The 72,089-nt window shown below is 41.0% G+C and overlaps 1 protein-coding gene and 1 long non-coding RNA gene across 2 annotated transcripts; both read right to left on the reverse strand.

Annotated features, from left to right (window-relative positions):
• Positions 1-8,159: 8,159 nt before the first annotated feature.
• emilin3b (elastin microfibril interfacer 3b) lies at positions 8,160-24,833 on the reverse strand. The gene is made up of 6 exons (XM_086044408.1): positions 24,439-24,833; positions 12,814-12,936; positions 11,653-11,972; positions 11,220-11,566; positions 10,798-11,145; positions 8,160-9,914 (listed from the first exon to the last, which is right to left on the reverse strand). Exons 1-6 carry the CDS (start codon positions 24,621-24,623, stop codon positions 8,769-8,771), a joined length of 2,469 nt encoding a protein of 822 aa, XP_085900534.1. The 5' UTR covers positions 24,624-24,833; the 3' UTR covers positions 8,160-8,768.
• A 4,852-nt stretch (positions 24,834-29,685) lies between these two features.
• Positions 29,686-36,465, reverse strand: LOC147153482 (uncharacterized). Its single transcript, XR_015089609.1, has 4 exons — positions 36,318-36,465; positions 35,632-35,771; positions 34,789-34,888; positions 29,686-29,839 (listed from the first exon to the last, which is right to left on the reverse strand). It is a non-coding gene; the product is annotated as an uncharacterized LOC147153482 (long non-coding RNA).
• Positions 36,466-72,089: the final 35,624 nt, after the last annotated feature.

Genomic DNA, 72,089 nt, shown 5'->3' on the forward strand with positions numbered 1-72,089 from the left:
TGAACATGCGTCACGACTTCGTACTCCCGCAACAAGTCCTGAAAAGTCCTAAAAATGGTGGCCCTCGTAAGCCATCACTGTGCTTTAACATTGTTCTTGAAAATCTAGAGTTAAATAAAGTAAACAGCGTCTGATAAAGAACATATGCTCATTTAAAATATAATTGAAAATGATGACATCTTGGGTTTGATTCTCCTTTTCAACATGTCTTTGCATAAGGGTGGTCCTTAAAATTAAAAGTTGGAAATTCTAACCTCCAACCATCTAAATTTGTTGAAATAGTTCAATAAACTCTTCTGGTGAAGTTTGGTCTAAATCAGACAAGATTTACCCCTGCCTCGATGACCTTGAATTTTGCCCTTAAAACACCCAAGGTCCGTTTTTTGTCTTGAGGTAACTGTGACATAATGATTGAAATTTGTATTGAAATTAAAAACTGTTTTAAAATCCATCCATTATCCAATACGCTTCTCCACACAAGGGTCACGGGGAGTGCTGGAGCGTATTCCAGCTGTCTTCGGGCAGTAGGCAGGGGACACCCCAAATTGGTTGCCAGCCAATCGCAGGGCACACAGAGACAAACAAACATCCGCACTCACAATCACACCTAGGAGAAAACCCACGCAGGCACGGGCAGAATATGCAAACTCCACACAGGGAGGCCGGAGCCGGGATTGAACCCACAACCTCTGAACTGTGAGGCGGACGTGCTAACCATTCGCCCACCGTGCCTCCCCAGTTTTGACATCAAAATATTCCGTTGTCTGATAAAGTTAAACAATGATGATTAAATGTTGTTGGACTGTCTGTTAAACTGTTACACAGTCTTCAAAACTCTTCTTTTTGGAGTCCAAAAAGGATTCTGTAGAATGTTGCAAAAAACTTGAAAGAGAAGTTGCTGCTCATCACTGGTTAGCGCATGCTGAGCAAGAAGAAATGCCTTATTCTCCTCCATTTGTGACAATGTTTAAGGCATTGGCAGCATTTCTTAAAGACTTTTTCATTGATTGCCTGAGCATCACCCTGCCCCTTGTTTAGTTTGACATTCCTTAACTCATTGAGAAGCTATTCTATTTTTGCCAGGGTAGTGTCTCTTCATTGCAATGGTCAATCACAATGTTCGACGCATCATTCACTGCCTCCTTCACAGACTTCTTGTTTTGCTCAATATGGCAGATCAAAAGTCCAAATACTTCTTCAGAGTGAAGTTAAGAGCCACAAATGTCTTCAATTGGAGCAATCAAATAATTCTGCTTAGCTGCAGCCATGATTTAAAGGTAACACCTCAGCCAAATGCCAAATCAAAACATCATGCGGTATAACAACATGACTACAGTGCAAAACCAAATATCAACCAAAACCCTTATGTACCTGTATTGATTTGGTTTACAATATTTGACCACAATGACAAGCTTGGTTTTGGAAAATTCCATTGCTGGACACAGTGGGATTGAGGAATCCAGGAGCATTTTAAACTTCAGCACTGATATGTTATTGTCCTTTTGTCAGCCGTAAAACGAGATGAGGCTAAACTTCGAGATCATCAAGGCAGGGGTAAATCTTGTCAGAACTGGGAAAATGTTCACCAGAGGAGTTTTTCCAACTATTCCAACAAATTCAGGGGGTTGGAGCTGAAAAAATATAATATATATGGAAATATATACCGGTATTTAAAATTTACCCCTTTGGAATACTGTGAATCTTATTTTTCATGAACTCGCTTTGATCACGCTTGAAGGCGATCATAAAATGTGATAATTGTGTCAAACAGTCCTAGTTGATGTCATGGAACTCACCGGTCAGAATGGAGTTCATCATCAGGTCTGCAGATTCTACGAGGAAGCCTTTGTTGATGCTGGTCACAATTAAGTAAATCGCCAAGATTGTGAGGACAGCAACATCGAAGAAGGTAACGGTCTCTGTGCAATCAATGTGCTTCCTTTTGAAGGTTAAAGGTTCGTACTACACTACTACATTTTATTTTTCATTCAGGTGGCACTTGGAAATGTCAGATTTTTTTTAAGTGGTGCTTGTATGCATATACTTGGTGTCAAAAGCTGGAAAACCATTACAGTGTTCCTATGCTATTTTCATTGTTGGTTTACACCTCCACAAAATCAGACACTCACACGCACACTTGTCGATGTCATATGTAACCCACCAGGCCCCGCCTCCTAAAGGCACATCCATGTCGACCGAAACTACAATGTGTACAGTATTTTTTATACGTTATGTTTGCACTTTTTTCTTCTGTTAAAATGCGTTTTCAATGTGATTCAAAAGTGTGTTTTTTGCAGGACTCCAGGCTGGCCCTTGAAAGATGCCCTTTAGTCCCTAAAATTTGAGACCTTTTCACCACTTGTCAGACCAATACATTTGCTGATTTTAAAAAAATATATATATTTTTTTATCCTTGAATATTTTTTTTTGTTGCTGACAAGCTTCTGCTCCACTCCCAGTTACCAGTAATGTAATGAAAATGAGTGGAAATGTGACACATGTACAAGTTAATTTTTGATGCATGTGTCATTCATGAATCTTTTACGTGTGGCCCTAAAATTTTAGGTTAGGGTAAATTGTGCTCGTCGTAAAAAAAAAAAAAAAAGTTAGTCTCTGGAGCCCTCAGTTAAAGTGTGTTTTAATACGTTTGAATGTGTTTAAAGTGCATTGCTGTAAAATATATAAAATAATGTAAGATTAATTTGACCTCTAAACTTTGTAAAGTACATCAACGCCCTGGTTTAATTACATTGGGTATTTAGTCCATCCTCTCCATCATGCTGCTCAAATGTTGACACCATCACATCTAACAGTTGCTCAACATCACCTCGCCACTGAAGGGCTTCAAACAGGAAGTGGCCGCTGAGCTCAGTGTGTCGGCGTGTCATCAGCAGGTTGCAGCGGAAAGAACAGGAGTGGACGTGTTTGGAAATTCTTTGTCTTTGGCTGCTTGTGAGGGACCAGAAAGTTGAGGAAAAAGTCTTAACAATACGGAACAGTCGAAAGGTGCATCCAAAATTTTGAATGTGCAGTTTATTGTGGATTCGAGGTTCACCCTGAAATTCCACCCAAAGGCTGACTATTGCTAACATTTTGTGAGTCATTGCGTACATCTGATGCCTTCGACTCCCTTTGCATCCACTCTCTATTGCTCTAGGAGAATTTTTATTTTTAGTCCTGCCTCTGGTTTTCATTACAGCCTCCTCTGTTCGAGAGAGCTTCTCGGGGACAATGTCCTGATGCTAAACCGAAGACCGGCTGACGGTGCACTTACGTTGGCAGGTCAGACTTTTTGTTCATTTCATGGCTTCATGAAATAATTTCCCCTAACCTCTGACTCTACTAACACGTTATCCGCGCTGTCACCTCATGACCCCATATCATCATCTGACCATACCATGTGACTGTAGTCTTGTGAGCAGCATATTTGGCAAAGCGAGCTGATTTTTACACAAGGACACGTCATGTTTGTGTTCAATAAATTCAGCTGCTTTCTCGAGACGGATGTCCTTCCAATTACTTGAATAAATGTCAACTGCACTGTGAACCATTTTCTCATACCTACACAGAAAAAAGATTGTTGAATTCACTCAATTTTATTTCAATTTCCACTTTCTTCTTCTTCTGGATCCAGATGATTATGTTTTGTGCAACCACTTGAAGAAATAAAGTAAGTAAATTCAACGCATCATTTTTTTCAGTGTATTAAGATGGTAATGGGGGAAATGTTTGAACATCAGCAAAACAAAGAAGCTGACCCTCATAACCATGAAATCTGATCGTTGAAATGTGGCCTTCACTGTCCCTATCAGGGCGGCATGGTGGTAGATTGGTTGGCATGTCCACCTCACAGTTCGGGGGTCGTGGGTTCGATCCCGGCTCCGGCCTCCCTGTGTGGAGTTTGCATGTTCTCCCCGTGACTGCGTGGGTTTGCTCCGGGTACTCCGGTTTCCTCCCACATTCCAAAAACATGCATGGTAAGTTGATTGGACTCTCTAAATTGCCCCTAGGTGTGATTGTGAGTGCGGATGTTTGTCTCTGTGTGCCCTGCAATTGGCTGGCAACCAATTCAGGGTGTCCCCCGCCTGCTGCCCGAAGACAGCTGGGATAGGCTCCAGCACGCCCCGCGATCCTTGTGAGGATAAGCGGTACAGATAATGGATGGATGGATGTCCCTATAAGAGCTGGGCTTTACCCTTTTTTGCCACTCTGTCCTCCGTCTTCCGTCCGCAACATGGGTACCCTTCCGTCCTCATCCCTCTGTCCTTATTCATAAAAATAATCATCCTCTGACCCCATCCGTCCTCGTCCTTTTAAAGCGCTTCCGTCCTTACATTCCATCGATCCGATTTTATTGAATATTAAAAATGGCATAATTATGGTTGTCTAAGGAATATCCGAACTACATATTCTTCAGTTTGTCGTTTTACTTGAATATGCGATGTGTCGGGACAGGAGGAATGTGCTCAGTGAGAGAAATATTCAGGCCCACCCTGATTTTTCCAGGCCCACCCATTAGCCATGTTCTGGCTCTGCCCCTGTTCACAACTGTTTAACCAAGATAGCATTTACCTGCAACACAAGATCGTGGTGATGATATGAAGATGATGATGTTGATGCCAACTGGAGCAAGCCAGGGGGAAGTAATAATGCAATGCTATTGCATTTTATCCAAAACCTTTGCGTTTTAACGCAATATGTTATTCGTTTTTACAAAATTATTATTGCAAAATAACGCAAGGTTATTTTGTGTGACATCTTACACCATGTTGTGAAACAGCTTACTTAATGTCACATTTTCACGCTCTCTGTTTGATGGCTTTTTAACTCTGCACTGACACAAAATATGAAAATGACATGAATACAAAATATGTACGTATATACTTTCATTTGGTACACATTTTATTAATACAGGAATTCCTCGAATTACGACGTATGCGACCTACGATGTTTTGACTTTACGACGCTTGCCTCTTCCTCTTCTCTTTTGTCCCCGCCACCATAGTGACTACGTTTACAGTATCTTTGCCTTTTTCGCCCTCCTCTCCTTCTTCTCCATCCACCTCTCAGCAGTAATGCAGGATCTTATGTTTTTATTTTAATGTACTTTCGGGTTTTATACCAAGCATTTTGATGTAAATTTCGACTTTAACGGTCAAATCCGACATACGCGGAAATTCAGGTTCCATCGCCAGTGTAGGAACGGAACTCGTTCGTAAATTAAGGACTTCCTGTACTTATATGATGTATTGACTCCAAGAAATATATACAGTAAAAGTGTGACATCAGGCCCTGTTCTCCCGCCTACTATTATCAAAAAACTATGACTGTTAATGTCCAAGAAACATGTAAATTTAGCAGTTGATGAAATAATTGTCTTTCCCACTTTATCATGTTGGTTGCAGACCAGAACACATTCACCCACATGTTTTGGGGAGGACTGAAGAAGAATTTCTGAAGAGGAATCACTTATGCAGGCAAATTCATCAGCCCACGTTTATCTGTTAAACACTCATTGGCAAGTCCCCACCCGATCTACACTCTCTGCTCACCATACATACTACAGCCCGCACTACTTTTGGTTGATCGTCTTTTCACTATATGGCCCCAAATACCAGGAACTCTCTGCAACAAATCATTAAACTCGCCTCATTGATTCCGATGTCTTTGTTGAAAAAGTTTGTGAGGAATTCTGTACTTTAGTGATACTCAAAATGTGTTGCGAGTATTACTGGTGGTACACAAGCTCCCTCTAGTGATACTGCTCCTGTTTTTAGCCTGTTACGATCACCAGGTGCTATGATATAAAGTAATGTTGTACTGTCATGTAGCTATATTACATTGTAACGTTTGTTGTATATGTATTTGAATTGGCTTGTATTTTGCTTTGTTTTACGCACTCTGCTGTCTGCAGCCAGGTCGGCATTGCAAATGAAAATCTGTTCTTAATTGCCTTAGCCTACCTGGATAAATAAATATGAAATAAAATAAGCAAATAAATTTCACCATTCATTATGACCCAAGTGTCAAAATAAACAAGAATTCCTGCGGCGGTAAATTAAAGTTTTGGATTGGCCCAGACAGAGCTGAGATGAAGATGTGACCTGAAAAGGACTGTGCACAGGAGACATCATCAGAATCTGACTTGTTTGGAGCATTTTTACAAGGAAGAGCGGAAGCAAATGTGTTCTGACAAAGATATGTGTATTCCTGTAACCAAAATAGAATACACATAGATTTGAAAAAATATATACCCCCTAACAACTTTAATTGAATTTTGCATTTTATAGTACTTTTTTCTTTTTTTTCTTTTGTTTACAAGCAGTACTGATGTCCCAGCTATAGCTTTGTAGTCATGTTTCTGTGAGATGTTGTTACATGTTCTCTGCATTTTACCCATCCATGAGAAGTAGTGGGCAGCAGCTGGTTCCAATCCAGATCTCGTCTCGTCGCCTTGGTCATGGCTGGAACGGCCTGGAAATTGACCTTCAGAGAGAACAACATGCAAACTCTGCACATAAAGGCTTCTAAGTCAGGTGTTTACAGTGGCTCCGTACTGTAATAAGCAACACAAATGTTAATAAAGTACAGTGGGTGAGATATGAGTGTAGTTTTTTCTGTGACCATGCTGCGATTCCAATCATTCGGCTGCTCCTTTTGGTGTGCCCCTGAATCATAATACTGTAGACAAATAAAGAAGAGAATGGCTCTTCTTTATCTGTATTCATATTGGCCCTCATTTCCCAATAAATGCGTAGGAATGTTCGTACTCTGCGCACAAGGCAAGCATGTATGCAAAATCACTGTTTGATTCATGTCAAGTGCTTACAGGCCTATTTTCTTTGCATGTGTGTCCGTGTATTGATGAATCAGATTTCATCCGCAATGACATCCCGTGCCCGTGGCACAGTAATTTGCTTAAGACACACCCATATTTTCACAAAAAAAAGACTGTCTGTTTGACACATCTCAGCCGACGCGCGGACGTTTAAAGTTGCGATGGATTCGAAAACGAAAAGAAAAACAAACACTTTCGAGAGCTGGCCTATTTATCCTATTTTCAAAAGGTTTGTATCATCAGAAATTTTGCTGAAACAGGACCTGGTAACAGAAAATAATGATCAATATTTTTGATTAATTACTTAGAAACTTAAGAGAATGCTGTACACAAAACATGCATGGAAAAAATAAATAATGAGCTGATCAATAAACACTGTACAATTTGTTGAAATAGACGGTCAAGTCAGAGTTGCGACTCAGCCAGTCCAGCGGCGACGTGTGTAGGATCTTTTGAACGGTCAATTGAATCACACATTACATGCGGGCGCACGTTTTGAACACAAATTGGTGCAAATGCATGTCAATAAATGACGGCCATTGTCTTTATTTTCAGTGACTCAATAAGATTTAATAGTCTTTTTTTTGCAGAGAATAACTAATACATGCTGGTGAGTGTTGTCATATTGTTCAACTACATGCGTTACGCCACCATTTGTATTCAAATGGAAAGTGCCATTTACTTGCTAATGGTTAGCATCCTTGAGTCAGTGTTTGAACCCTTACTATTTAAGCAAAGCACATTTGAATACAAATGGTGGCGTAACGCATGTAGATGAACAACTCTACACAACTCTACTATTAATGTATATTATAGTCGTGTATATTGTGTTATATAGTAATTCATAAAGTATATATAAAGTAAATCAGTAAATACCGAGCCACATCTCAAGTTTTGTTTTTGTTTACCCAGTTTTACCGCTTGTACTCAACAGGATTGTGGTCGAGGTAAAGCCCATCCCAGGTGACATGGGTGAGAGGCAGCGTGCCGTCTGGACTGGACGCCAACCAATCAGAGTCAATCGATACCCTGTATCCTTTCATTTAAATAGATATACAAGACTATTAACATTAATATTGCTCCTCAATAAAAACATAATAAGACATGGCAAAACACCCCACAACAAAACCTTAAAATCTAATATATATATATATATATATAAACTGAATATCTGCTCTGTCGCATAACTATTGGCCTTGGGGATAAATAAAATTGCAATGAATTAAATAGCGTAACTAAGGCCCACTTTTTGCTGGATGTTATTACCCTCATTAATCAGACAATAACACTTACAGGCTCCAATGTTCTTAAAATGCACAACACTGGGGAGTTTGGGATTTTATTTCTCAGACAATAATGTGTTGTCTCCCATCTTCATAGTACATTGCAGAACTTCACTAAAACCTGAAGCAATCAAAACAAATTCATACAACTGCCAGTGGAGAAATGCCTATTTTTATAACATGATGTTTATGAATATGTAAATAGCACCACATTGATGTGAAGACCACACAGAAGGTATTGAGTGTGCTTGTCAAGAGAAACCCGTAGCAACATATTCGTTTCAGGTTGTCCATTTTGTTTAGCATTCTCACACTTGGACCTCTAATACAAACATGTCATAACAATATGTTTAAGAATATCCACTTCATATAAGTTAAAAAGATGTGAACCGATGTGGCGAAATGCCCCATCGATTAAAACATGTTCCAGCTCCACAGCCATAGGTGTGTCTTTGAAATATGTATTTGTGCTTCTCCTCATAAGCAGGTCATCTGGAGGCACTGCGGTGGCGGGCTTATGGAAAATGGCTTTCACCGCTCCAATTAATTTCCATGTGTGCAGAGCAGAAGGAACATGAAAGTGGGGAGAAGCGGAGAACATTATTTGAGCCTCGATTTTTTTTTTTCAAGTTGTTGTGGCTCAGATGCTACTGGTCTACTTTTGGGGTTGCTCCTTGCTTTGGCACATTGTCTTTGACTTCCCCTTTCAGCTCAGCACGCTGCTCTGAATGGACGGCGAGGGTGCCGTTGACCTGAGCCAGGTAGGAGTCCGAGTGTCTCTCAAGTTCTGCCCTGATCCTCTCCAGATGCTCGGCCAGCTCCCCCAAGCTCTTGCACTGTCCCTCCACCTGGGTCACCCTGCTATCGACGTCCTTTACCTCCTTCTGAACTTCTTTCCCCGTGGTCCGGCAGCCTTGAAGCCCCCCGGTGAGCTGTCTCTTCAATGCCACGAGTTCACCCTTCAGCTGGGCCAGACGCCTCTCCCCGGCCCCCAGGAGAGAGGCCTGGTGGCCCACTAGTTTGGTGATTCCTTGCACCTGACTTACTAGCTGCTGTTCCCGCTGTTCCCATGAAGAGTTGGCATGGCCCACTTCACTTGCAATAAAACTAATGGAGTCCTTTAGTCCCTTGAGAGTGCGGTTCACAGAGTTGATGTTGACCTTCAGCAGGGTGATCTCGCCATAGACGGAGTCGGCTGCCTCTTCTTGGGCCATCCGCAAGAGCAGGTTCTTCATTGTGCTGTTCAGACGATTCAGCTGGTCTGAATGAGAGTCCAGACGATTAGTCATCTTACGCTCCGTGTCCTCACAGTCCCCCTCCACTTCACTGACTCTGACACCCCCTGCTGGAGGAGTGGAAGGTGAGCAGGAGGAGGTGCAGAGGAGCTCCAGGTCGACTAGGCGTTTTTCAATGCCATCCAGATTCCCATCTAATCTTCTCCTCACAGACTCGATATCTGTTTCCAGTGGCGGGACCACCTGGCCCTCCAAGAGCGCAGGTGCGGTGGCGTTACTCAGCTCCTCAACAGCCACAAACACCCTCTCCTCCAGGGTCTTCAACTTGTCCTCCAGCATGTGCTTAAAGCCATCGAGGCCACCAGGGAACCCCGACACGCCATCCGCTCCACCTTCTGTAGAATTTAGGCGGCCTTCCAGGTCCACCAAGCGGGTCTCAATCAGCGTCTCTACATGGATGCTCTGCTCGCTGAGTTCTGATTGAAGCTGTCGCTGTGATTCTGTGAGACCTTTAACAGATTCCTCCAGTAGCAGCACACGCTGAGAGAGGCTGTTCACCTGAAATGATCAAAAACGTTTTAGTTCAAGTCAAAAACCTGTAGAATTTCTACAGGAAGGTAGTTCTTCAAGTGTACAATTATGCATTTGATGACAAGGCAACAACCATTTTATTGAAAAAATATTTGATCTTTCTCTGTCTTTGGCTTGTAAATCCCCAAGTATATAATATGAGTTTTTTAAATTGTAAAAAAAAATAATAATAACTCAAGCCTCGGCTCTCAAACATGAAACCGCACAGCGCAGGAAAACAGATGCTCTGTCATGCTACTACGCATCACTACATGTTTGAAAAGCAAGAATACTATATATGCGCTAGAATCTGCTGGCGGATGGAATATGTCCCACTGGGTCATGACGGGGTTTTCCACGCCACGACAAGAGGCACTAGCCACCAGCTAGCTCATGAGCTAATATGCTTTGGCCTAATATTAACAAATAAGTAACTTGCAGTCATGCTGGAGAACCACTGATGCCAACGAAGGCGCTCAAGTTGTTATTTAGTGAAGGGGGGGAATCATGCTCGAGATAAAGTGCCATGCCCAAAATAATCAAGATAACTGAAATGGTAAAATACAGTGTGATGCTATATCTCCACAATTACAACATTGTTCTTTCTTGAGACAGAGAATCGATAATGGAACGTATAAAGTATTTGGAAAAAAAATCTCCACATTCATTTTACAGGGTCTCTAATAGGCAATATAAAACTAATTCATAATGATATATTTTTTTGTCTTGGCAAGAAAACAAATGAGCAAAACATTCTTAAATCATTACAGGCAACCCCTTTGGGTATGTGCCTATGTGGGAATCCTACATATAACAACATGAAAGACTGTCAAACATTTACTTTGGGATGTGACATTTCCTTTTTCAATACCTGTCCACAGCAGCTCTCTGTGAGCGTTAGGCCTTGGATCTGAGCCTGCAAAGAGCCCAACTCCGCCCTCAGACCCGTTTCTCTTCCATCAAGGGTCTGCTGCATCTGTTCTTGGCCATCCATGTGTTCCCTATGACACTGTCTCTGCACAGCCCCAATCTTCTCCTCACACTGGTTCTCTAGACGCGAGAGTCGCCGTTCAAATCCGTCCAGGATCTCGGTCTGGATCCCAGCCAGTTTGGTCTCGAGGATGCTGTCCAGATGAGCTGAACCAGGCCCAGGGATTGACCTTCCTCTCGCTCCTTCCATCAGTCTCTTGAGCTGCCCGTCATGGCCTAAGACCATTCCCTAAAGAGGCATACATTTCAATGAGGTAGGGGAAAGCCATAGTAATGTTAAACTATTCAACATATGGCACAAACCTGAATCTCCTCTAAGATGTGAGTCTTGGCTCGTAGCTCATCCTTGACCTCTGTCACTCTCCCTGCAAGATCTCCAAATCTGTTGAAGTTTTCTTCCCCTCCCAGTACACCAGGAGTCCCTAGCGGGATCACCCCAAACCCCACAGCTGAGTCGGGCCCACGCGGTGTGCTGGGCAGCAGCGACACCAGGATCCTGTTGGTGTCTTCCCGAAGAGACGTGCGCAGTCGCTCCTCTAGGCCAGCCACTGCCCCATTGAGAGAGTCGAGGCCCAGAGTGAGGCGCCGGAGGTCGTCCTCCATACGGTCCAAACGTTCGCCACTCACTTCAGAAATGCCAAATTTGTTACCTGTTTTTCCATGAATTGAGGGACAATAGGAGAGACTGGATCTGATGCAAAAGCACTGACGTTATTTACTTCTTATTCATTCTCACCAGTATTTGAGTTTCCATTTCCCACAGGCAGCTGTCCACTGGGTATTGGTCTGTGATCACGCAGGTTGGGGTAGGGTTTGCTCGGCTCCAGCTGCGCTCCTCCAGGCTTCTGGTCAGCGGGGACTCTCGGACCATGAGGAACACCCTTTATTGCGGGGCGATGGGGCAAAGATGCTCCCTTGAAAGACGGTATCATGTCAGGCAGTGAGGTGGATCCGTCATAGCAGTTGTCTCCAGAGTAGCCCGGGCAACATCTCCACTCCAGCTCAGTCACTGTTTTATAACCCACTTTGTATGTTGGTTTGTGGAATGTCCTGTACCTAAAAGGGAAAACAAGTTCACCTTCAGGCATTATCTGTGTTGACAAGTTGTTTCAGAACACTAATTCAGTCTTTGTTTCAATTCATTTTTAGAGACGAGTCAGGGGAGAAGACGGAAAGATGAGAAGGGCACGGCAAAAAATAACGGGACGTAGTCATTGTCTGTGGGATTAAACACGGATTAGGGGAATATTAGGAGATTAGTCTGAAGTGTAATGTAAATGATGTGGCTTTAGGATTGAGGGATTGAACCAGGTTCATGATTGGATGCTAGTGTTACCTTTTGTTAGTATTGGATTTCTATTTGATTGTTTGATTTGGAATCATCTTTGTCTCATCACACGCACACACGCGCACACACACACACACTGATGTGAGTCATCTTTTATGGAGGGAAAACCCACTTCTTTAATTTCCCTTGTGAGATACAGAATGTTATTACAAATGGGCCTTTTTGGGCAAATCAAAGACTCACTCACAATATGCACACAGTGTCAGGCACTGCTTTTCCTCCTAATTTATTCAACGTCCGCATTGAGGACCTAATCAGATGAGTCAGTATACAGTACGCGGCGTGTGTTTATGTTTATATATATATATATATATATATATATATATATATATATATATATATATATATATATATATATATATATATAAACAATTGTCCTTCCTTTCAATTTCATCTGCTCTCTGTGGAGGAATACATTTTTAACACCAGAGGGCGTCCTTGATATAGTACAAACTCAATAACCCCCCCTCCTCCCCTCCTCCTTCCCTCTTGTATGTGACATTTTTCCTTTACAGGGGCGCCTTTATTTACATTTGCATGTAAACGTACATGATAACCGGACACTTTTGTCCCCAGATACACTTGGTTGTGTACTCAGCCTTTACGTATGTCACTACTCCATCCTGCATCGTACACGTGACGTTCCTCTGGACCACATAGGCACAGTGGTTTCTGCAGGGAGAGAAAGGGAAATTAGAATTTAATATTGTATAATACGATTCATCCAAAGGCCTTTGCTTGTCCAGCTGCATGTGATGACAATATGTCTTCCTGGTGCATTTATCATCCAAAATGAAACCTTCATGAGTTCATAATTCTTCAGTATTCTCGCTTCCATCTGTTCTTGATTTTAGCATTGTTCCGTGTTGAATAATTCCTTCAATGCAAACATTGCTTTGATAGGTACTGTATGTTTTTCTGTCTTCTTGTCATCCATTTACGAGAGTTGCCATTTCCTAGTGCCCATTTTGCCTTACTTTTGACCATTACCTATCCTAATGGCTGCGGCTGCTCACCAACAGCATTTCAAGTCTTGCTCAAGGAAACAATCAGTGCCATCACGCTGCTTCATGTATGCAAGATAAGAAACAGATACACAGTTCAGCTCTTTGAGTGCTTAGATGTTACCCCATTGCAGTCATTACCCGTAAAGTCCTTCCAATAGTTTTTGCATCATAATGGACCTAAATCCCCCCTCCTTCCCTCGTCACTGCCAGAAGAGCGGCTCCAACACTGCAACATGTTCCACCGTGCAGCACAGGAAATGATTTTCTGCACTCTTCAGATTCTCATGTGAACAGTTTCTCTCATTCAGCAGGGAGTATTTAGCAACACATGCGGCCCTTAATATTGCTCTGCAGCTGTTATGGACAAGGCCATATTTTTGGAGGAGCAGGGAGGAACACGGGGGCCGAGCTAGCCCAACATGTTCTGAGTTAACAGGTTAAGAGGGTGAACAGGCAGGATTGCCTTTTACAATCTGTGAGAAACTTTTCCCTGCTAATCACTGACTGTGTTGACAGTGTTTGTGTGTCCTCCCATCATCTCATGTGCAGGAGTCACAATGACTCATGCGACCTGCTGACAGTCAGTTGATAAGTTGCAGTCAGTGACACCACAAACTGGGCAGGCAAGCCAGGTAATCGCCGAGGGTCACGCAGGCTCTAGGAATCTCGGACTTTTTTCTCTCAAGGGGCTCAAGAGAGGCTTCAATATATAAAGTGACTGAGAAAGTAATTAATACATATATTTTAGAAAATCAAATAAAATGCTTAGCTCTGGCTACACACATTGGTGACGGGCTACTTATATAACGCCCTCCACCCCGATATAGCCCTATCCCTGCCAAAAGGCGGCTGACAACAATGGCACGGCTTTAGACGTTACAATGACAAATCGTTGAGCATCTCAAAATTTGCAGCACTATATATATATATATATATATATATATATATATATATATATATATATATATATATATATATATATATATATATATATATATATGCAGACCTGACATTTTCGGCTCTTCTCCAGGTGTCGATTGTGTTTTATGTTACTTTCAATGTCTTATATTATATGTCTATATTTGTTTGTATATTTTTATTTATATCTTATATATTATTTAAATCTATATTTATTAATACTTGTGTATTGCGGCCTTTAACTGTCTTTATTTATAGTCTACTGTTTGTAAAATGTTTTGCTACAGCTCTAGCTGTTATGAAATGCGCTAAATAAATACAATTGTATTGTATGTGAAAAAAACGTATCCCTATTTTCTTTTATTTTCTTATTCTTACATGAATCATGTTCCCATGTTACAGACATCGCATTACAGTGAAAATTTAAAAAGTTTCCAAAAGTGGAACTTTAGCTGGCTGACGTGGTGCAACCTCAATCGAAATCTTCCAAAAATAATATATTCACTCTTTCTATGCTTTTTCCGATGCTGCCGAGGCAACGGATGACATGCAGTCACGCTTGTGCACTGCCACTGCCGCACCTGCAGGTTATATGCTACGCATATTCATACTTATTATCCCTGAAGGGGATTTGTATCATTTTCTCTGCTCTCATCATTTACAGTACTATAAGCATGATTTGTTGAAGCCTTCTGTCCCAAAAAGAATAAAACTTCCTTCTCATATTTCGGCATGTGTTAAGTCTGGCATCAAGATTCTTGTGCAAAAAAAAACATTCAACGCCATTTTACAGTGAGAGCCAGGAGTACAGTAAATGGAAGTTTATCTGTGTAAATTCCAAACAAATAGGTCAGGTTCCATGTAGATTAACAGGAACTTTACAAGCATATCAGTGCATGCAGTAAGCATTGTGATCTATGTTTGTGTAGTTGAGGGTTGACAAAAAAGGCTTTCTGGTCTTACAGCTGATTGGGAGCAGGTGCTGCTGCATGCGCACATGTGAAGTGTCACTGTATGACCGTTTTCACACATCTGTCAAAGTGTTTTGCATCTGTGGGTGGTATTTGAATGTTGTGTCTTATGTAGAGGCCTTTACAACCTGGTCATCTGGAAGGGGGATCCCTTCATCTACCTTCTCAAGGTTTTTCTTTTTTTTCCCTTCAAATTGGGTTTTTACTTTTTCCTTGCCCGGTTGAGGGTTGGATCGGTGGATGTCTCTAATCTTTGTCAACTATGGGTTTGTGAAGCCCTTTGAGACCCGTTTATAATTAAGGACTATTCAAATAAACTCGACTTGCCCTGACTTTTACAGAAAGAGGAACGTCCTACTTTCATCGGCTGCTTGTGCACATTTTAAACAGATGTAACCAATCAATAGAATATTCTATTTCTACATCTCAGCACACACGCTTTATCTCTACAAATACCAAATCATTGCACTCAAACTGGCCGTAATTTAGTTTTTCTTACTTTGGTGAAGAGAGGGAAGAATATCTGATTTCCCTAATCTGGATTGATCGAAGATTCGATGTATATGAGGTGAGATAAGAGCTACTTCCCTCTGGGAGCTGTTTTCACACATGAGTTCAAAACCAATATAGCTCAATGGACTGATGTTTGAGAATATATATCATGTTTGTATTTGTGATCACAGTTGACAAATGAGAATAAATAGCCACACATGATTAAACATTAAGTCTCAAGAGCAAAGGCACAATGAGCCTTTCAATTTATTGGCAGGGTCTGTCTGACAGTGTGATAAGTGTGAGAAGAAGTGGAAAAAGAGGCTGTCAATCCACCTAATAAATCCTAAAAATAACTGCTGCTGTTTAGAAATGATCTATGTTGTCTATCGGGATCTTATTCCACTTCGCACTTAGCCAGTAGTGACCTAAGACACAAAAGAGTTTGCTTCACAAACCCATTTGGGGAAAGAAGAAAGAAACCATTTGGTAAATTGCTGTGTCCTTCAGCAAACACGTCAGATAGCTGACACATCACATGTAAAACTAATCCTCCCTCGCTTATATCACAGTATACTTTTTTGCAGGTTCAGTGCATTTCAGTGAATTTTTTAATCACACTTATAGCCTGGTGGGATTTTGCGGTGATTATTCTTCACATGGTCTGTTACTGCAGACACACGTAGCAATAAGTGCGAGCCAGCAAGAAAGAATGGTAAAAGGCAGACAATGTCCGAAATTTGGGATAAATTCACAATAATAAAAGAAGCTTCGATAAGGTGCTCTCCTCCTCCTCAACTCACAGCGAATGTCAGGTCTCGTTCCGAAAGCTCTTGTGGTTGTAGCTACCAGTGAGTGCTTACAACTGATTCCAACTGCAAACATAGAAGCCATTGCGCCGAGCCAGCACAAACCGCGCATCCATGTTTGGAAAGCAAAAGAATACACTGAAGTCCCAAAACACAAATAAACAAGGGAAAAAAAAGACGAGAAAGTAAAAGAAAAGTTCAAAGGTGAGCTTGGCTGCCTTTCTCACAGCATCGTGACTCGGAAAACTGCAAAAATGTTTGTGTTTCATCGAGGATAAAGAATATATGCCTGTGAGTATTGTTAAATTGCCTGTCTACATGTGTTGATGCACCCTTTTGTTCCAAAATCCATTGCTTCAACGGTTATAATGAAGCAGCAATTGCTGCTATTTGTTAGGGTTCGATATGATGATATGATGTTTCACATTGTGCGTTAGTATTAAGGCACCACTGTAGTCTGCCCATTCACAGCAACGCAATAGCTTTCAAGACAGATGTGATTTCCTGTGCATTTCACTATCGAAGAGTGTGTCAATACCTCCCAGCATATTAAAAACACTTGGCCCATATTCTATCAGAACCACCCATCTGACCTCATGCTCATGCAAACTGTCCTCCCAGTCACAGCAGGCCGTACCCGCTCCAACTCCGATCAACAACAAAACACTCCTCACCTCCTTCTGCCACGCAGAGAGAGACACACTTCCTATTTCCCTCGTCTCTGTAGGCCCACATGAAAATATTGTCCTTCGTCACTTGTATTTTTTTTTTCACCACGAACCCCATCCCACTGTAAATATTTCCAGTCTAGCGTTACACTTGTAAGCTGGCTTGCTGCGTCTCCCAGGGGGGAGAGTGGAATTCCTATCTTGAATTTTCACGTGCAGTGTTTTGGCAAATATTACTGCTGGACCTGCTCTCTCAGAACGCCCCAAAACAACTCACCTTCCAAAGGCCTCCCTTTTCACACAACCATGTAGTCCCTCTTAAAAATCTGCAGACAATCTTGTTTTAATTAGGGACACATGGACGTTGTCCTTTGCTCGTATGATGACTTTTAGAAATTCTTGTCTGTTCTCGTCGTCTTTTCCGACGTTCTCTGCGCTGCTTCTTTCTCAGCTTGTTTTGACAGATTGGCACCAAAGTGCTCACCTTCCTCATTATTTACTCGACCCTCACCTGCAGGGTTCTAGACTCAGTGAGCAAACCCTGATTCTTTATGACAGGAGTGGGCTGGATTAAAAAATAAATAAATCTTTCATGGATCCTTTAACAATTAATAAGAAGCTGACTGAGTCTTGAGGCTACTGATTAGGGTTAACACATTTCATCCACCCAGCTTAACGGCCAAGAGGATCATTTAGTCAATTGATTAATGCAACTTCAAGTCACTTCAGTTTCTCACATTTTTGACTCTACACTCGTGGGTCGGCCTGGTTGCCTTGCCTTGCCTCTTTTTTCTTATGCTTCTGATTTACATGATTGCATTTGATATGAGTCATGAAAGGGTTTCTCCGTTTGTGCTTTCTACTACTTTACACTATGATGCTTAAACACCACACACCATTGACTTTTTTTTATTATCCTCAGGCATTTGCAAAGCACATAATCTTCTTAGAGTAAGAATACTTCTCAGCGTTTGTAGAAAAAAAGAGGTTACAAATTGGACTTGCTAATAAGGATTACTGCATTGTGTTGGCTGTGGGAGTGTAACCAAAACGGGTGCAATGCCATGCTTTGAATTCTTCATTTGGCACTGAACAAAGCTAGAGAGCACTTGTAGATTGAAACTATACAGAAAACGTATGTATGATGTGTTTATACGACCAATTCTATATCTATTTCTCCAAAATAATGGTACAGTCAAGATTTTTAAAATACATTTTTAAAATTACTTTAGCATAGCTCATTGCTCTGCAAGTGTAAAATGTACTGTACTTTGTTTTGTTTATTGTTCCACTTTTATATTTCCCCTCTTAGTAACAAAAAACAAATCACAATTATACAGAATATGTCAACAATAATTCCTTTTCATCCATCCACGCTCTTTTACTTATCTGAGGTCAGGTTGCGGCTGCAGCAGCATTAGCAGGGAAGCCCAGACTTCTCTTCCCCCAGTAGAGTTGGACATTCCTTTCAAGTCTAACTTTTTTATTATTACTTTTATTTGCTCATTGGCAGGAAGTAATCACGTGATTGTACGTCTACTTAGTGGGCCATCAAGCGTCCATTTGGACTTTTGAATGTTTCATTGACCTAAAAATGGTTTGTTACCAATGTTAACATCAAATCCAAAAAATGTTGAAAAAAAAACCATTCTGACCGTGGAGGTGCATACACATTTAATAGTGTAACTAGTTGACCCTCCAGTCTACCTGTCACCAAAACATATCTTTGTCTTTAGTTGTCTTGAGTATTTCAAACCCAGTTTGATTTGATATTAATATAGATACCCCTCTCCTACGCCCAGATTTGTAAAATGAGGAGTATTCTTGATTGTAGTCATTTCTCATGCTCTGTAGCTGTCAAATGGGTCTCCAGCAAGAAAAGTACCCCAACTCCTTCCTTCTTCATCTTGCTCAATACTTTGCTCGTCTTAATTGGGTTACGCCAACCATTAACATTTAGAGAGGCTACTTTCAGTTGGGTGTTCTGTTCTGTTCGACGTATATCAAAATACTTTTTCTTTTTTACCTCGCCTTGTCCCACCCCATTTCCTACAACACCTGAACTTTGTGAACAATAATTAACAAAAAAAAATGCAATATAACGAAAGTGATTTCCAAAACAGAGGTTTCATCATTTTGAACCCTTTTTAAATTTGCTTCCAGCGCGGTGTAGCCCCAGTTTACCAGCGGGCCCCCCAAACTTTGACGGCCCAATCCATCTGCCACTTCAGGAAACAAAGCAAACTCCCCGATCCCAACTTAAAAGTTAAGAAGATTCCCCATCAGTCCACAGGTGCAGGTGCCCATCAGGTGCATAGTCATGATCGACATACACCCGTTTTCCTTCATAAGCAAATCCTTTCTTCTCCCAGACCCTCTTGATAACTGCCTCTTTACATTTGAAGCTTAAAAACTTCGCAACAATTGATCGTGGTGGTGCATCTTCTGGGGGGCGGGGGCCTAGCGCTCGGTGAGCCCTCTCCACACTCAACTCAAATGTTGCTGGTAGCTCCAGCTTCTCTCTGAGTACTATTTCCACAAATGCACACATGGAATCTGCCCCCCTCTTTTATCCCATGTATGCGAATATTATCTCTCCTGGCTCGGACTTCCTGGTTCGTCAGATTCTCTTCCAGCTTTCTCTGCATTTTAAGAAGCTCACATGTAACTTCTTCGACGCTCTGGATACGCTCCTCTGCGAGCCCCGATTCATTTTTCGACATTGTCAATCCTGCAGTTCGTCACCTTGAGGTCCTCTCAAATGCCGCCTAGACTGTCTGCGTCTCACGCCTAAATTCACTTACGTCCCTGAGGGCGGTCTCCAAATCAGCCATTTTACCATGTACTTGCGTGATTTCGCGTGCGAGCTCCCCTGCAAGCTCCGTATCCTCCGGCTCCGAGTTCGCTAGCTTAGCTATTAGCTTAGCTTGTCATCGTCGTTCGCTTTCCCACCTTTTTTACAGTTTCCAGTTTGTCTTTCATTTCTGCTTCTTAACATAATCCTTCAGTTACTTCAGGCTTAATCAGGGCATATTCTCAACTTTTGGGAGTGGCGTTCCTACCCTGTCGCCATGTTTGTCCCGGAACCGGAAAAAAACAAAGGTCACCTCTTTCATGCCAGCTGCAGACTAAATTCAAAGATACAGTAAGTAGGCGAGGAGCTTAAACCAAACAACTGCAGGGAGGGGGAAACATTAGCCATTCAAAGGTAACAAAAATGTTCCTGACCACATCACTGCAGTGCACGGATTTGCACTTTAGCCCTTGTTTATTTATGTCAAGCTGAGCTATGATCCGCAGATTCATATTTAAAGGAAACATATGTGCCATTAGTAGGAACTTGGCAAAAGGGCAACTTTCTCACACTCTTGCTGCTGCTTTAAATAGCCTATTTATCCCAGTGGCTTCAAACTGATGTTAATGGATCAGCAATCTACTGCAATGTTGGCATACTGGCATGGCAGCATGTCCATCATCAATTGTACATAAAAAGCAAAGCCCATTCAAATGCTGAAGATGTTATCAACACAGAGGGCGATGACAGCAGAACATTTGATGTAATATATCTGCGAGGTGAAGGGGGAATTATGCTAACCAGCCTTTGTGACCCCTAGCTGGAGACTGGCTCTATACTTGCTCTTCTCTAGTGTAAATGTAAATGCTAAATCCAGGTTAAAAACTTTCTCATACCTTTGATGAAGGTCCTCTAAACAATCTTCTTTGCTGTTAAATGTTGTAAAAGCTAGTAGGTGTTGTGTCTTTGCTTGTGTGAAGCACATTGAGTTGCCTTGTGTATGAAATGTCTTTTATAAATAAAACTGCCTTGCCTTGCCTTGCAGTGGACACTCAACACAAACCTATAACAAGAGTCAATAACCCATGACCTTGACCACCTCTGTGACCTTTAGCACCCCCACATCACATTCCCTCGCATGGTCTCTGCCCCATGCATCATTGAAAAACCCTTGGCTAAATCTCTGACCTGATCAGTGATGGCATGTGGCATCTGCTGGGATCCTAATTAATCTACACAACACACAACCCAGACAGGGGACAGTGTTACACCTGTTGAGTATTAGTGGTTCACTAGTGCGTTGTCATGATGTCAGATGCGTGTAAGGTTCCACATTCTTTTTTTTATTTATTTTAGCTGCACTCTTCTTTGTCAGTAGTAACTTTACAGTATCAGGAATTTTTACTACTGTATGTGTGATCACTCTTTTAATGGAACAATGTAACCAAACTTTAACATACATAAACACACCATTGCATTGGCGTATACTTTAACACATGTTCATTAGTTGGGTGTTATTTCTAAATACTCTATCTCTTCCACTGGCAGCAGCAGGGCTGATTTATTTCTAGAGGTGGTCTTATGCCGATGTGTCCTCAGGACCAAATTATGATCAAGGTAGGTCAACACTTCTTTTATAACGGCTATAGTTAGACACGCAAGCTTATGTAGCGGATTATCACCCTGACAGCAAGCAATTACTGGCTATTATAGCTCAGCAAAATTATCTCTAGTCAGGTTTAGGTGTTAATCGTGGTAACAAAAGTTTGAAAAGATACATGGTGAGAACATGTCCGCTGATAGTGTAGTGGTACACACGCCTGAGTTGTGTGCGGGCAGCGTGGGATCGATTCCCGCTCAGTGACAGTGTCTGTGTGCCCTGCGACTGGCTGGCGACCAGTTCGGGGTGTAGTCTGCCTTCGCCCATTGACGGCTGGGATAGGCTCCAGCAACTCCCCGCGACCCTATACAGGATAAGCGGTTTGGAAGATGACATGACATGGTGAGAACTGTGAGCCATGCATATACAGGCTCACTTCAGGAGTCTATTTTCATTAGAATTCAGTGATATTTTATGCTGTAGTGTAATGAGAATGATGATGATAATGATAATACTCTAGTAATAATAATAATAATAATAATAATCATAAAAATAATCAGATTTGCTTCAACGCTTGGCTTGGACTTCAGAACCAGTCCTCTTGAGAGGGGTTCTATTCCACTCAAGGTGTGGGCCCCATGGCCAACGAGTACCTTTACGTTGGATTCACCTCGGTGGATGGGAGGCTAGCCTCAATGCTCATGGAGGCAGGTGCGACTCTAGGTGGCAGTGTGATGATCTACATTGTGGCTATGTCATCAGACTTGAGACCACATGTCTTGGACACTCGGGAGCTCGGAGCTGACAACCAATCACCACCTGGTGATGTGTTGGCTTTGATGGTGGTCCAACCTGGCAGACATAAACGTATTGTGAGGGTCTGTTCGGCATGTCTGGCAGATTCCCCTGTCTGAAGTGGTTTCAACTCCCACCTCAGACACAGCTTTGACCATGTCGCCAGGAAGTGGGGTACATTGAATCAGAGTGGGTCATTTCCGTGCCTCAATTATTGAGGCGGCGGATCGGAGCTGGAAGGTGGTTGGTACCTGATGTGGCAGTAATCCTTCAGCCTGTTACTGGACACTAATAGTGAGTGTTGATATCGAACTGAAGAGGCAGTCCTGCAGACCAGTTTGTATTCGGTTGGTAAAAAAGCCCGGCTAGGTGTAGACAAGGCCTGACAAAGGAGTGAGGTGAGAGGAGCTACAAATGTGGGCTAATAAGACGATCAAGGAGTCGTCATTTGATGGAGAAGTCTGCTATAGATGAGGTCACATCATTGACGCATTTCACAAACACACCGTCTTTAGGTTTGAAGTGGAATTAAATTAAAGTCAATTATTAACACTGTTACGCTTCACAACTTTTCAGATGAGCGTGATTGGTCTGCCCCAAGGGGGTTCCCCTCCCTCGCCCCCCTCCGTCCCTAAAGCGTGCAGTGGATTTTTGGAATGACTTGTACAAATGTAATGTTAAAAATGTCCATATGTGCTTACGAATTATGTTCAATGCGAAATACTATGAAGAACCATCAAAACGTTTTAAATTTTCTTGAGGTGGCCAAATGCATTTGAGAAAATAGCAGCCTAATTATTCCGGAAAACCTTAGAAACAGGTAGCCGGTTCAATGTAGTAACCATGAGCCAGTATAATCAAGTTTTTTGGTTACAAGTACTGCCCCAAATAGAATAGACGCTCAGCAAAATATGTTTGTTCAAGCAAAAAGCTACATGACTTCTGTAGAGGATACAGCAGACATCCCCCGATTTAAGATAGCTGGTGAAAGTTCCTCGATTCTCGATGCGCATTCGAGACAAATGAGACACTCCTAAATATGGCGGCGTGAGAACAACTTCCGGGTCCCGTTCATTGATTTGAGGAGCAAGGAGCAATATTCATGGCAATGGAACATTTGGAACGTTTTAGCAATTGCGTGACACTCCACTGCATTTCCATTGATGGATTTCTCCAGTTAAAATGTTCATCCCTAAAATATGTCCTGTTCTGAAAGGTTCAACGAAACCTATAAAGAAAAGAAAAATGAATGTTGGACTACTGTATTAGAGAGGGCTGACTTCAGCGTGTGGGATGCTGGGTTGCACCATTCTGCAAGTGGCGATCGCACATGGCAAGATTAAAGCAGTATTTTGAGGCAATTTGAGTGAAGCAGCAGGTAGCTGTGGAGCTGTCCAAAGCCATAACCATTGTTAGGGGAAGCCAAGCAAAAGAGACAGGAAGGGGAGGAAAAAAATGAAGCGCTGCAGGCCAAATATTCATGACGTTCAAATTGCGAGTATGTCACAGAGGGTTGTTATATTCCTTTCTGCTCATGTGCTCATCAGCCTGGAATATAAGGCCACATGTGACAACATCTCTGATTGGAAACAAAACTTTCCTCATCTCATTTGAATGATGCAAGTCAACTAGCGTGGACACTAGTAATCTGCACTCTCCTGATATTTCTATCGCTTGGCCATTAGTTGCACCACTCCCGTCTGGCAGACGGTGCCCAGCTGTACTGTAACGTCTCCATTTAATGGAGTCCCCAGAGCCCCCAGAGCCCCACACAAACAAAGTGAGGAATCAGCACACTTGTCATCAGCTATGCACCAAAAAGACCCAAAACATGGGCATCGTTGCTCTTGTATAGCTCCCCAAGCACAGCTGTTTTTAGGTGTAAACTACAAAGGAAGAGGCCGAAACAGAGCGTCGATGCAAGGATCAGTTACAAAGCCGATGCCATAACTAAAACCATATTTCTGCAAAGGAATGCTCAAAGTGACCTGGTGATTCTCAGGGGAGCAACAGCGGGACAGCTCTCCAGTTGGTAATAGTAACTCTCTGGATAGCGAAATCTCGGGTAAAGATGAACGATAATGCCATCTACCTGTATGTCTAAAGGAAAGAGCACTTACTTGTGTCTGGTCATAGGCTTGTTTGGGCTGTGCTGAGGGTTGAGTCCAGCCTTGAACATATTGTATCTGTGTCCATAAAAAGGATTGACAGGACCTCCATAGAAAGTTCCTTTGCTGTCCACCCTAAAGATTAACACTCCCAGGAGACAGACCGGCACGAGCACCTGGCACAACTTGGCATTCATCGTTTTAGCTCGCCTAACTACAGTATTAATCCCACAGTCTGGAAAAGGAAGCTGGCTGCAGAAGAAATGAAAGCTGATGAGTGAGAGTTTTGCAGGCTCCTCGGGGTTCTGTGCTGAAGTTCCTCAGACCTTGCGCAGTCTTATTCAGTGCGCCCTGAAGGAGACGTGAAATCCAAACACATCAGCAGCATCTCGCCCGTGTTGCCTTCAGCTCGTACACTAACCATACTGCACACACGTCGGACAGAGGGGAGAGGAAGGAGGCTTGTGGGGCTCAAGAGGGAGGGGGGAGAACAGCACAAAGGTGTGCTGGAGGAGGGCAGAGGAGAGATAGTGAAGAGAGGGTGTCTCCAGAAAATGTTTCAGCTCCACACACATACACCCCCCCACGTGTGTGGGGGTGTATGCGTGTGTGTGTGGGCGTGCGTGTGTGCGTGTGTGTGTGTGTGTGTGTGTGAGAGGACCCGATGTCAAGGCTCAGCCCTCCTTGTACACGGCACGAAACATGAATGAGTGTGGGTGTGAGCAAGAAGCAGCGTCTGAAGGGGGAAGGCAGAGAGACAAACTTCATTTGCATAACCCACCCCAAGTCCAGCCTGGCTGCACCACACCAGCAAGAGGAGAATTATTGTTCTTTCTGTTTTATTCCAAGTTCTGTATTTACTCACTCTTAGCGTCAGTCCATGTCCATTCCCAGTTTGTGCTGCCATGTGTGTGGATTCTGCAGAGCAGCACACAATGGACCTCCTCCTCGCTTCACCACAGTCATTCACTCATTCATGAACAATCCAGCACTCCCCTCACTTATGTGCCAATGCACTTGCTCGTCCTTCATGCCCAGATGCCTTCGGTAACTTTCTAAAATTTGCTGTACGGGAAGTTCAATAATATGTAACAACTTTCATTTAAGATACAGTAAAATAAGAGTTTAATTAGCGGTGTCAAATTAGTGCATTAATTGCAGTCAATTAATTACAGTCAGAGGTAAAACGTTAAACTTTTAATCGCATTAATCTCATTTTTAATCTCTAACTTTACTGTCTCTGTCTGATGATGAGATTTGTTTTGATGTGTGGGGCTTGTGCTTTAGTTGTTGGAAGTGCAAAAAACAATTGTCAATGTCACACCCTGAAGTGGACATTGATTGGCTGTCATTGTGTTTGGCATAACCTGACAGGCTCCTATTTTAGGTGGGAGGGCCAGTTCAGGAGCAGAGCGAAGACGTGAAAATGGAGGAGCATGTGAGAGTTGTTGATCTGATGAAGGGTATAATTTAAAAAACGATAAAGGCAGAGTGAGATGCCTCTTTGTAAGAAAGACTTTGCTTAACAGAGAAGCAGTATAAGCCAACCACATAAATTCAAAGTAACTAGCCGCAACTAAAGTTACAGCTAATGATAGCAACGAAGACGCGAATGTAGTGAGCGATCGCAAAGATCTTTGTCAAACTAAACTCGAGAACAGCCCGCGTATGAGCAAGACTGCAACCGACGGGCTGACAAATGTTCTTGCCAAGTGAATAGCGATGAACGTCAGGCCGATCAACATAGTTGAAGACAAGGAATTCATTGAGGTGTTTCAAACAGCGTCCAATGACCCATCAAACAAACCACCGTGTGGGGCTGCAGTGATCATTAAAATCAGCAAGATATATGACGGTGAAAAGAAAAGCAAGCTTGTTGTTTTGGGGGGTTACTTCCGACAAATTTTCTTTACTCGCAGATCACTGGATATCACCTCACAACCACGGTTATTTTGGGGTGACTGGACACTTTATTGATGGTGAATGGAACTTCAACTCATTTTGCACTGATCGTCGTGAAAACAGAATCCAGGGACTTGGCTGCTAAATGCGAAAAACAGTTCCTCAAGGTGGCAAATGACTGGTTAATTGAAAAAAAGATATACACCATGAATACAGATTCAAGCATACAGATAATGTGGGGGTTTTGGGGCATTCTCAGCAATTTTTAAGTGGGATTAAAAAATAGATTAATTAGATCAATTCGGGCGGCACGTTGGTCGACTGGTTAGCACGTCCGCTTCACAGTTCTGAGGTCGTGGGTTCGATCCCGGCTCCAGGCTCCCTGTGTGGAGTTTGCATGTTCTCCCCGTGCCTGCGTGGGTTTTCTCCGGGTACTCCGGTTTCCTCCCACATTCCAAAAACATGCATGGTAAGTTGATTGGACTCTCTAAATTGCCCCTAGGTGTGATTGTGAGTGCGGATGTTTGACTTTGTGTGCCCTGCGATTGGCTGGCAACCAATTCAGGGTGTCCCCCGCCTACTGCCCGAAGACAGCTGGGATAGGCTCCAGCACGCCCCGCGACCCTTGTGAGGATAAGCGGTATCGATAATGGATGGATGGATAGATCAATTCATTACAGATCATAATTAATTAATCCAGCCAGTCATCCATCCATTATCCAATCCGCTTATCCTCACATGAGTGTTGGAGCCTATCCCAGCTGTCTACTGGCAGTTGGCTGAGAACACCTCGAATTGGTTGTCAGCCAATCGCAGAGCATACAGAGACAAACAAACATCAGCATTCACAATCACACCTATGGGCAATTTTAAATGTCTTATCAACCTACCATAGATGTTTTTGGAATGTGGGAGCAAACCGGAGTACCTGGAGAAAACCCACGCAGGCACGGGGAGAACATGCAATCTCCACACTGGAAAGCTGGAGCAAGATTCGAACCCACAACCTCTGCACTGTGAGGCGGAGGTGCAAAGCAGTAGACCACCGTTCAACCCAATTAATTAATATAAAAAAAATTGTAATCTATTGACAGCCCTAAATTCAATATCTAAAATTATCTTTTCTTTCCCTATTTAAATGATATGAAATGAATTCCAGCCCAGACGCACACAAAAACACAATTTTATTGTATTTTTTTTAATATGGGGAAAATAGAACTCCATTGTACTTTATAACAGACCACTAACCAGAGCTGGGCATTTTACTAAAAATTGAGCATCCATCACTCATCATCCGTCTGCGCATATATATATATATATATATATATATATATATATATATATATATATATATACATATATATCTTTTTGTTCCTTTTAATAATTTTTACTCTTTGGCTCATTAGTTTTAAATTGTTATGTGTCAAAGTTTATATATGTTGAATTTAAGAAATAAAGGTTGAATTTGTGAGGATAAGCAGTTCGGTAAATTGATTAATTACAATAAAAAATATTTGAGATTTTATTATTTAAAAAATTAATATTTATTACCACGACCACAGATACAAAAAAAAATAAATAAATTGGCACCGTTGAGTACCGGTATGGATTTTCAGGTACTGAGAATCACATAATTGGTTCAAATGCAACCGATATCCATCCTTAATACAGTACAACGTAATAACTCAAGTTTGCACTCGCAAGTCACAGCAAAGAATCAGCCGAATGATGGTTCGCATTTCAAATAACCCAGATGGGGCAATCATATCTAAAGGCAAAACTGTATTTTTGAGATTTTGACTCAGAGCAATGGACAGACATTTTTTTAATAGAAAAAAAACATATCTAAATCACTGAATTACTTAAATAGACTGTTTATAACATCATGTCTTGGAATAGATTGCAATATTTTTTGCATATACGCACACCAAAATGCCATCATCAAAACATCCTGGTGTTGAATCGCAAGATGTTTTTTCTTTTTTTGCGAAGCCTTCAATTATGACTTAGGCAGCTAAGACATACGGCTAACGATTTGACGAAACCGTCTCACACCTCTTCCCAGGCAACTACCAGTTAATGGCAACTGTTTCGAACTTAAACTTAATTTTGTAACAGCAACATTTGTCACGCAAACAGTGTTGAAAAATGACTATCAATTGGAAACATGTAGACTAAGATACAATGTAATAATTATAATCTTTAATCAGTGCATTTGTTATGCTTCAATCCAAATGGAGTTTGCAAATTTTAAACAGATATGTCCCGAGTTTCAGTTTGAATCCAAGGGTGACTGTATACGTGTACCTTCACCAAAGCTCATTGGCCCATGAAGGAGCTTGATTCCACGGCTGAGTTCCTCAATCACGACTGTAAAGACTCTGTTTCCAATTGACGTCAGTGTCTCATTATGGTGCTCGGATGCTAGCCTTTGCCAGGATATCTGGCTTCATTTGTGCACAGTGGCAGGAAGCAGAGACACGCTGTCCACATTATAAAAATACAGTGACATCATTTGAAATACGAATATGTGAATAACTGCAGTAGATGAAACTAAATAGGATTCATTTTGAAAAATAAAACATCTATCCATCCAAATTCTAAAAAGATATTGAACAGCTATAAATGTTTATAACTGATTTCATAAAGTTTCACAAATGTTCTGTATTTTATGTGTGCCTTTTGCCTTTCTTTTTGTTGTTGTTTGTATGTAAAGTGCTTTGTTACAGCTCTAGCTCTATGGCACTAGCACTATATAAATAAAATTGTATTGTATTGTATTGTTAATTTTTTTTTCTCTCCACATCCACTTTCCAGTTGATGTATTTTCATTGACTTTTCGCAAAAAGGCACATTGGCACCTTTTCTTTGAGCGTATTATAATACGCAAAAAGTATTTTGATTGCTATAGCATTTCATTCTTCTGAAAAAGAAACAAGTAAAACATTAAACTAAGACTGAATTTGGACTTCCACTGGTGGAGGGAAAAGAGAACATGCTGCATAGGTCCAAGCCTGACTTAGAGAAATAGAAAATAAAACCCTGAGAGGGTCAGAAGCAAGTGTCTGAAGTGGCCTATTTGTTTGCACAGTTGGTTAAGCAGGTCTTTCTCACCTGACTGCGGGCTCTGCTCCATTTAACCTACTCTATTTACCCACCATTTACAGGTCAGTGTTAAAGGCAAATACAACATCAAAAGGGCACATCACACAAGTTTCCCAAAGCATTTAATAAAAGCACTTAAAAAAGCAAAACACACTGTGTCATCTAGGGGAAGATTACTGAAAATATATTCTTCAAAGCATTTTGGAGACTTTACTTCCTTTCATCTTCATGCACAGTGTGGGATTCCTCTGTGTGACTCTGATGCTGTTCATTTCCTCAGATTATGCTGCATGATCTTCAGGAGAGTATTTGTGGAGCTTCTGAGGTTTTTCGCTTCCTCCTGACACTCCAGAAGCTGTCACAGAACCAGCAGGCAAGAACGGATTCCTTTATTAAGTTGTCTATTCTGGAAGACATTTTATAAAAAAATAAATGCACGGTTGAGGCATACACTATCACATAGATGTGATGTCCAGATGGGAAGGAAAACACTCAAATATGTGTGTTAACGTATACAGTACATCAACTAGTCATTTGCAAAAATGGTCTGTTCTTAATATGTTACCGCACATATGCATAAAGAGGAGATATGATGCTGCAGAGTGCAGATATATACAAAACATTTTCAGACCACTAAAAAGCAGCCATCACTTGGAACAAATGGCTCGCTGAAACCAAAGTCTATCATTTCTGTTTCAATGGTGTGTGCAAACGACACATAAATTATTGACCTAACCCTTCCGTGACCCCATCATTGCACACAGAGCCATCTGTGAGATTCTTTCACCTCACACTGTTGTTGGAATTGAACTGCAAAACATCCTTATATCTAATGTAGGGCTCCTTCATGAACAGTAACCTACCGAGTATGTGAATTCCAAGGTGGTGCAACCGGCTCACTATAAAATTTACTTGTTAACAGGGGAATGGCAGTAAAGTCAGGCCTTTCAAGATGGACAATACAAACTCAACGACTCTACAATTGGAACATCAATCGGGAATAACAAGAGCGCATTGGCGTTGAGAGATATTGACATATAATTGAAGGCTATTACTCGAGGCTGTCACAAAAACAAGAGCAGCTTTCGGCTGAGCCACTTTCACAGGGTGAAGTAAAATAAGGGCGAACTATGGTATTTTCACAGAGGTCAAAAGTTTCTTCCTGTCATGGAAACAGCTCCTCGATTCCACAATGGGACTAGGAGGATATGAACTCATAAAGATGTAGGTGTGGGAATGGAATGGCATTTAAGAGTGCATACACACGCACGCACACGCGCACACCCACGCACACACGCCACCCCCACGCACACACGCATGCACAACAACGACCACTTCATGTGTCTTGGTCCACACACGTTCTCCAGGATATCTCCAAGTTGTTATCAGGTATGTGCCAGTGTTTACTGTGTCTGCTGCTCTTCAAATAGGAGCGTACGTACACAGGTGACCGGACAACAAAGAGAAGGTCGTGTGTGTTTTGAGACTGCGAGGCGCCTCACTCTGTTCTCGTGGCCTCTGCAGCATGTTGGCTGCGAGGACAAGGCAACTGTTGCTGCTCAAGTGTGACACGGAAATAATCCATAAACCTTCTGGACATGAGAATACTTATTATTGTCCTACAGTGACAAAGAATATGTCATGTCAATTGAGGATTTTTTTGCCAGTGATTCTCAATGCAAAGTGTGGTAGTAGTACCACTAGCGGTACACAAAATAAATAAATACAGTACATCTCTGAATTAAATAAAAATACAATTTCTAAAATTTTAAACATGAAATAAAAATCAAACATTTCAGGAGGAGGTGTTTGGCTCTGCATACAGATTGTTTAATTTTTTTTTTTTTTAATCCAGTGAATTGCACCATTTTGTTTTATTTTTTACTCTTCAGACACTGTTCAGTTGTCCATCCATCCATTATCTGTACCGCTTCTCCTCACAAGGGTCACGGGGCGTGCTGGAGCCTATCCCAGCTGTCTTCGGGCAGTAGGCGGGGGACACCCTGAACTGGTTGCCAGCCAATCGCAGGGCACACAGAGACAAACATCCGCACTCACAATCACACCTAGGGGCAATTTAGAGTATCCAATCAACTTACCATGCATGTTTTTGGAATGTGGGAGGAAACCGGAGTGCCCGGAGAAAACCCACGCAGGCACGGGGAGAACATGCAAACTCCACACAGGGAGGCCGGAGCCGGGATCGAACCCACGACCTCTGAACTGTGAGGCGGACGTGCTAACCAGTCGACCACCGTGCCGCCATCTGTTCAGTTGTATTAACTTTTAAATACAGTACTATACATTTCCATTTAAGAACTGCTTTTTAAACCTTGATTTCAGTACACTTTTTATTTGAATTTTATGTGCCACGTGTTTTAATTGATTCAATACAATACAAGTATGAACATATAATTACATTTAAAAATATCATGCAAAGCATATTGTTTGATATGAAGGTACATTGGATAAAATTGATTTTTGCAGTTTTTCATTGGCAAGGTTGATACAGCTAGGGCTCTCGTTTCAAACGCCACATTTGACCCCTCTGTCCACGTTCCTTGTTCCACAGTGTTGGATTGGTTTCCCTGACATCTTTTGAGAATGTGATTTGCCATATTAAGCTATCTGGACCCCCTTATGACTCCATTCCTCCTCACCTCTTTAAGGAGGTTCCCCAGAGTATTGGTGAATCTGTTTGGGCCTTTATCAACAGCAGCCTGTCTCCTGGTGTAGTTCCCCAACATTTTAAACATGTTGGTGCACTCTTTCTTCGATGAACATAATGTCATGGAGGTTTTCTGATCAGGTTTCAAGATGATGCATAGCACAGAGTCAGCCCTGTTACTTGTTTTTAACGATATCCTCCTGGCAAATGACACTGGAGACTATGTATGTCTTGTTGGATTTGATTTAAGCGTTCGATACAGTGGACCACGATATACAGCACTTCTGGCTTGTTTGCAACACCAGATGGGCATTAGTGGAAGCGCTCTAGAGTGGTTTAGATCCTATTTGTCTGACAGGATTTTTTGCATTAGCCCTTTGTCGTATGGTTTTCCACAAGGTTCTATTTTGGGGCCCTTGTTTTTTTTCATTGTATTTGCTGCCTCTGGCTTCCATCCTTCCAAAACATGATATTTTCCTTCCACTGCTGAGCAAAGAAGACGCTTTCTCCTTAAGACCACTTTGACCTTAAGACCTGCCTTGTTCCAGGGTGCCCTAGATCTCAGACTGGAGCGCGAGTTCATCTTTCAGCGAGACAGCAACCCAAAGAACATGGCCAATATATGAAAGGAGCTCTGTGAATGACCCAGGCAGAGTCCATGCTTCAACAAATCCAAGGCGCATATGTAAAAAATATTTAAGGCTGTAATTTCTGCCAAAAGGTGAAGCAACAAAGAAGATATGATTTACATGTATATGGCTAGCTAGGTAGACAGCTAGTTTGCTAGTTGCTAGCTGTGTCTAAATTCGTAGGCTGGGTCCTGTTAAGGACCCTTTGCAGGCCGGGTCCTTCAAAGCAGTCTTTTTCAAACTTTTTTGAGTCAAGGCACATTTATTTCATTGAAAAAATCCCACGGCAAACCACCAGCTGAAATGGTGAAGAAAAAACGTATTTTAACAATATGTGTTAAAATAGTGTGTGTTATATTGTTTGTATAAGGATTTTGTAACATTGAAGAATGACGTTATTTTATAACGTCTTGAATAGGAATGAAATGAAAACAAAGAAAAAAGTATTTTATAATGTTTCATATTGATACTCAGTGTGAAACATGGGCCTGTTTGGATAAACATGCGTCACTAATTCGCTTGTCTCTAAACAAAGACAATTAGCTACTTGCTGTGTAAAAGAAGGACAGCGAGGAATGGAGTAAAAGAAGAGCACAGCAATGTAGGCTATGCAAGTTTGGTCAGAAGCAGACTTTGCTCAGCGCCCGTCTCCATGGAAGCGAATCCCAGAATTCAAAGCTAGCTAGATTCATAGGTAGTGTGAATTTGGACACCGGCGTGCGGTCATGTGGCCTTCAAATTCGGCCTTTGGAGGACGCAGCCTTTGAATTTGGAGAAGACATAATTATGTAGCTACGTAGTTCGCTATTTTACTAGTTAGCTGGTTTGCTGGATGGATGAATAGAAATTTTAAATTCAACTTGGCTTTATGTGATGTAAAATGATATAGCTGACAACATAAGGTATAATTCTAACTCGATATATACACTCAATAGAACAGATTTTATTCATTCATTCATTAAACTACCTAAATTAAAATCTAACAACTAAACGCACACACACGCACCCCCCCCCCCCCCCACACACACACACACACACTGCATACTCTATCCAAGGCACATTTACAGGTTAATTAAAGTTGGAAATACAGACGTCCTCCAAAAAAACAAAAAACAGCTCATTAAGGGGCAGGCTGTCTTGTTATTGAATTACATGTAATTTTTAGACTTGTAACAACAGTGGCCTTTGTGAGAGGTACTGAATTGACCTCATCGTCATTCCTGCAGGTTAATCTGTTTATCAACGGAAATTCAATACTCGCAGGTTTAAAACATTAAACAGTCACCATGTATTAAGAGAGTTGATCTAACTAGCACTATTCTCCAAACCCTGAACCCTCCGACAGCAGCCGCTTTATGCGGCCTATATGATTTAGAGGTCATATGAAGCATGAGCTCATTCCTACTTATTCACGCTTTGCCAAATGTGGTTGGTGCAACACCAAATTACATTGGCGCTGTAATCAATGCTGGCGCTCCTGCGTGCACACACAGGCATCGCTCTCCTCGAGTGGCTACAATAGTCTGCATCCACTCCACATCTGCTTTACATCTCAGCAAAACCACCAGCAACAGCACCCACAGCAGATCTGTCATGATACACACACGCGCACACACACGCTTCACTTTTACTTGATTTTTTAAAAATACTGTACAGAGGTGCCTTGAGATATGAGTTTAATTCATTCTGTTACCATGCCTGTAACTCAAAACACTCATATGTAAAATCATCTTTTCCCCACTGAAAAGAATACAAACGCCATTAATCCGTTAAGCAAAGTGGAATTTTCTGAAGAAAAGCTACACTATGTGCCTGTTTTAAATACACATGGTGGAATTCTGTTGGTTTTATGTTTAATTTTACAGTAAACTTCAATTTGGAATAGTATTAGATAGGTTGAAATCTGTTTTTTGACAAATTGTGTAATATTTGCCAAACTGCTGTTTATTGTGAAGTGAGTTGAATCGAGATCACTGCCACCATACGGTGCTCGTATCTCAAATTTGCAGTTTCAAATTACTGTGCGTAATGTGTCACCTCATCATACGTCGCTCTTACCTACACAGAAGCACAATATTTATTCTTCCCAGCAACATCTCAGACTTCTGAACCTGGTGTTGAGATTTGATGGCTGTGTTTCCGCATGTGTTCAGGGCATCTGCATGGTGAGATTCCAGGCAAAAACACTCGGTTAAATTACTCACATAGTGTTTTATTGTCAGTGCCACAAATCTGGTTGGCAGCAGCACGCAGAAAAAACGAGGTGTGCTGAGATGAACTCACGCTCACAGTGAGGCCTTGTTACCTCTGCAAATGTGTTTCCAGTTGCGAATCAATTAAAGGCAAGTTTACTGGCCAGCGGCACAGCGTTCTCTGGCACTGACACAATGCTTCAGGTTTGCCCATCACGGAGTTGGGCATGCATACGTCACCGCCAAGTACAAACGCAGGCACATGTGCAAATGCACTCACTTACAGGCAGAGGAAAACAGGTGCACATGTGTGAGAGCACATACTCCAAACGCATTTTATTACTGCAAAGTCTACTGTGTTAGGTTTACACTTTTGGGCAGTCTTATAGGAACTAAATTCCAATATTTCTTTTATGAAATTACATTCACTTATTCTGAACATTTTTTGAAGCTTTCTTGTGGCTGTACTGCTTCCAACACCTGCGTCTATGTCTGTGTGCGGCCACATGCTGATCCTCATTATCAGTAGTACTAGCCAATGATACGTAAACTATTATCAATGGGACAGTTTCTTTAACCAATCCAATTTGAAATTCATCCTCACAGGGGAAACTGTGGCAAGCAAGCAAGGCCCTCATTGGATGGTCAGAGCAAAATTTGTTAGAGCCAACCACAACTAAGCATAATATACAGTGGTGCCTTGACTTACAAGTTTAATTGGTTCCATGAAGGGTTTGCGCTCCCTGTTCGCCACGTCGCCAATGACGAGTTGAAATAGGGAGTGGTGTGATGAGTATTTCCCACATTCGCCATTCCAACGAAGGACCAATTCGCCCATCAAAATCGCCCCTGCAAAACCCACGTGAAAAGCCATGACGACAAAGTACAAATATCCAGATGCAAATAATCCCACAATTTTATTTGCGGTCGGTTCCGCATGTGATTGGTTACAGTATTAGCACAACGTTGCATGTAACAATACAGTAATCATGAAATAATGACATGATTAGAAACCGTAAATTAAATAATAAATTACATGTAGCAATTATAGGAGTTTATAACTACCTGTATACAGTCATTATACTGCACAAGTATGTCTGTAATAATAGTAACATACATTATATTTTTTATAACTCATTCAACAAAGGCAGTGGTTCTCATTTTATTTTATTTTTTACAGCAAACCACCGAAAAAGCAACCACTTAAAAAATGTTGTTTTACAAGTACCAGCATAGTACGGAGCCCCTAAGGTGACATGGAAGTAAAAAAAAACAAACTTTGCGTTCCCTCGCAAAAACTTTGCATTTCCTCGCTAAGATTGTGTTCCCTCACAAAGATATGCGTTCCCTCGTGGAACGCTTTTTTTTTTTTTTAATGCGTGCTTATGTACTTACGGGTCATTTTACGGGTAAAGAAAAGCAACAAAGGGAGCGTTTTCAGCCGTGGGTGGGTTTAATGGAATTGCTTTGAAATTCGCTTGTAATACAAAGACCTAAAAGTAGTTTTTGATATTAAGCACGGTTTCTCCGTCTCTGACGTACTGTCGTCTCTCAAACAGCCGCGCATTAGAGGCTAGGCTAGGCTAGCTGCTAAATTGACCCGGAAGTACATAAGCACACATTTTTAAAAAAATGCGTTCCTTCGCAAAAAACTCTGCGTTATCTCGCAATTTTTGCGAGGGAACACAAATCTTTGCGAGGGAACGCAATCTTTGAGAGGGAACGCAAAGTTTTTGCGAGGGAACGCAAAGTTATTTTTTTACTTCCATGTCACCTTAGGGGCTCCATAGCATAGTGACATCATCAAAATACATTAACATAGTGGGCCTAAGTGTTCATAAATGTGACGCAGAGGTTTCATTCCTAAAATATACCTTTATTTATTATTGTAAGCCATTGTGGCATTATGCATAGTTGAAACATTAACACATTGCTCAAATACAAGAAAATAAAAATATAGTAATGATTGTATTTAAATGTGTTGGAAAAGATGTTGAATAGAAAACAGATTCCAATAAATCTTTAAAAACAAACACTTCTTAAACAACCATGTAAAGACCTTTCTGCTTTTTTTTCCTCTAAATGCATTATTTTAGAACACAAGTGTTGAAAATGTGCAAAGACTGGGAATAATTTAACACTGAATTATGGATAATTATTATATAATCTTCTATTGTGAAACTCGTTGTCACTCTCCCAGGTATCCAGATTTTTTTTTTTTTTTGTGAGGGTCTGAAATGCAGGCAAGCTGACTACAAAGAAACAGTTTCCTTACTGATGATAACTTTTTGCCCATTTCTACCAACTACATGCACTTTAAAAACAGTTGGGTTAAAAACAACCCAATTTTGGGTCAAAAATGGACTAATCCACAACTTGGGTCAATTTGACCCAACTTTCTTAAAAAAATCGGTAGTTTTGTGAATAAAAACCCACCAAAAATGGTCTGTTTTGTATACTGTAAAACAATGCAAGAAAGTGGGCCCAATTTGTGTATTGGTCCATTTTTTTTACCCCAAATTGTGTTATTTTTTAACCCAACTGTTTTTAGAGTGTGCAGTTAGCCATCATGTTATGCCTGCAACCCGGTGGATGGGGGGGGAAACATCTTCCCTGAAGTTTTTATGTGTTTTGTGTTATTTGGGCTACAATTTCTCTACCATGTGTACGTATGCGTGGCGCACGTAACAAGAGAGCGGCAAAACAAACTACACTTAAGTGTGGCTCTGCTTCAGAAAACAGCTGAGCCATAATTGGACGTTACCTCAGCCCTGAGCAACTGTGATGTCATTTTCAGTTGACAGAAGTGACAAAATGGCTGCCCCCAGAGATGGCTAAAAACGGGTGGACTAACTCTTATTCCACAAACGCAATATTTATCAGAATGCCTTGTTTTAACTAGTGGGCATGCATAGAACATATTCTTGAAAAAATGTGTTTGGGTTGACTTTTTCCCTTTAAGAAAGCATAAACAGAAACACTGAACTGCTGCAGCTGCTACTGCAGCTGCACATTCAAGCGAAATAAGACTTGCCGGCTACTGAGATGCAAGTCAGTCAGTGTAACACAGAAGTCCATTGTGCATTAAACATGCAGTAAGCGTTTGACAGCCAACCGGTTTGAAACATTGCAGGGAGCAACAGAAGAAGAGTGTGCAACCACAGGGACCTGTGAGATGAAGTGCTACAGGCGACAGACCGCAACCTCCCGGAGAGGAAACCACACAGTGCCTCTTCGATTCACACGTTGATGAAGATGCTGAGGCCAAACCAGACAGTAATCCTTTTTCCATGTCAGACAACAATTACAAAGAAAATAAAACATACAAAATAGTGTATTTTCATACTGGCTCTATCATTTGCTCCAAAGAGGCTCTGTGAGAGAAACAATAGTTTGCCCCTATGGTTAAATAAATCTATGTCTTTCTATCCATCTATCTATCTATCTATCTATCTATCTATCTATCTATCTATCTATCTATCTATCTATCTATCTATCTATCTATCTATCTATCTATCTATCTATCTATCTATCTATCTATCTATCTATCTATCTATCTATCTATCTATCTATCCATCTATCTATCTATCCATCTATGTATCTATCTATCCATCTATCCATCTATCCATCTATCTACCTATCTACCTAGTTAGGCTAGATGGCTTTATTGATCCTTCCGTCCATCCATCTATAACCATACCTCATGTTGGAACTATGTCATTCTACATACCTCACATTGTAAACTATGTCACACTATTTTATACACAAGCCCAGGTGAATTTGAGGTGACTGAATGTGTTTTTTTTCTTTTTCAAAACAATTTTTAACAACAGCTGTCAGAGAGTGCAGAACTGTTAACACATGCACTTTTTTTGTTGTTTCTTCTCCCACCACTCCACAACATTTGGTGTAAATGTTGAAATGAAAACACGACGACAACACACCCGATGAACAACATGGCCTCCTAATTGGCATAGGTAGGTAATATTGAGAAGTTATACCATTTGAAGAAGTGCAATTTGAAAAAGATGTAAAGTAGGACCTTGGTTTTCATGATTAATTAATTCCCAAATGTATGACAGAAAACAAAACGTACAAAAAAGAAAGCAGTATTTGCTTTTGGAAATAATATAAATCCAATAAATGTGTTCCATACACCCAAAAATAGTAACAGAAAATGCATTTTGTAGAGAATAAGCACAGTTTAACTTAAAAAAAAAACCCAATGTGAAATAAATAATGACTAATGAAATGAATAAATTAATCAGGGTAATCTGCGGGCGGCACGGTGGTCGACTGGTTAGCACATCCGCCTCACAGTTCAGAGGTCGTGGGTTCGATCCCGGCTCCGGCCTCCCTGTGTGGAGTTTGCATGTTCTCCCCGTGCCTGCGTGGGTTTTCTCCGGGCACTCCGGTTTCCTCCCACATTCCAAAAACATGCATGGTAAGTTAATTGGATACTCTAAATTGCCCCTAGGTGTGATTGTGAGTGCGGATGTTTGTCTCTGTGTGCCCTGCGATTGGCTGGCAACCAGTTCAGGGTGTCCCCCGCCTACTGCCCAAAGACAGCTGGGTTAGGCTCCAGCACGCCCCGCGACCCTTGTGAGGAGAAGCGGTACAGAAAATGGATGGATGGAGGGTAATCTGCCATTTCCTACTTTACAAGTACTTTCTTGAATTCTATGGTGTTTCTCGCCTTCTTTAACAAACCAACTTGAAACTCACCAGACTCTGACACAAAAATCTGTCATTGATGCTGCCTTTCCATTCGTCCTGGCAAGATCAGCCACACATTTGCCATTTTTGTAGTTTGTTTGAGTTCTTTTTTTTCTTTTTTTTTTTTATTCTGTGGTGTTTCTCATCCTTATCTTTATTTATCAAAATGTGACTTTATTTTACCAATGGTAGCTTATTGCACTTACATACAATACGTAAGCACAAAATGACTTTTGAAATACAATCCGATTGAAAACACGGGGTGATGCTCAGTGTCACTCACTGGTGTTAGGAGATGCCACACCCTACAACAAAGCAACGTGACGCCATGCATGAATTCTTCTGACAAATATTACGTTGACTGAAATACAGATATATGAAACCTCGAGATAGGGCGTGTCTGAATAGTAAACAAAAGATCAGTAGCAAAATGGCTGGAAAAAAAAAATCAAAAACTCATTCTTGCGAAAGCTGGGGCATACAAAAACTAAGGTTCCACAGTTTATATTATTTTCAGTATAATCCTATATAGATGAGAAGATAAGTACTCAATGCTGGATCTGTGCAGCCTGTGCTACATGCTGCAGAGAGCCGTGTCTCATGATGGCGCAGAGAGTGTGTGAACTGACATAAGTGCATCCATGTGTGAAAGAAGTGGTCGACACCTTTACTTCATTTTCCCTGGAACCTTTCCAGCAACAGAAAATGACACACATGATGAAGGATTATTGTTATTTGGATAGACTTGAAAGGGGGTTCCTCACTATTTGGCCTGCTCGGGGTCAGCGGGTTTAAGGGTTTTTTACGTGGCCAAATGTAAAGAGTGGAAGAAGGCTTGGCAATTGCATCAATTTCTCGGGATGTTCACGCCTGACTGAAAAAACTCCCCCCATTCAAAATAGTGTTAGTACAAGTGTCCTATGTTATTTCAGTGGAGTTATCACACTAAAAAAGAACATAAATCAATCAAATACAGGTATTTTCTGTGTTAAGTTGTCCTTATCTGTGGTTAATGTAAAGCACAATAGCAGCCTTGTGTGCTTGTGTTTGTTTTCTTTCCTGCTGCACACAAAGGAAACAGGCCAATCACTCTTACAACATTGTGTGCTGCTAGTGGAGGTATTCGTACGTCCTTATTTGTGTAAATGACATTGTATGTTTTTCCCACACACAATGGGAGGTCGTTAGTGCTTTACAAGGCCAACTGGAGGGAAAAAAGCATTAAAATGCTTCGATTGCCTTTACCCTGCATAGGGGTGACGGTCATATTTATCTCGACTGCCTCATGCGTACCATCTCTGGCAACGCTTCCTCATTGACCATCAAGAAAGAATTTAATTGTAGGTCAACGCGTGTAGCAACTAGGCTCCTATTCATAGCTAATTCCACAGTCTGCTAACAGCAGCGGTTGCTGGTGTCACCACTTTCTCAAATAGTCGGACATGGTCCGAAATAACGGCCTCAAATAATCACAATAAGCTTTCCACAGCACCCCTGACTGGTGCCAAATGGTTTCTCCCACTTCTGTAAAGTGAGAAGGCTCTCTGCGAATGTGTCAGTCAATAACAACCCAACACCACCCAGCCAATTATGTCCAGTCCTCGAGTAAAAACATTTCATTTCAACTGATCTCTTTTGATAAACAAATACTCGCGACCGCCGGCCTAACTTCCAATTTTCAATTCCCAATCAAAACCAAACAAAACCAAGCAAAAACTCTGAGCAAAAGATTTCTTGCAGAGGGAATCCTGGGAATCCTCTGACACATGCAGTCAAAACGATATAAGCCACATCGAGATCAGTTCACAGTATGTGAACAGCATGCAAATCAAAGTTGCAGTCACGAAGAGCTTAAATTGAGCCTAAACATTTAATGCAGACAAAGTAAGCAGTGTTAAGAAAAGCTCCCTTTTGAGTTTCGACTTGGAGGATTCTATTGCAACATGTCATGGTGAAAAGCGTCAGTGCTAAATCATCCTGTGATGGAATTTCAGTTCTTGCCAACTTCATTCACATCAACAGAGAAAATGTCCTGCACAAATCTTTCTTCAGGCTGTCTTGAACTACCTTGAATGCTTTAGCCACCAAATACCCTCACTAAGTATTTAAGGCTTACATTAAATGCTTTGCTTCTCGTCCAATCACACGCAGTTCTGTTCAATAATCATGAACCTAAAATACTTTGCCAGTTCAAAAAGGGCATGAAAGTCATTTTCACCATGTTATTTCATAGCTATTAAAACACCATAAGGTGAAGGCGACATTTATGACTTTCCCAGAATTCACAGGAGAAAAATGCAGACTGTGTTTATTTTCCACAAATCATTTCAGACTCCTCAACCAGGAAGCGTAAAATGAGCCGCTTTTCCCTCTAAAACGGGAAACGGTCTCAGTTATAGACTGTACATCTACAATATATACATTAGCCTCCAAATCCAAATGATCCCATTGTGTCTCACAGTCTTTTAGCCCCAAATTTCCTGTGAGCGGTGTGCAGCAGGACATAAAGTGAAGCCTGGCTCATCTGGGCTGCATTGTCAAAGCGCTCCAGGGGCAAAAACCGGCTGGGCTGCACATATGAAGGCAGTAAGAAGATGGACAAAGGCATGGGGTGAAAATCATCCACTGCAGATATGAGTTATTGTGTCATGTTTCTGTTTTAAATGATACGCTGCAGGCTTTCTGCATCAACACATTTTCTTAGGAGAAGTGGAAATTCAGTTGAATGCAATAAAAACCTGAGACTTGAATAATGTTACGCCGACTGTTACGCTAATGTAACACTAATGTACACTAATGTAACAGTTTATTGTCTTGAGATTGAGGCACAAGGATGACGTAATAGGAAGACGACGCTACATTAGTGTAACAACAGAATGAACACAATACCCTACACATTAAAATAACGTTATAACAAATAAAGGGTTATGTCGTCCAGTAGCGCAATGTCTGACAAGTTAATTACCAAAACAAACTTCTTGCATGTGATGTCATCACTCATTTGCGACGTAAGAGAAATCGATAGGCGGAATCGTCTGGCAAGCAAACCAATAATTCCTAGAAATTGAACTATTGGGAACCGGTTCTTAAAAAGAACCAGTTTTCCATTCCTGACCCTTGTCACAGCTGACTTAGGGTGGAAAGTGGGGTACACCCTGAAGTAATCTCACCTAGACAGACATAGAGTAATTGACCAAATTTGGAAAGGTTGAGATTTCAGTTGTTGCTAGGCATAAAAGGTTTGCGGGCCACTTGGTACCAGGCTGCACAGGTATATTTAGATACCTGGTGATAAAATACAAATTCAGTAGCAGACCATATTGTCCCGAACAGAGGTGCGGAAATTTAACAAATTTTGCCAGTCCATCATTCATCATTCGTCAGCTGCCTGTACACCCATCCGCCATCATCAGTCTGTCATTTTTTTCAAGCCGAACTAAAGTGTAAACATCAGTCAGCCAGTACGTCATTGTTATTTTAACCGCACTTTCATCGTCGCTAAATTACAGTTTGCCACCTCTAAAATGTATAATATTTAAGGACCGACTGATCTTCTTCTTCTCCTTCTTCTACTACTATTTACTACATTGCACGCATTCGCAGCACAACCAGTGTATCTTCTCCAGTAAAGAACCACGCCACGTACCGTGAAAACTAAAACAAAGATATTCCATAGTATTCGCAATCAATATCGTCAATGATCTCTTTGACTCAAACATTTAATAAATAAACAAAATATAAAATACCATGTGCGCCTTATAACTTAGTTTACAAATCCAAGTTAAAAAGTCACTTTTTTCTCTCTCTCGCACTATCTAGCGTACGTGTCTAAACAGGAAGTAATTGTGTGACCCAAATGAATAATTTCACCACGATTTAACACAAAACCACAACCATAAAGAGACCATAGCACGGCAGTCCCTTTGTGTGCCCCTCTTAACCAATCAGGGAAGAGAGCCTGTCTCGTGTGTGAGCCTGTTTATGTGCCGAACTGAATAAATAGACAAGCATAAAATATTAGACTCAAACAAAGATTGTAGGTTTGTATTGTCAAAGTGAAGTGAAGTCTGCGTCCGCGGCCTTAACCAATCACAGCCAGCCATCAGGGTCTCCGCAGAGGTCCTGTTGAAAACAGGAGCACTCACTCTCACTGACTCTCACACACACACGCAGTGTATACCCCGCCTACTGCCCGAAGACAGCTGGGATAGGCTCCAGCACACGCCCACAACCCTCATGAGGAAAAGTGGCTTGGATAATGGACGGACATATATACAGTACAGTATGTATATATACAGAGCTGCACATCGCCTATTTCCCGTCTGCATATTTAATCGAGCCACGTGGTCCCAGTCGGTCCGAGTCAGCCAAATGACGTAGAGAACGGGCTTAACCTGTCCCACGTCACACAAACTCGTGACACTTGGCCGAATAAGGCAAAAGTAAAAAACAAGTATGCCCACACCTGCTCGGCGCCTCTCACATTAAGCAACGCCGGAGAGGAAAAGTGTCCAACCCTTCTCAAGAGGACTGGTACCAGAACCCAAGCCGTGTGTGGAGGTGAGGTGAACCACGTTGCCTTTTCGGGCTGAGCCCGGCCGAGCTTCATGGGTGCAGCCCCGGTCACCCGGCGCTCGCCAACGAGTCGCGTCCGGGCAAGAGAAAACGGAATCCATTGATTTTTGTCATCATAATGGGTCTTTTGAGCCGTGCTTGGTCTGGTCCCTCAGACAGGTCTCCAGACAACTTAGCGCCTAGGATCATTGCGCCACGCAAACCCCTTCACCACGGTAAGGTGACAGCTCATGGAGGGGTATATGCATAGTGTAAAAGAAAATATGTGTGCATATGTACAAATATAAATGAAATTAAATAAAATAGTCTGGACCTGAACAACATGACCAAGAACTAAAAACAGAACATCTGTGACACAATCCAGAAGGAAAAAAGTGAGATAAACATATTGTATCTATATACGATACTTTATACTACTATGCTATTATTTATAGTATCCAAATGAATGCCTGCACCTGGAATTCTTACCGATGTCTTTTTCCCATATATGCAGTATGTTTTTTTTGTTTATTTTCTATTTTTTATGGTGGCAGTCTCCACCCACCTCCCAAACCAAAAACGTATTGAACATACTTACAGGACAACTTGCTAGTACATGCACCCACCTGACTGAAACACCTCCTACTTAATGGCTCACATGTGCTGCCACATTCTGGATTGGCACTTGGCCACATGCTCAATCTCTTGTCTATTAAAAAAACGTTTTTATAAATCAGGCCAAATGTTTCTCTGCACCACATAAATCTTGGAGAGGTGCGTCTTTCTGCTGTGGCAACTGCCAGAATTGGTCACATATGCGGTGAGACGTTAGGTATAAAAGAAAACCAGAAAACCCAGCGACGGCCGCATTGAATGTGCCAGCAGCCATTGCCATCATAAACTGCAGCAGCATTGAGAACACGATTTAGAGAGTCTGCTGTGGTATGAGAGAATAAGAAAAACTGAAACTGAATACAAGACATGGGAGTCAGAAGTGACATCATTGCATTTCAAGTGAAATCTGTGGCTTTGGTTACAAACTGTGCATGTCCACCATAAAGCAAGCTAGTATTTTAAGGCTAAGATTGCAAGCGATAAATGGAAATTCATTGGAGCCTATCCCAGCTAAGAGGTGGGGTAATGGCTGTCAGTCATTTGCAGGGCACATGGAGTATAGGCCAGGGGTGGGAAAACTTTGATACTCAAAGAGCCATTTAAACTCTCTCCCACAGAAAAACAAAAAACACTGGGAACCACAAAACACTATTACAATCTAAAGTTTGCATAAAACGGCATTGACGTTGTCTTTTAACTGTATGTATAAGAAACTAAACTGTATTGCATTTATGAAATCAATAACTGCTCCAGAGTCCCCAAAGCTTTATTTCCACATGAAACAAAGGCATTAAGCATACACACACACACACACCCACACACCCCCACACACACACACACACACACACACACACACACAGCCCCCCACACACACACACACGCACCTCTTAAAAAAGACACTTGGTTGAAGCTTACTTTCAAATAAAATAGTTACTGTCTTTGTGAGTCCTCTTCGTAATTATGAAATTAAAAGCAAATTTAAATTATCCGCCTGTAGCGAACGAAAAATGCTGTCTGCTTCTATGTTCTGTCAACGTGAACTGTGAACTTGAATTAAAAGGATCTTTAATTTAACAATGTAAAATATAATAGTAAAAAATAATAGGCAATTAAAATCTTTATTTTACTTGGTTAATGTGACTTTTGCTCCTGAACTGCAGCACACAGCATCAGCACATCAGGAAAGGAAGACATCACCTTCATATATAGTCCCAAAAAAAACCAACAGCGACACCTTAAAGTCGTATCTCAAAGAAGCACTGTAATCCATGAAAATATGACCACAATCTTCCAAAGAGAAAGAAAAGAAAAACAAATCTTGCAAAACTTTCACAGAGAACATCTGCTTGGACTTGCTCTTCTTTTATCGCTAAAGCATGGCTGACAAGCCACTTACAAGCAATGTCTACCTGATGATCACCATCTAGACACTGAAATTTTGAGGAAGAACACACAAAAATGGTGGCTGGTAAAGCACTTCAATGGAAAATGAAATATTTGACATGATCATCTTTGGCCAGCGTGTTTTAAAAATCAATGAAGGTCCTCTTAAGAAGTTTGAAGAACAGCATTGACAGTAAGTGTGTACCTTGTACAGAGGCCAAATCCTTTGCGGCATGATTACTTTGTGGGGAATACAATTATGGGTTTAGTTTTTTTGCATAACTAATTTCATTCACAGTCGTGCTTTGGCTCCAAATACGCTGCTGTTCATTTACCACACAAACCCAACAGGCGTTTAATCCATACATCTGATTCCTCTCACAATTTAACCACAAGTTAGAAGCTCATCATTAGACTTAGCAATTACTGTGGCCAGAGCGGGACACAAGTCAGACTTGCGGTTGAAACGAACTTCACACAATCATTCATTCACTGTACGCTTATGCATAAAAGTTTACTGTCAGAATAAATAGCATTCAAATCTTAATTCTGTATTCTAAAATCCCATGTCAACTCCATCTGGTGTAGATAAAACATGCAACTCAGCCTTTCCCTAGTCCGCGGCTTTTCTTTCATCAAAATTCCTCCCACTTCTCTCGACTTCCTGATCTGGCATCTTCAAAGTGGCGCACTGTGCCGCCGCGGCATGCACCTGTGCCAATAAACATAAAAGCATTGCACCAGCGTATATGGATAAAAACAGAAATCCTGTTTCTGTTTTTAAACCAAAGCATTATGCGTATTCTTCAAATGTTAACACATGTGACAGGATGAAGATGCTGATGCCTACAATTTGTGTGCTGATGCACTTTTTGTTCAGCACTTATTGAAAACAGAACTTGCTTCCCACACAAATGGTCACCGTCTATAACAAGCGCATGACTTCCCTGTGTATCAGAACTGGTGTGCATGTAGGATTTAGCAACAAGAAGTGTTTGTGTATTGTTAGTGTAATAGCATAGTTACCCAAGTCATTTTTGCTTACTTTCACGATATCAATTCAAAAAGTACCAATGTGCTTGCTAAAAATTGGTGGGAGGCGGTTTCTATAGGTCTGACACGATTCTTAGTCATTCACGTCATGGTAATCCAGAGATTGAATTAAACCCGCTGGACTCTTCTTGTATGGTGAATTGATTGTGGTTGTTTTTTTTGCTTTCCAAAAAAACATTCAAAAATGACTCAGGCCCATCGCACATTGCGGCTGAACCCAACTGGGATTGGACCATCCCAAAAAAATGACAGTTGGCAGCTCACACCCGCACATTGAGCCACCAGGTGCTCGCCAGCAAGCCCCACCTCCAGGTCTGGCTCTAGAGGGGGCCCCTGGTGATGTGAAACACTCTGTATGAGAGCTCGAACTGACGGACAGAAAGTGGTAGGTTCGTTCTAAGTGGGATGCCTTTTCCAGGGGTTATTTCCAGAGTAAACTCTAAACAGCAACAAAATGCAATCAAAATGTCTCTGAATGTATTAAGTTATCACTTCCAAACTTATCAAGCCTTTAACTGCTCTCCAAAGCCTCTCGTCTCCTCCCAAAACCATCTGCAACATTCCTTCACCTTCTTCCCCTCTCTTTGCATCTCTTTTCTTTACCGCTTTCATTCATGCTTTTCTATCTGTAACATGCAGCAAAGAGAGGCTCTGTTTACGCAACACTACTAGTGGAATGCCATTCATAAATACTTTCTCTCTTTAGGCTCAACTTCAACAGCCCAGAATGCACTGCATTACGGCATCTAGTCTACACGGCTGCTTCTTAAAGATCCATACTCACTACTGAACTTTTCAACTTTAGTCTTGTGAACTTTGTTAATGGGGAGAATAAGATCATGCTTGAATTGCAACTTTTTTTGCAACAGCTCTGAAATGTTATTTTAAATAAACTAATGCTGACAGCAAGAAGCATTTTATAGACAAAGTGTTTGTTTAATCACTATTTGGCATAAGACAACGATAAATATTTTGAATTTGGATAGAGGGTGTGGATTAACCACTACTGCAGACTACTCAGTTTGCTTACTCAGGGATAAACTTAAAAAGTCAAACAAATGTCATATCCTCATCTGAAAAGACTTCGGTGCTAACCTGTGACTGAGTCTAAGCCGCTAACGGCCAGTTCTAACGGTCACAGGACATACCCGAGGCATTATTGGTATTACTGTAAGAGGGATTATTATTTGTTTGCGTGTCTAGTCATGCATAAAATTCACTTTCTAGGATGTAATTACACAAGCTTGCTGGCTGATGTTAGCATAGCTCTCATTGTGAGCAAACACTGAAGGAGAACATAATGACGATAAATTAGACAAAGCACAAAGCAGCTTCTGTTGCTACAATGAAACATGCTCTTCTGTGTTTCCAACACACATCTAAAAAAATCATTAACAGATGTTCGTACCAACAAGCAGCACAGGCTCACAACAGTAGCCTATATTGTTCACTTTTGTCTGGCTCTGTTCCTTTGCATTTCCTCAATTCCGCCACAGCAGCTCACGGGCCGATCCGGCCACGCCACAAACACATGCAAGTGCTTGCAAAGCAATACACTCTATAAAAGGAATTGGCCTCACACATACTCACCACTCTCATTATTTGTTTTACGCCGTGATCACCACAAACGCACAACTTTCTCTTTGTGCAGTGATCAAACCTCTCACATGGTGCATGACTTCACTTTTCATGTAAAAACTCTCCGTGCTTATGCATTATGAAAATAACCTACAATGTTTTTTATTACGTTATTTCTTTCCATCGAATCTGGAGAAAACATTGTGGCTCTCTGCGCTTAAGCCGTATGCCTTTCAAGTAAAATGGACTGCAAACCCAGACTGTCTCTACCATAACCAGCGCGGCCTTTATCAGCAACGCAACACAACAGGGGCGGAGCTAGAACATGGCAAATGGGTGAGCCTGGAAAAATCAAGATGGGCCTGAATATTTCCCTCACTTCGCACAGTCCTTCTATCCCGACACATCGTATATTCAAATAAAATGACAAACCAAAAAATATGAAGTTCGGGTCTTCCTAAGACAACCACAATTATGCCATTCTTAACATTAAATAAAAAATTTAAAAAAACACAAATAATTTCATAATTTACAAAAAATGTAAAAGTATATAATTTTTCATGAATTTCACTGGGTAGGTAGTATCTCAAGCTGGGTGGGCCTGTGGCCCACCCATGGCTCCGCCCCTGCAACACACTCAGGAATTTATTGTTGGTCACATAAAAACAATGAAAAACAGAACTGTTAAAAAGTAGTCATGGTTCTCGGAGGGACAACAAAGCAAAGAACACAGCTGAAGGTTCTGAAGGAAACATTTAGAGGGACCAAATATGTAATCACAACATTGCTATTATTCATTTACGACCAAGATACAAAGCAAATAGTGAAAATTCTATAATAAAAGTTTAATCCCTATATATACTGTACTATACTTAGTACTATAGTATACTTAGTAACTGGCGGCCCAAGGAGTGGCCGTCGATTAATTCCTGATACTAAAAACTGGGTAGAAAAATCACAATATGGTCATTAAGTAATTAAAATATATGAAGATACTCTTCTGCACATTGACTTAAAGAGCAACAAGCACATATTTTGCCCTCGCATTTTACTGAAAATTGAGTGTCTGTTATTCGTCATCCATCTGCAGCGTGGGTGCACTCTAAAAACAGTTGGGTAAAAAAAAAACACAATTTTGGGACAAAAATGGACCGATCCACTACTTGGGTTAATTTGACCCACGTTCTAGCGTTGTTTTGTACAAAACAGCCCAATTTTTTGTTTTGTTTTGTACAAAACCACAACCCAGGAAGTTGGGTCAAATGGATCGGTCAATTTTTGACCCAAAATTGTGTTATTTTTAACCCAAGTGTTCTTGGAGTGTACTCTTCCGTCGTCCGTCATTCGCCTTATTTTCCGGGTGGAAAAAATAGTAGCCGTCCATAGGCCGGTCCACCTCAAATTTTGAATGGCCGTCCGTAAACTTTATAAATAAAGGTTAAGTAAATAAAACGAATTGATTGATCTGACTGTATTAAATGTACAGGGTGGTTGCTGTAGTCTCTGAGTAAATTTCTTTAAGGCTTTAGCTTGCTCTCAGATTCTGTCTGTAATCTAGACTGAGTTGGGACCAAACCTCATGGAGTCCTGCCACTGACGACCTCATAACCAAGGTTTGGTTTGGTTACGCTTGCAGTAGATGAGTTGTGGTGTGCGTGTGTGTGAGTGTGTGCGATAGTTTGTGTGTGTGTGTGTGTGTGGGTGTGGGTGTGTGTGTGTGCGTGTGTGTGTGATTGTGTGATAGAAAGTAAAAGAGTCACGCAACAAGGACTATTAACGACCGTCATAGTTGTGTTTGTGGAAACACAAATGAATCACTCTGGAATTGTGATTATCCATTTATTGGGCAAGAAACCATAATTGTTACAAATGAGGCTGAAGGATCGCTTGATTTCTTCCAGCCAATCAGTAGACCCAAATCATCATCATCATCGTCATCATCATCATCATTCATCATCATCATCATCACCGTCATCATGAAAAACGCAACATGAAATACAGTTATATATGCAAACATGAAATATAGTTATATAATACAACCTAATTGCATCCTAATTATATATAATTAGACTGAAATATATTGTTAATAAAAGAATTAATAGTACTGAAACAGCGTTTTATTGCACTCCAATAATAGTAGTACAATAGTATTATTGAAGCAAATGTCCAATTACTACTACTACTACTATACTGTATATGAAAAGGTATAAACAGAGGGGAAAATACAGATAAAGGATTCATATTGAAATTGCTACATAAGCACTCCCAAATGGAAGGAACAGAGCCAAGTGTTGCTGAATGAGCTTGTAAACACATCTGACTTGGATTTCCATTAGACATGCGAATGAACTTTGGCTAGCTGCTCACACTTTCCCATCATGACATTTCCAGTATTACATTAGCAACCTTCCCACTGAGGCTTTCTAAGGGACACAAAGGGGTGGAATGACGGAGAAGGCAGTTTATTAGATACAGTTCTTTTCGTATTTGGACTTTGTTTGTTTGTTTGTCTAGTGTATAGCCTTAGCATGTAGGGTCAAGATTCAACTCCTGCCTGTTAAGGTCTCTCACAGAACCACATACTACAATGGCAGCAGTCTGTTTGTCTGGACAGAAATGTCTCTGGCCAGACCAATCAGGGCCCTGGGTCATTCATCCAACCTCACTGCTAAGGACAAATATTCAAACATTGTATGCATATGTACAGCTATAGCCCAATGTATTTCAGGAAGTATTTGGAGAAAGATGCCTTTGAAGGACAGAGAGAGAGTCTAACTTTTGTGAATCCAACATGATTTGTATGGGTACATGTTTTTTCAGGACTTGTAAATTCCCATCATTGTCATCCCTTTAAACATGCAGAGCTCCATAACTACTTCCTGGTCACCCCTCTGTAAATCTCACTGAATTTCACCTCTACCATCGTGTCATCATAAATGTTTTTACATCATTTCTTTTGACTTTTATGCATTACACATTATTTTCGAATGGCTGCTGTCACGTGAACAGAAATCAGCGATTCTACGGTATACAGGAGTTTCCACTTTTACAAATTATGCAGAAAGTGTACAACTTGACAGGTATGTTCATGCTAGAATCCTATGAATTTTAAACAATGTCTGACACCCAATGGCCAATGTACTTAAAGGTTATTCATTTCAGATTTGTGAAAGTCAAGATTTGTTTATTTGTAACAGGCTTATGCCATAGAAAGGCTTGTATGACATACACAAAATTATTAATGACTAAATTATTCTAAACTTGTGCATAAAATTGTATACAGTGTATCACAAACAGTAGGCAGATAGGGTAATGTACATATAGAACATTTTGAAATATAACAAAATGTTTTCCCACTCACAATTTTTAGCAGTTCTCCAATGAATAACCATTTCATTTTAAAAGGCATGTGAACCAAGATGAGCATGCAAATCATCTTGCAACATTTTATTAAATTAAGACTAAAAATTCAGAATTTGGGCCAAACTGATAATCATTATTTAGTGAAATCTTTCAAGTATGATAACATCTATTCTTTCTGAAAGAAATTTAATAAAGCCATTATGAAGACTATGTTGGTGAAATTCACCATTACCAATCCTGACCTGAAACAGCTGACACTGTATATGCAGTTCAAAATGAAGAATTAAAACGTGACTCCTAAGAGATACATGGAGGACGGTGTTTAACCATTGAGTACTTAGTTGCTTTTCTTTTTGCTTATTTACTTAGATCCTATTTTTGTTGTTCTTTTAATGTTTTTCACACAATGTGGGAAGTTAAGAAAGCACTCTAAAAACTATTTTTGGGTCAAAAATAACTATATTTGGGTTAAATTTGACCCAATTAGAATAGAACCGACCCAGACTTGGCTCAATTTGAAGTAAAAAAACTGGGTTATTCAGTTTTGACCCCAATTTTAGGGTTAAATGAATGAAACAAATTGGGTGAAAACAATACAAATAATTGGGCTATGCCTCTATTATCTCTCTCTATATATACTGCACCTTCCTCAGGAACGTATTAATAACAAGAAGTGAAAGTTTCACAAAATATGTATTCATCTTCAGGCACATCACTATTGACACCGACATAATTTCAGCAACATTTTCAAACAAAATAACAGTAAGCGATGATGTACATTTGGTAATCACTGTTTTGTAGTTGTGTTGCCTATTATATTGTCTGTAATAAACCAGATCATCAACACAAATCCAAACGAACACATCTGTGTCCTCAATACAAAATGCATTGAAGTGATTATCAAAATACATTGTTGAGACTCGACAAGTCAGAAGATAGTTGGACTTTGCCCAAAATTTTTACAATCTGCAATGACCTTTAGTTTGAAGAATGTTGGCCATTTTGCAAGGAATTTACCAGACAATTCCTCCCCAAAAAGCATTGTGAAGTTCTGTTTAACCCGAGAAACATTCTATGGTAAAAAAAAAAAAAAAAAAAAAAGCACGATAGAGCAAACAACAAAAACAACAAAGACAAATATAGCAATAAATGTATCAAAGTTTTCTTCGGTTTACTTTCATTCTTATAAAGACTGGTGTTTCCAGGAACCTTGGAAAAAGGTCAAGTCCAGTGGAAGCGGTGGCTGGGTCTTTCACAACTTTCTGTCTGTGCTCAAATGTTGGCTTCATTTTGGCTTTGACCACGGTTGTTTCTGTTGAGTGCAGTCATCACCAGACAACTGCCTCACACTTTCACACGGGCTGCGATGAGTCATTAGTCCAGGTCGAAAATGACTTCTTTGTTTTTTCCTTGAATGGTTTACACATTTTAGTAAACAAAATGAGTATATGAATCCAAATCTAATACTTGAATTGAGTTGCACAAGTACTTTTAAATTTTCTGTTGATGACCTACAGCACGGGTACATTGTTGTTCCTCTGCTGTTGTTAGCGATTCAGCACATATTAAACTCATTTTCTCATTTAATCCAGACAAATACTTTCCTCAACAGTCCTTACAAACTATAAACAGTACTGGATAACATTGTTTTACTTGAAACATTCTTGTGAATGAGACCACATCGCAAACATATACGAATTTTAACTGTATAACATTTCATGACAAGGAAGATTAACCCTTTCATTCAAACTACTGAAAACAATGTGTTCATAGTACAGATTCATTCACCCATGACTCTCCACCATATCTGCCACAAGTACATTCACCATCTTTCTTTTTGTGCTATCAGAAAGAATCTCCAGGGCTTAAATCTGACTAAAGTGATCGATGCAAGGATGCTAGAGTGTATTATAAGGAGTGTATGTGTGCGGTTCTGCAACAAACAAAAAATATACAGGATATGAGTGCATTGCCCAGCTGCACACAATAATAACTAAAAACTCCAAATAAGCTGTACAACATGGCAAACATGCACTAGCAACTCAAATGGCAAACGATAGGTGAAACTACCTCAAATAAATGTAAGTAGAGCCTGACAACAGCCGCGGACATCGTGTAATGGCGTCGCCCATTCAAAGTGCACACTACCAGACCTGACGTGTCAAAGAAGCACCAAACATGTAACTAAGTGCATCGTACTTGAGTACGACTCTTTCTTGGCCCCATCATTCAAAAAGGAATATATTAATATCCGCGCATCGTGTTTGACACGCTCATTTAGTTACGGGACGAACTTCAAAGAGATGTGCCTGACCACGGCGACGCAGCAAAATAAATCACATTACTATTTGGTCGGGCTGGACAGAATGGCGGATAGACGGACGGCGGAAGGGTACCTCGGCTGTAGGCATAAATCGATAAACGGACTACGAATTATTGGTAAATTACCCAGCTCTGGTAGTTAATGTACTTTGTGCTGCCCACAATGAAAGACCATTTCAAAATGTGCCATTCTACTGAATGCAGTGTTAAGTAGCACTGATTTAGACAATAAAAAATATTTGAAAAAAAAAATAGCCCTTTTGTGTACATAAAGGAAGTCTTACAGCCTTAAACTCATGAAAACATGGAAGCAAAAACTTCAGTATTGTGTGTATTTCAAACATACTGTATTGTTATGGCTGAAAGGCTTTCCCTATTATGGGCCCTCAATTCTGCACAGGCACACTGTGATCACATTGCATTGGACATGCAGAACATATCTGCAGATCTGAATTTTAAAACTTTCTCTCAGTCAAAAGAGGATGTCAAAAGAAACACTCTTAATGGACAGGTAAATGATGTCACTGTATCCCCATCCCGTCAGTACTTGAGAGAGTACAGTTGGTATAATAAGCGAGGATTTGTCATTTGTTTATTTCATGTCCAAGTATGACCCACTAACTGGACTATTGGCTGGGAACTTGGAAGCATTTTCAAGTGGTTTCAAGTGGAAAAGCCATTGTCTTGATTGGCGACTGATGATAGTGAGTGGTTCGCTTTAATCCGATCCGGTCAAGGTCCAGCTGTCCCAGTTCCCTCAATCATGCCAGCTGGCCACTTCAAGGCCCTGGAAGGCACAGGGCGCAGAGGGGCGCGAGCCAGAGAGCAACAAAGAACATACTATCTACTTCTATCATGGGGAGCATTAGCAGCAGAAGATGCATAGACTATCCACAGCATTGGTGACTTTGATAGCTGGGGCCAAAGACACAAAAAAGAAAGTGATGACTTTGGCTCGATTTTTTTCAGTGCTGAATGAAAACAAATGGCGACAGTGCACCGTGATGACTGAAAAAACATAAGTCCAGTAAAGTCTATCGGGAGTATAAGCAGAATCCACATAAAGTATATCAGTGCTGATAAGATTTGCTCTCATCAACAAAGCGGTATTTGCACCTCTGGAATCCTCCACAGACTACCTCAATTACAGCAAATTGTCCCGTCTGGTGCCTCCAAAGTCCCCCAAATCTTAGCACTTATGCAGTGCATGCTTGTGTTGCTGTGTGTGGTAAAATTGGGTTTGCATGCCAACTTGTGGGAAGTGTACATATTGTGTATTTGTTATACTGTCTCAAAAAGGGGCTTTGTTGCTATTTTTCAAACACCATGTGCAATACATTGCAACGTTTGATTGGTAATGAGTCTAACGACCAATCACGGCTGACCTGTTTTCTGAAGCTGAGCTGTGATTGTTCGTTACCTGAGCCCTGAGCAGTTATGATGTCATCTTCAGTCGACAGAAGTGACAAAATGGTCGCCCCCTGAGACGGCTAAAAAGGGGTGGATTTTGCTGCTTAACTCATGTTTCACAAACGCAATATTAATCAGAATACCGAGTTTCAACTAGTGGGCCTGGTGGGATGGGTGTTTGGGTTGATTTTCTTTAAGGGCAACAATACCGCCACATAGATGCTAATAGATAGCCCGTGTGCCTATGGAGTTTCCCATGGTGTGTTCGGGTAGTGGAGGATGGTTGATTTAAATTCTGTAATTCTCTTTCTTTTATGTTTAGTTTTATGTTTGGTTTAAGAGTAACCCTCACCTGAGAGTGGCAAGAAGCCTCATTTTCAAAGAGTGTTTAGTGAATAAACTGAATCTGCCATATTACGGGTTATTGTGAAGTGAGTTGAGTCACACGCCACCATACCGTGCTCATATCTAAAGTTCACACCATTACAAAAGACTAGAAATTCGGGCGATCGACGGATGGCTTGTATCTTGAAAAACTCTTCAGTCAGGTCAGTCGTATCTTAAAGAACCACTGTATACCATATATAGTTTTAAATTGTTTGTAAATTCTTATTAAATTATTTTGGAATTTGTGTTTTTCTTTTTTTTTTTTTAATTGAATATTAAGGATGGCATCATTGTGGATGTCTAAGGAAGATCGGAACTTCACACCAGTCAATGTGCTGATGGAAGGGCTACCGCACACAGCGCGCACTGATTGGATGGCCATTTTCCCGCCGAGGGCCACCAATAAGAAAGAAGCGCCGGCACAGGGCAGCTCTCTATATAAGCAGCTTGCCATCAGCATTCCCAATCAGACAAGTTGCTTGAAGAGGCATAAAGAGCTGCTTACATTCCCAGCAGACTCAAGCGGAGCGCAGGCAGACAAGCGGAGTAGTCATTGAAGACTACCAGGGGCGACGAGGAAGAAATGCCTTTCATAATGTGAATGTCGTTTGAAAATGTAATTAAAATGCTGATTGGATGGTGATAATTATGTTTATATGCTCCATGTACAGCGTACCCCTGGAGATAAATGCACCAGAGTCACCCATTTCAGTCATGTGGTTATTGAATTTTGCTGTTCTCTTTACCTGTCAGGCTCCATCAAAAGAAAGCGTATTGCCTAGTTCAGCAAGCATTGCAAAAAAAAAAAAAATGAAAGTGATTAAACAGTGAGGTCAGGGACAATGCGAAAGAAGTCAGGGTCCTCTTTGTCTTTTGATGACGTTTGGTATCAACTTGGATCTCTACTATTTTCTGAATACACTTAGTCGTGACTTTCACTGTATAGTTTCCTTTTCTACTTATTGTGTACAGGTCAATAACTGACATTTGCATTAGGAAGCTCTATTGTAATTGAGTAACGCCTTGACAACTGCAACAACTCTGATATATTGTACTGATGACATCCACTGCCCCACGGGCAAGAGGCTCAAAGCAGAAATTCTTTTGTGCAGCCCAGTAGTCGATGCAGCCGCATTGTTAAGAATCACTGCTTTAGATATTTCAGGTATGAACTTATGGCCATGGTCATGGGTTCACCCAGGCCATCCTGATGACAAATTGCTGGCTACGCCACTGCTGCACACACACTGTTTCATGGATACACTGGGCTCTGCATTCAGTCAGACTGATTGACATTGCAAAGCCATGCAAATAAAGCCCCACCAACAAATGTTCACATCTGCTGACCAGATACGCTTCCAAGTAAACACTCGACGATATCAGGGAGAGAGGAAGGGTGACACATTAAATATCCCAATGCAATTATCCCTGCACGCAGAAAGTGAAAGTGAGAACAGGCAAAAGGCTAATCCAGTCAAGTCTGCAGGGTTTCATTATGCAGATTGTGCATCGCGTGTTTGAATGAAACACGGCAGTAAACCACGAGTTGAAGTCCGCCACAAACAATCCCAGTTTACAAAGCTCAGTGGCGTTAATTAGACACAGCCACAACAGTTACAAACATCTCAGAAAGAAGATGCAAAGGTTTACATCCACTAGTAGTGACATGATCTTGTGCCATTTTTATTCCACTTTTATGTTTCAAAGGAGACAGTACTCATGTGTCACGCGTCTGCCTTTATTTTGACAAATGCTTTTACATGTGTGGACTGTTGAAGTAAAAATGGTTCACTTGGTCAGTCATCCTATCAGTCAGTAAGTCATTCTCTATTTTTGTAGCACTTTGCATACATCTTGGTGCAGCTTAAAATTCTTCACATGACCATCCATGCATCCCTCTACCATACCGCTTATTCTCAGTAGGGTCGGGGCTGTGCTGGAGCCTATCCCAGCTATCTCAATGAAATCCACGGGCAATTCTAGGATCAGAGATTTAGGGGTGCTGAGCTCCCAGTCAGGCAAGACAAATTTCACTATTTCCTATGTCATAACAAAATTTCAAACCCCCGACTTATGAAAGCGAAGTATGAAACCTTTTGGGAGAGTCTGTAACTAAACCATCAAATGTGATAAAGTTATTTAAATGTTGAACTATAGCACAGGAGGAATGGATTGGATTCATAAAACAAACAGCAACCCAACTAATCGTGGGGGAAGTCAACTCATTTTGATTGAGCGGCATCTCTTCATACATATTAACAGAACACATTTTTTTCTTCAGTCAACCAGTCCCCTATAGTGAGCAGGGTACTAAATGAACAACTACCAGTCCGCCAAATACGGGTTAAAATTCATTTTGGCAATTGTTACAAAAACCTACTTGCCAGTTTGGCTGGTGATGCATGAGAAAAATGTGTCTGTTTGCTATAGGCCACCCTGTGCTATGTTTTGTTCTTGGTCATTTGTACCCTTGGCAGTGACTAATACATTTGTAATCTGTGCTGTAATGCTACGTAATGATGTTTAATTCACCCAGTGGCTGCGCAAATGACAGTATTTCAGGCTATAGTCTAGTGTGCAAACAGTGCGAGAAACGAACAGAGATAGTGTGAAGGCAGTAGATAAAAACGACACAGCTAAAGTTGAAAAAAAAATTCTGGTTGGCTGCTACGATTAAATACAGCAAAAATTAGGAATGATAATGATAGTAGTGTGTTTAATGTAAAATTATCACACTGTTTTGGTATTAATTGGTAGAAATGACGAAATGTTCCACATAAACCACACCACTCAACTAAGTACTATATGATTACACACTATGGTAGCTTGTTTAATATGGTGCACATTTAAAGAAATAAAACTTCTTTCAGACTGATGAGCAATCTTTTTTTGATCAGTCTTTCTGTGGCCCTGGAACCAAATGACACACAGACCACAGCCCGGTGGTTTGGTATCACTCGAAAATGGGTGGACAGCCATGTTTGCATTTCCTACACTTGAAACTTGAAAACTTCAAGTTGGGTTTTGTGAAGGGACTTGACAGATTTAGGTACAGAAGTAACAATGCCCACTCAAGGCTTGATGTTGTTGTCCTATCCTCCATGTCTCAGGGAGCCTCCAAAGGTTGTCACTCCCAGGCAGTCAGGTGACCTCCTGGGAGGTCGCAGCGTTGAATGCTGTTTGTGCATGCAAGCATTCACCGGCAAGGACAGTAAAAGCGCCACTGAGAACAAGTTGGAATTTCATGTACACGGAAGCCAGAGTCAAAGCAGTTTGAACCGAGCAAAGTGGAAACTCGTCAACACAGAGGGATGGAAATATAAACACATGGACGCCCAGGGGCGAGATGGAGTGGTAGGACCATATGTTTATGAGTTTGAGAGCACTCGGTAACCAAACCTCCACATGGTGAGTGCAGTTCCTGTCTGCATCCTCACTGATAAGCCAGACAGACACCTCTTCATGCTCTGACCTCTTGATTGACTGTGGACTGAGAACAAAATTCTATTTATCTACAGAATTCCTTGAAGCCTGTCCTAAAACAATAGAAAACGTTCACTTGTCAAAGCTGAATAATTCATGCATCACATTTAAACTAATTCGTGTTTTGGATCTTTTCATAAAACAAGATGCTAATACAACCTTTTCTACAACCATTTCCTGTAAGCCAAACAGTAGACTGTATTCTCTTTTTACTAAGTGTAAAATTCCAGACACTTCTGTGAGTTACATTTGTGCAGACATGCTGTCAATGTTTTGTTGGATTCCTTCTGTTTTAGTGGTACAGTATAGTCAATATTTCTGGTAAACCTACTGTCTGCAATTATGTATAATTACCGTGTCCCTCCTGCCAGACCTAAAGCAGAGTTGCATGTTCAAGGGCATATCACTAAAAGGCCAATTTTCCTTAGGGAAGAAATTAATTTGTGTAAAATCCAGAATTCTAATTTACTTTCAAACCACAGCTGTAAATATAAATACATCCATCCATTATCTATACCGCTTATCCTCAGAAGGGTCGCGGGGCGTGCTGGAGCCTATCCCAGCTGTCTTCGGGCAGTAGGCGGGGGACACCCTGAATTCGTTGCCAGCCAATCACAGGGCACACAGAGACAAACAAACATCCACACTCACAATCACACCTAGGGGCAATTCAGAGTGTCCAATCAACCTACCAAGCATGTTTTTGGAATGTGGGAGGAAACCGGAGTACCCGGAGAAAACCCACGCAGGCACGAGGATGCAAACATGCAAACTCCACACAGGGAGGTCGGGGCCGAATTCAAACCCCTGACCGTTGCACTGTGAGGCGGACGTGCTAACCAGTCGACCACCGTGCCGCGCGTAAATATAAATCCTCATCTGATATTAAATACCAAAGACATGGCCAGATGCTAAAGAACCTGAGGAGGAAAATCTCAAATATTGTAGAGATGGTGTTGCCATCGTGCCATCTGCTGACATGTTGGCCGAGTTCACCAGTTGGCAACCTGTGAACCTCCGGAGCCACATGCGGCTCTCTCATCCTTATGCTGCGGCTCTGCGAGGCTTGGGAAAATAAATAATAAGTGTCCGATTGAAGTTCATGTTATTTGTCTCAAAAAGGTGCATCATGTCTTCTTAGTAAGTCAAGGTTTTTGGCCACTTTCACAGGTGGTCCTATATTGGATACCTATGGAATTTTTTTTGCTATGCGACCGCAGTCTGAACCTCCAGATCGCATACATCCGACATTGACGTCAGGAGCCCAACATTTTTTCTATATGGATAACTTAAGTTCATCTTTTGAATTCATTTGAAAGAGACCTTTTTTTTTTGTAAATGTGTTCATTTAATAAATAAAATGTAATTGTCTGACACATGGGTTGACTGCATGAATTTCATAAGCAACACACTATTGTTCAAGTGTAAAGATCCGATCCGCTTATCCTCATGTGGGTCGCAGACGTGCTGGAGTCTATCGTAGCTATCTTTGGGCAGCAGGCGGGGTACACCCTGAACTGGTTGCCAGCCAATCACAGGGCACACAAAGACAAACAACATTCACAATCATACATAAGGACAATTTAGAGTGTTCAAATAACCTACCATGCATGTTATTGGAATGTGGGAGGAAACCGGAGTACCCGGAGAAAACCCACGCAGGAGAACATGCAAACTCCATACATGAAGGCCGGGGCTGGATTCAAACCCAAGACCTCTGCACTGTGAGGCGGACGTGCTATCCAGTCAACCACTGTGTCATTTCACATGTCAAGAAGTGTTTGCGGCTCTCAGTGTTTTCTTTTCCGTGGAAACCGGGTCGAAATGGCTCTTTGAGTGTAAAAGGTTGCCGACCCCTGGCCTAGTTGAATGACCTGTTTTTACACGTAGTGTGAAGAGGAAGCGCTTTTCTTTTTCCAGACAGAGCCCTTCGCCTTCTTGATTAATCACACCCCCTACTCAGATATCAGACTTCTACAGGAACAAAGACTCTCACCTTCTGTTCCAATGTCACTTGGCCCCAACAAAGAGGGACTCCACATTTCCCCCACTCACTGAGTCTTCCTGATATTGGTATGTGATTGTGTGTTTCTTAAGTTTCTGCCTCCATCTCTTCGATCAAGTTGTATGACAGATGAGAGAAAGGTCACACTCATTTATTCTTTGTCAATTCAGTAACTTGCCATCTTGCTTCAATAAATGTATATCTTCACAGAAAACTTGGCAATTGATTATTCATCAAACCCAATCTCAATACATGTGCATGACATACACAATTAGAAGGTTTCTGAATACATTGCGCGAGTGCAAATTTCAGGAATTTCATCATGGCGGGTCCAACTATTATTACCGATCACTAAAGTATGTGATCTATGACAAACCAGCAACCATTTCAAGATTCCATTACAACAGATCGGTGCTTAATATGATTAATTCCAAATCATACAGTGGATATAAAGTCTACACACCCTTTTTCAAACGTCAGATTCCTCTGACATATAAAAATGAGACCAAAATAAATAATGTAAAAAGATTATTTTTCAGATTACACGTCGCTCCAGAATATAAATTGAATTTTTGTGGGAAATGTATATTTACAAAATCAGAGACCAGGAACAGGAGAGCTCGGAATTGGCCCCAAAATCTCTGATCCCTAATGGTGGGTGTGTTCTGAAATATGCTTCGAGCGCGCACTGCTTCACTCCAACCATTCGGAAACTCAGAGCGTCGTTTAAATATATAATAATTTTCTTCTTCCATTTCTTCTTCTTCTTATTCGTCCATTTCTTTTTGTTCCATTTCTTCTTCCTTCATTTCTTCTTCATCCATTTCTCCTTCAATTTCTTCTTCTTCCATTTCTTCTTCTACTGTCTTTTTGGAGTTGCCAAATACTTTTGATGCATTACCGCCAGTGGAAGGAAGGTGACTAAAGCACAGAAAGTCAACACGATTAGGTAACAGGATTTTTGGGTATCAATCCGAGCTCTAATTAAGTCACACCTGAGTATAAGTCGCAGGACCAACCAAACTGTGAAAAAAGTGAGCCTCCAACTCCGAAAAATATGGTACATGTCTATGAACTGCAAAACTGAATGGAATATATGTTTGTATCTTTACGAGAGGGGAAGTAAAAATAAACAACTGAACTATTGTAGTTGGAGAAGTGTGCACACCCTCCTAGCAAATTACAACCAATTAAGCAATCACATTCATGTTAAATCGGAGTAATTCATGTTAAATCTGAGTCAGCACACACCTGCTAACCTGGAAATCCAGACTCAAGGCTGTACAAGTGATTGAGTCTGATGAATAATTGCATCAAGCACATTTCTGAGGCAGTTCAAAACTAAGTAAACAGACAGTGTAACCAACCAGCGAAGAGCTGACGTGATGTCAGAAAAAAAAAGTATCTTCTTTTGAAATAGATGCATTTTAATGACTGTTTCTAGACTAGTCTAGTCTAGACTGTGTTTCTAGTCATTCAAAACAGAGTACAGCGAAACAAACTATTGTCTCTCCCTTGAGTCATTTTGAATGTTTTGAAGATGGACCTCTGCCGCCGAAGAGTGACGTCTTAGCAAGTAAACAAATTTGATTGGATGGTTCGTTTTGAACCGAGGCCCACGGTGAAAGGCTTGGTCTCCAGACTCTCTCTCTTAGTGGGTGTGGCTTGCCAAGCTACACAACTTCCACCGTTTTAAGTGCCTCCTATTATGACAAATACATTTCAGGAATTTCTACCAGGCTTTTGCATACTTTTTTTTCCGTTTGTTTCCAGCAGTAGCTTGAAGGTTTTGTGCTAACTGCCGTTTTTAAGTCACTTCACAATATATGGTGCAGCTGAAGAAATTGGTAAAAAGCATGATTCCTTGCTTCACGTTAGTGTTGTGCATGCCTCAAATATACCATTTGAATTACAAAAAGTTGAACTTTTTCTTCATGTCATGGAGAGATTTTGTTTAATGGTTGTATCACAAAAACCTGGCATTTGAACAGATGCGTGTAGACATTTTACATCCAATGATATGCATTTATTGCCACCCATCTTCCATAATTGTTAAGGGGCCAAGTTATGCTTGGCAATTCTTTGGGCGATGTCACCCCAGAATTCTAATCTGTTGGGATATTTGATGTGTATGAATTTGAAGTTCATACACAAAACTGAAAACAAACAGTCCAATGCACTGGAATGCAGCCAAATACACACATGCGCGCACACACACAGATATGTGAAAGTGAAAGTGGACTGCTCCAGTGTGTTTGTTTTTCTGTGGATGGCCAATTCCGATGGGTGGACATTCAAAGCCGTCTCTAATCCACTTGATTAGCTGAACCCAAGAACTTGAGCCATGGACAAAGAGCTCTTTCACACATGCACCCAATGCTTACAGCTACATGTGATCTCACAAATCTGTACATCACAAAACATTCCTCGGCATTCCTCCTCCCTTCTCTTCTTTCCTCACTGTTTGTGTTTCCCTGAGCTGACACTCCCCACCACAGTTCATCCAACAATGTCTTTTTTTTAAGCATTTTTCTCACTGACACACATTACAATGCCATAGAAGTTCACAGCACCCAACTGTCAGTCGCAGTGGAATTTCAGAACAGTGAATAGTAGTGAGGTCACACTACACAAATGAGAAGGGCATTCAACAATGAGCAAGGTCCCAGACAGGTGGTGACCCATGGTGACCTTGCCCCTCAAGCTGGTGACAGTGGGTGGAGGAAAGGGGCAATCGCAGGAGGAGAAACAATTTCAGATCAGTCATGTTTATGCTGCTCTTTGCGGTGGAAGGCTGCAACAGAATTCCCATCACAGCTTCTCTGGGACCATCTCTGTGGTTTTCCTGTAATCCAATAACTTGATCCGAATACAACTCAAGATTGTTTGATAGGGTGAGTGCTCTCTGCCATACTCGGGCATGAAATAAGAGGCCTAAAGCATGATACTATTGATGCGTATCTTAATCAATGAGATTGTTCCTTCCACCAGGGTTTAAGGTGTCACCATACACAATACAAAGCGATTCAAATAAGATTTAAAAGTATGGAACTTAAAAGAAAAAATAATAATTAATGTAAACAACTGAAAATACAGCTGTGCCTTGACTTATGAAATTAGTTTGCTTATAACACAAAAGCATTGAACCTCAAAGCATCTCTCCCCATTGAAATGAATGGAAATAGCATTAATCTGTTCCAGCCTCACATTGTATTCATCCAGGTGTGCGTGCCTTGGCCAACAGGGGCCAGTATAATGTATACATTAACACACAAACTACAGTAGGAAGAGTTTCAAGACTAGGTGACACTGTCAATAAACAGCAGTAATATGTTGTTTTTCTCAGAGGATCAAGACAGCTGGGATAGGCTCCAGCACACCCGCGACCCTTGTGAGAGATAGAGTCTACATGTATGGCTCACCCGTATTTAAATAGCCGTTGCTTACAAGATTATAACCGAGCGACACAACTGTACTCTTTCATTGGATATTATATTCTGCATGCAGTCGTAATGTTGAGCTTGGTTGGCCTAGACCTGAATGAATGTACGGATCTTAACCTGTCCTGGTGGCCCAAGAAGTACAAGCGGAAACATACTTTGGTGGTAAATGCATTCATTTTGACACTGCACTCCCTTCTGTGCACACTCAAGCAGGAATGCACACTAACACACACACACACACACACGCACACACGCACACGCACTCCCACACACACCCACGCAATTTAAACACATCAACCTTTTCTCAAGGGATGCAGTAGAGAGAGACATGTACTTATACCTGCTGCAATAAATTAAACAACAGGTCAAAATATTTAATACATTGTGTATTAGATGTCATTCCCAAAAGAGCAATATAAAGGTGTGGTGGACTGGACACTGATAAATTATTCCAGACTGAAGTGATGCCAGTGAGTATTTGTGTGTGCAGGTTGTGCAGCTTAAGCAACAGTTTGATGAGGGGAAGTGGGTCTGGTCTAGGTTAAGGAGGGACCAGACTCTGGGAGCAACTTTGTCCCCTGGGTTCATCACTATTTTTTTTTCTTACTGGAGACACTGTAGCTGGAAAAGCAACAGAAATGTTTTCTACGCACTATAATTACTTCACATCCCCGAGAATATTGTTTGATGGAGAGAGTGAACTAGAAGAACATTCGTGTAAAAAACAAAAAAAGGCCTGAATCAGATGCTAATTTACAATATAATGTGTAATCCCAGGATGGTGAGTAAAAGTGAAATAATATGAACAGTAAATACACATAGTCATTACATTGCACGGCAATCTGGTTTAAATTACTTGCTATGGGCCACTGGCAATGACTTGACTATTTTTTTTTTCTTTTACAGACTATCCATCCATCCATCCATTATCTGTACCGCTTCTCCTCACAAGGGTCGCGGGGCGTGCTGGAGCCTATCCCAGCTGTCTTTGGGCAGTAGGCGGGGGACACCCTGAACTGGTTGCCAGCCAATCGCAGGGCACACAGAGACAAACATCCGCACTCACAATCACACCTAGGGGCAATTTAGAGTATCCAATCAACTTACCATGCATGTTTTTGGAATGTGGGAGGAAACCGGAGTGCCCGGAGAAAACCCACGCAGGCACGGGGAGAACATGCAAACTCCACACAGGGAGGCCGGAGCCGGGATCGAACCCACGACCTCTGAACTGTGAGGCGGGCGTGCTAACCAGTCGACCACCGTGCCGCTTTTTTTTTTACAGACTATTTATCTACATTTTTTTTTTCATCTTAATGGCACTCTACAGTCCCCTCTAGTGGTGGCCATGGCCAGCTCTGATGGTCAGAGGAGGATTGGTTGAGACATACTGTAAACCATGAAATTATTTTGTATGAACAAATGCTACTTGGAAAAGTGAGGCAGCTAGTTTTCCCAAACGTCAGGGACCACATCATCAAATACATCTAGTGGCGGCCCAGTGAATTGCACCCAGTGCGAGGTCCCCCTTTGTCCCCAAAACTATACCCCATACACATTCAGCAATGACTTGTCCAGCAACTTTCTCCCAGCAATGAGCTAACCTTAGACACTCCCCCAAATTCAGAGATCTCTGAAGATGTCATATTTTCTTGATAACAATTATTGAATTTTACTGTCGGAATTGCTGACGAATGAGCAGCACGATTACAGGCGAAAGTGTGACAAAACTGTTTAATCCTTTTTAATTATGACTTTATCTAGTAGTGTTTTTTTAAGGTGTCTCGAACAGAGTAAAAGCTTTTCTCTTCATTTCAAAGGGAAAGAGGATTTGAGAAACAAGTGCTTTAATTTGCGAGCGTGGCCAATCAACAAACTACACTCATATCTCAAGGCACCACTTTATTATTAAATTTGAATGAATACCACTGGAAAGGGCAATAAAAATGATTTTCTATCTTTATTGTAACATACATGAATAATGTGTTCAAATCAATATGGCAGTGGAATAATATTCTGGCCCAATAGCTAAATCCCAATTTTACTCAACTCAACGTGTGGGCAGAAGAAGCCAGGTGAGACCCGAACCAGTAAGCCTGAGGTTACACGTGGAGCTTAATGCAGATAGACAGATGTGTTTGCTGCTTGGTGGGTGGAGTTGCTGTTATTAATGTGGCTTGACACCTGGAGCATACGCTGATTATTAGGCTATTCGGGCATGTCATTACACTGTATTCAAAAAATTCCACGTGGGAAATAAAATGAGTGAAAAAGACTTTCACATCTCTGCAGCCCTTTGGCAGATGTGTAGCCACGAAACACCAAACACGCCCGTTTCTTTGTGGTCCATAAAACGTGATCTCACGTGGACAGTACTCATCTTTGAGGAGATGTTGGAGGTCAGAGAATGTATTATTGTGCTTTGGTGTTTTTAGGAGAAAAATATTTTTCATCGCTGCCAGACATGAGGTCCCACCCAGGGAACAGCGAGCAAACACACATTCCCATAGATAGCCCCTCCCACCTACACACACACACACACACACCCCCACACCCACCCACACACACACCCCCACACACACACACGCATGCACACCCACACGCACATACACTTGAATCCAGCAGCATAATATCTGACACATTGTTTTAGCTGCTGTATGACATGTAATGTGCTCTCATAAATCTCATTTGGGAAAATTCTTGGTGAGGCAGAGAACACGAATCACGAGTGAAAAAGGTCTCCGCTACACTGCGTGTATGTCCATGATGCTTTGTCACAATTTACTGCGCTTTTGTCTTTTAAGATTTCATCCCTCCTGTTGGACTCTCTTTCATGTCTGTCCAAAAAAGCATTCATTCTCATGTTGCTTCCACATGCTCTGAGTGACTCAAGCCATGCTGGAATGTACTCCATGCATCAGCCCCTTTCACCTGCCTTGTTTAGGGCACACTCAATATTGTCCTTTTACAGGACATGAATATGTAATATATCTACTGTACAGTAATGAAATATGTTAAAAATATATCAAATATATTTGAAAATATAAAATACATCTGCTTTAACCCTTGTATGGTGTTTGTATTTATGTTACCAGTGTTGATGGGTCTGGTGGCCACGCTAGAGTTCAATCAAACAATTTTCTGTTAAAATACTCAACAGATGTTTACTACATCCCAATTGCAAGTCATATGAACAGCAAACATGGTTAATATTTGCCCTTAACCTTTGTTAGATCAAATTTATGAATGAATGTGCTACCCCCTTTTTTTTTAGAAATAAAATGCAAGAAAAAAAAAAGAAAAAGAAAATCCCATAACAGTGTGTTATCACCATGAGGAGAAGGTTTCTGATACGCTTTGGGTCATTTTTTTTTTTTTTAATAAAAACTGAACGGAATGCATTAATGGCATTTTCCATTCATTTCAGTGGGGAAAGATGACTTAAAGTGGAAGTCAACCCAAACATATTTTTTTCAAGAATATGTTCCCATCAGGCCCACTTTTTGAAACAAGGCATTCTGTTTGGTTTATAAATTAAGCAGCAAAATGCACTCTATTTAGCCATCTCTGGGGGCAGCCATTTTGTCTTCTGTCGATTGAAAATTACATCACAATTGCTCACAACAAACAATCACAGCTGACCTGTTTTCTGAATCTGAGCCGTGTTTGGTCGTTGTGAGCACTTGTGATGTCATTTTCAGTCGACAGATGACAAAATGGCCGCGCCCGGAGATGGCTAAAAACGAGTGGATTGACACTTGTTGCACAAACGCAATATTTATCAGAATTCCCTGTTTCAACTAGTGGGCTTGGAAAGAACATATTCTTGAAAAAAAATGTTTATGTTGACTTCCACTTTAAAGGGGTACTATCCTCCCTACTAGAATCTTGCTCCACTGAAAATGGCGCTCAAAGGGGATGTTGCCTGGATGAGCATTTTGCTTGCGAGGAGGGAGAGGTTTGGGCATGGTCTGGCTGTAATTGACAGCAACAGTGACAAGCTATGACCTAAATAATTTCTATAATATGAGAAGCTATGCTAAATAAACTAACCAAATGCTATGCTAATAAATCACTAATCTGAAAATCGACATAAAGATGTTCACAGACGTTATTATTCCAACGCCATCTTGCTATGGAGGCATGTACGAGACTGAGCGTCTTATATACCCCACGGTGGCAGAGCGACATCATCAAGATTCAAGATCAGAGGACAGAAACCCAAATTCACATGCGGTGCCTAACCTGCTGATGGCTCCACACAGACAGTTTTTACCCCAAATTCAAGATTTCAACAAACATACACTGAAATGTCAAAAATAATGATCAGGACATGTAGATAGCATCAGTAGACACCCGTTTACACAGTTTATCAGCAAAAAAGTTGATTTGGGGGTGAGTATCCCTTTAAGATACAAGTGTTGAATCACAAGCGTGCTCATGGTAAAAATTAAGATCTTATTTCAAGGCACCACTGTAATACCATAGGCAATTTAGAGTCTTTAATGAACCTATCATGCATTTTGTTGGAATGTAGAAGAAAGCGAGCGAGAACACCCACGAAAACAAAGAGGATAATGTGCAAATTTGACACGGCCCAAAATTTGAGCTGGTGTTGCTGAACTGTGAGGCAGTTGCACTAACCGCAAGTACCACTGTGCTGCCCAGTATTGAAAGAGTTGTTATTTATTTTACTGTGAAACCGGGCTTCTATGTTGTGGTTTCTGAACAGGCTGTGTGGTCTGACCCGTCTTCCAGTGTTCCAGGTTGTCGCTTGCCAAAATACATTTGTGTATCATGTTATCCTCAAAGTGAAATATCAGCAGATAATCACAATAAATCTTCCTGACAATCTTGCCCAATGCAGTGATTTAGTGTGCATGTAAACAAAATGGTGGCACACGCAACAAGAGATCAAGCGTGAGTTATTTTGTGTGAGTTTGCTACATGATGGATCCCCTTTTGACTGTTTAGGACAAACTAAAGCAAAATCTCTTCGGCATGAATTCAGTATTATTTATTGTAATATCTGTTGTCATTTTGGGACAGATTACATTTCAATTATTGGATTGAAAATGTATTAGAATTATGCTCTTGCATGCCGTAGTACAATAATTCCTGTATATTTGAAGATTCATCTCAAGCAGCAGAGCACAAGCAATCTTGTATTACACCACCTAAAAGTACTCTACTTCCGAGAGGTCCCGGGGAAGCCTCTGCTTTTAGTAGTTATACAAGTGCAATATCTGTGTGAGCAGGCAGCAACTGTCAAGACCAATTTGCTAGTATCTTTTTCTTTTCGATTGAAAAATAAAAGGCAAGTGAATGAATGAATGGTCATTTATTTGAACATGGAGAGATAAAAAAAAATTACAATAACAATGAAAATAAAATATGAAAAAAAAAAATAACAACAATCAAAAATTTGCCAAAGCACGCCTAACAAAAGTCTTCCATGCTCAAAATGGAGTGAGAAGTCTAGACTTATTAAATCCCACCCCTTCTCCATTTTTTCTTAATTTATATCTCTATTCTTCATATATGACAAAAATAATACTAAAGATAATTCTTATGAGAAAGTCAACCCTAACATATTTATTTCAAGAATATGTTCTATGCAAGCCCACTAGTTGAAACAAAGCATTCTGATAAACATTGCGTTTGTGGAATAAGAGTTAATCCACCCGTTTATAGCTGTCTCCGGGGGTGGCCATTTTGTCACTTCTGTCGACTGAAAATGACATCACAACTGCTCAGGGCTCAGGTGACAACCAATCACGGCTGACCTGTTTTCTGAAGCTGAGCCGTGATTGGTCGTTACCCGAACCCTGAGCAATTGTGATTTTCAGTCGACAGAAGTGACAAAATGGCCAACCCCTGAGATGGCTAAAAAGTGGTGGATTTTGCTGTTTAACTGATATTTCACAAACGCAATATAAATCAGAATGCTGTGTTTCAACTAGTGGGCCTGCTAGGAACATATTCTTGAAAAAAAATGTGTTTGGGTTGATTTCCACTTTAAATAGACCTGGCACAGTACATACATTGCTCACGTACATTTTAGCGATAGAAACTACAAACTTTTCAATTTCTTCAGCGACCGGCTGGGTCTCACTTGCTTAAAACTGGGAAATGTAATTTTTACCGCGTTTGAAAGCTCATCTGCATTTTGATTGGCTGTACTCAGCAACGTCTGCAAATGAAATGTTGAATTGTCCCAAAACTAGTGGCTACTGGAAGCATTAGTATAGGTCATCTTTTCCTACTTCATTGCAATACATTGGAATGACTGATTAACACCATATACTGTTCATATTGTTACTGTATTTTACTCCCATTATCCCTTTCTACCCGAGTGGTTGAGGCAGAGTGCCACCCCGCAGTGAGTCTGGCTCTGTTCAAGGTTTTTCCTGTTAGACATGTTTTTCCTTTGCTACTTTGGCCAAAAAGTCCGTGCTCATGTGGCGATGCATTGTGTTTATTTTTTAATGGCTGAGGAGCATAGTGCCAAACTTGGTTCATATAAAAAAAAGAATACCTTGAGGTGACTTGTGCTTTCATTAGCCACTCTAAATGAAATAGAAATGAAACGTCAGTCAAGCCAGCGTCCTGCATGTCACCCCCAATGGCCATTCTTCACTTTCACATGATCTCATTCTGGTAGCTTTCAGGCCACGGTGGGGAGTCTGGAATTCAAGAATCCTAAACGGATTCCCTTTCACCCGTGGAAAAATTTCCACTTCATTTTTTTCGCACTACTCCTCTCTCGCTCTTTCAGGTCATTTTAAGCCCAGTCATTTCAGCAATGCTCTGATATGAATGTCCCAGATGGAGTCGTGCCCTGCAGAGGAGCTG

The sequence above is a fragment of the Filicampus tigris genome, chromosome 1, assembly GCF_054856515.1.
Source record: "Filicampus tigris isolate MCC_2025a chromosome 1, RoL_Ftig_1.0, whole genome shotgun sequence".
Classification (NCBI taxonomy): Eukaryota; Metazoa; Chordata; class Actinopteri; order Syngnathiformes; family Syngnathidae; genus Filicampus; species Filicampus tigris.

What these genes read in the sequence shown, in the direction of transcription:
- emilin3b (XM_086044408.1), bottom strand. Translation starts at nt 24,623, where the DNA reads ATGAATGCCAAGTTGTGCCAGGTGCTCGTGCCGGTCTGTCTCCTGGGA. An exon ending in ACATCTTAGAGGAGATTCAG is followed by an intron (nt 11,146 to 11,219) that starts GTTTGTGCCATA and finishes ATGCCTCTTTAG; the next exon opens with GGAATGGTCTTAGGCCATGA. An exon ending in CAGAGAGCTGCTGTGGACAG is followed by an intron (nt 9,915 to 10,797) that starts GTATTGAAAAAG and finishes TGATCATTTCAG; the next exon opens with GTGAACAGCCTCTCTCAGCG.